Raw genomic sequence first — 54,484 nt, 5'->3', positions numbered from 1 at the left:
CCCAGCTAATTTTTTGATTTTTTGTAGAGATGAGGTCTCACCAAGTTGCCCAGGCGGGTCTCGAACCCGCAGGCTCAGGCAATCCACTCACCTTAGCCTCCCAAGGCATGGGATTACAGGCTGAGCCACCGAGCCCGGCTTTATTTTTTATTTTTTATGGAGATGAGGTCTCACTGTTGCCCAGGCTGATCTCAAACTCCTAGGCTCAAGCAATCCTCCTGCTTCGGCCTCCCAAGTGCTGGGATTATAGGCATGAGCCACCAAATCTGGTCCATCTCCCTTCCCCATAGAAATGTTCGATGTTGGGACAAAAATGCAGTCATTTAGGCTACTGGTGGCAGTGAGGGACTTAGGGAATTGGACTTTTAATTACCATGAAAATATGATTATTTGAGGACTTGGCACCATCTCCACAGAGCCTGTTGAGTTTTTTGACAAGAGGAAAAGGGACTCGTGCTAAGAGCTGAGATGGGTGGGCAGGTCCTGGGGGAAAAGCAGGTTTCATCTACATATCTGTCATAACTCCCCTCCCTGCTGGATGTTCCCGTGATTGGTGTCCGTAGCCGTGGCACTGAGAGCCAGCGTGTGGCATCTGGATGCTCTCACACGACCAGCACATTAATCTGAAAGGCTTGTCCACACAGACTCCAGTCCTCAGTCACATTCCATCTTCCAGGCGGCAGGAAGGCCCCACTTTTGTTTCTCAAAACATCCTGTGGGCTCACTCTGCATTATAGCGAGAATTTTTCGGCTTGTTGAGATGACGAGCTGTGGCCGTGTATGTTGCTTTCCCATGTGTGCTTTACATTTTTTGATGGCTTCTGCATCTGCTGTCAACACTGCCCAGAGCACCTCATCCTAACCCGGTTCTGCCTGACACTCAGCCTTTGGGTATCAGCTCAGTCCCCACCTCCCGTCCGGTCACATTCTCTCCTAGAGCCATCAGTCTCTCCTGTGAACTGCCACAGCAGTTGGTTTTATTACAGATGACAATAAGACAGTGCATTTCATCATCCAAAAAGGTGAAGGAACGTGACCTTTTTTCTCACCAACCCTTGTATCCTGACAGTAGAATGCCTGGCACTTAGTAGGCATATCGTAAGTGTTATTGGTGGATGGACAGATGGAAAGTGAATGATTTAAGGAAATGCCATTTCTCCAATAGTATTTGTTTCACGCCTCTTCCCAGTTCTGTCCCTCAAGCACCTGTAGGGCCCCCACAGACCTTTTAGGGAACTAACAGGCATATTGGGGGTCTTGGCACCAAAGGCCCATGGCAGCCTGAGAAAGTAAAAAGCCTTTGGAAGGGGCCTTTGGTTTCTATGTTCATTGGTGGTCCTGGCTCTTGTATTGAGATAAAATATAGCAGGTTAGCAAGCATTTGTTTTTCACCACTCTGTCTACTGCCCCGGACCTGGGAGTCATACCTTAGATGGGGCTGAGCCCAGGAAGGATATCATTTTTGATTCAGAGCCACATAAAAGCTCTGGCTCAATGCCAGCACATCTCTGGTTAGAAGATATAAATCAGTCCAGTAGATTGCACAGTGGTTCTCATGGTGTCCCTCAAGACAGAGGTCCCTTAGTAGCCAGTGAGAATCTCAGAAAGCATCATGGAAGGGAAGCAGTGTGTGCTGCATGTAATAACTTGGGCCCTGCAGGCAGGAGTCAGAGTGTTGCAGTTTAGATCCCACCTCTGTCTGCTTATTAAGTGATTTTGGACAAAGTAGGTATACAAAGGGGGACTAAACAAAGTGGGATTATCCTTTGGAGGGCAGGCCCTTGCAGTACAGGCTTCCCTTGCTAGGTAAGCGTTCTAGGAACTCACTGGCATTAGTGTAAAATTTATCATTGCTTTGAGAGGCTGCACTCAGCTTCAGAAAAAAAAATTTTTTTTAAGATTCTTTTAACATGTTTTTGCCCATCTCAAGATGTGTGACTTATGAGCACACCCACCCACAATGCATTGAGTGTTCAGCAGTTTTTGACCAAAAATGACATGACCCGTGTTCCACCCTCCCTATTTACCTGATCTCACCCCAGCAACTTTTTTTTCCCAGATGAAAAAGGTCCTCAAAGGAAAATGTTTTGTTATTGTGGAAGAGGTGAAACAAAATATGGCAGAAGCACTAAAAGCCATCAAAATTGACAAGTTAAAAAACTGTTTTAGTCAGTGGAAAAAGTATCTTGATAGTGTATTGCATCAAATGAAGTGTACTTGGAAGAGGACTAAAGTTTAAACAAGTAATAATAAACACAATTTTTAAGAAATAAATTCCAAGTTTTTTGGGACCCCTTTGTAATTCTCAATTTCCTCTCCTATAAAATGGAAAATATAATATGATCTGCCTCATGGAGTTGTTGGAAGATCCAATGGCCAAAGAGACATAAAGTACTTTGTGGAGAGTTGGGCATGTAATAATTTCTTAGTTGACATTAGCTTAAATTATTGCCACCATCTTTATTCATGGCAAGGGTTTTTGGTGCAGTTCTAAGCCAGTCCCTGTGGGTACCCTTCCATTCTGCCCCTTTCAGACTCTGTAGAGCCCACACTGCCCCTGCCTTTTGGCCCACGTGGCTTTGGCCCAGACTTCTACTACCAACCCAAACACAGTGTCCCCAAGAATGGCACCAATGACCCTGCATCTTGTCTTGTACTCTCTGTGTTTTTTTGTTTGTTTGTTTGTTTGTTTGTTTGTTTTTAGAGTCAGAGTCTCACTCTGTTGCCCAGGCTGGAATGCAGTGGCACAGTCATGGCCATTGCAGCCTCAACCTGCTGGGCTCAGGTCATCTTTCTGCCTCCCAAGTAGCGGCACACGCTCCATGCTAGCTAATTCTTTGAATTTTTGTAGAGATGAGGTCTTGCCCAGTTTCTCAGACTGGTCTCAAATTCCTGGGCTCAGGCAATCCTCTTGCCTCCGCCTATCAAAGTACTGGGATTACAGATGTGAGCCATCACGCCTGACCCCTTGCCTTGTACTTTCTTAATCAAGACCATGGAGGCCAGCTTGAGCGGCCTGCACGCTTTGGTGGCGAAGTGGCTTGGGGTGTGCACACCCTCTGTGTGTGCCACTCAGACATTCTGTATATTGAACCACGCTGAGTGGTATGTGTGCCCAGCTAGGTTGCCCTGCTTTTTAAGTGTGCCCAGCACACTTAATCTGAAGGAATATACTATGATTTTAGCAGTTTCTGAATAAAAGTTGGAGAGAAAAAAGATCTGAAACACAGCACCAACTCCAACCCCCCGCAGTTATTTAAGGCGGCTCAAGCTCATCTATGAAGTCTGGGCTCCGTTGAAGAAATAGCCACTCTTGCAGAATGAAACCTCACTTTTATTTCTTTTTTTTTTCCTGTCTTTTAAAAAATTCTTCCTTTTATTTTTAGATTTTGGATGAGAATGGGTCTCTGAATTTGTGTTCAAGCTGTCTCTTCCTTTGTCTGCTCACACAGAGCCATTCTTTTCATTGTGTTCGGCCCTGGTGGTCTCTTGCTGAGGTCCTTGACCGGGACGGGATGATCTTGGTGGTGCCTTCCAGCGGTGAACATGATTTTTTGATTTTATGATTTCCCTCCCTTGTTGTTACAAAAAGCGCATGTATTGTGCCTTGGGCATAAGGTAGGAAAAGATTCACTGATCAGGTTGCAAAGTCTCCACTCTCTATGTTCCAGGGCTCTTGGTTTGAGCTCAGGAAGCTACAGTTGTTTTTAGGCAGTTTTCCGTGCTAAGGATGGTATGGGTTTTACTTCTGCTCTTCCGCAACTCTTATTGGATGTGTGGTCATTGGATCTCAGTAAGAATGCTGTGTCTTGACACACACTGATGCTTTTACCCTGGGCATGATTTTGAAAGCCTGCAGGCAGGTCCCCAGGCTGCCCAAGTCACCATTAATGAACCAAACTGCCTGAAATGCTCCAGTGGTCGACTTTTGGCACTTGGCAGGAAAATCCTTTTCATGTTCGTTTCAAGGTTGTCAGATATCATTATCCCCAAGTATTAAAAATTTCAAAGAAAGGAGGCAGTGTGTTTGATTTATAGAATAATTATCTAGCTTTAGCTCTAACTTGGCTTTGGCGATGGTTTTGCAAGCACTCGAAAATTAAATCCATTTTTTATGGCACTACAAGGTATTATCTCACAGCAAATGATAATTAAACACCTGTGAAATCAATTAGCCCTTTAAGCAGGGAAAAAAAGTTTTCCAATTATGTTTTCGCACCTCCAAAACTTTTCTAATTCCAAAACCAACACTTGTGGAGAGGGATGTGGTCAGTCGGCCGTGGCTGGGCAAACTTTCCATGCAGATCGTCCTTAAATTCTGCTTGGACTTAATCCCTAGGAAGGCAGTTTGTGTCACCAGCATCCTTCCAGCGAGGATGCACTTGCCTTCGGAGCTGACTCTTAGCGGCTGTCTATCTGACACTCGGCTGAGCTGTCAGTGGTGCGACAAAAGAAGTTACTCACTTTGTGTTTTGATGCCAAGTTTTACTTGACAGTGTATTTAAAAGCCAAGATACTTTAATGGAAGCCCAGCAACAAGATGTTCCATGTGACAGAATTGCTCGCTCTTTCAGGGTCCCATGGCCAAGAGCTCTGAGCCGTCTTCATTACAGATTCATACCCTGGAAATAGGCTGACTGGCTAATAGCTGAAACCCAGTCCAGCGGAAAGCAGGGCTCGTGGCGGCTGTGCAGGCCCATGGTGTCATGTGTGCTTAATTATTGGCTTGGGTAACAAATCAGCTGTTCCGAATGCTGCTTTTGGAAAACAGCAGTGGATGGATGTGGGGTATAGGCCATGACAATGTGGGACTCTAAGAAGAGAAAAAAGAAATATTAGCAGGACTTTGACATCACCTACATTATGCCTCATATGTACAAAAACCATTCCAAAGAAACATGTGCTCGACCCTTTCTGACACTCTGCGTTACATTCTTGTGGACACATCTCGGCAGATACTTGGCAGGCCTTGCTAAGGAGGTGAAACGAGCCTGATGGTCCATGTGTAGATGAGCATGAACTCAGAGCCCCAGTGACCTCTTAAAATCAAACAGTGGATAGCCAAATCAGGATCAGAAACTGTTTTCTGGAGATTAGTTTGTGTGGGTTCCTTCATATCGCTTTACATAAACATCTCTGAAGGCATTCTTTCTTTAAAAGTGTTTTCTAAAGACATTATTAATGGGTTCTTGCTTTCATGGCAGATGGCATTTGAAGAAGCTGATGAGTTACCGTTGACTAGAGAAAGAAGGCTAGCATCGTGCAATAAGACAGATGAGCGAGAACATCTCTGCATCCTTTTAGAAATGTGTCTTGTGATAGACTTAAATGTCATCAGCAGGTTGGACGTTCTGTGACCTCACACCACTTGTATTTCCCGAGAAACAGGTGAGGGGTGCATAATCTGACATTCCTTCAACAACACTTCGTTTGTTTATTTTTGAGTTGGAGTCTCTGTTGCCCAGGCTGGAGTGCAGTGGCACGATAGCATCTCACCACAGCCTTGGCCTCCTGAGCTCAGGCAGTTCTCCTGCTTTAGCCTCCTGAGTAGCTGGGACTACACACACCACCATGCCCAACTAATTTTATTATTTCTTTTTTGAGGAGATGAGGTCTTGCTGTGTTGCCCAGGCTGGTTTCAAGCTCCTGAGCTCAAGCAATCATCCTGCCTTGGCCTTTGAAAGTGCTGGGATTACAGGCGTGAGCCACCACTCCCAGCCAGCAATACTTAAAAGATGACTCTGGGCCAGGCCCAGCACAGAAACTTGGCAGCAAGGGCACATGCGACTCCTAAGGAGTCCTCGTACTCGGGGAGAAAGACAGTATGCCATGAACACACATATAGGTTCTAATGCTGGTCACTGCCAGGACAGAGGTGAAACTAGGCGATACCAGCTGGTCTGGGAGGGCATCGCAGAAGAGGGGCTATTGGAACGCTGATGGGCACCTTGGGTGGATCTGGAGAAGAAGGCTCCAGGCAGGTGGAGGCCGGGGTAGGAGAGAGTGTGCCATGTGGGAAGACTGAGGGCAGATGACTGCAGTGGAGAGTGGGGAGGCACTGTGAGAGCTGCAGGCTGGTCAGGGCTTGGATGTTGTCTGCAGTACTGGGAGGGGCCCTAGGAGGGATTTCCACCTGCAAGTGACCCGAGAGGTGGCTGGCTGCTCTGTGGAAAGAGGCTTAGGGTTTGATTGAGTGAGGGTGTGCATCCTGTTGCTCTGCCCTACTTGATCCAAGGAGGAGGGAGCTAGGGAGGTATTGGATAGGGCATGAGGGTCCCACAGGACTGCAGGGCCACACACGGCACTCCTCAGGGTTTCTGTGTTATTACTGGGTGCTGAGTGCCACCTGCGCAGAGAGGCTAACTGACGCTCTGTCCAATGAGTACCAGCACACGAAGGCCTTTTAGAGCCACTTCCCTCTCCCTGCTCCTGTGCTCAGTCCCTCTCCATCCCACAGCTCCTTCCCAGATCCAGACTGCTGCCAGGGCATTGACAGGAACTGTGTCTCTTGGGGATGTGGGACACAGGCAGCTGGAGGAGGAGGGAGAGTGACTCAAACTCCACAGACCGGCTCTGGGGAACTGTGGCATTTCTGCCAAGGAAAGGGCAGCGTCTAGACTAAAGGGCCTTTTCCACACCTGAGGCCCAGCCCTCAGGCAAAGGTGAATCTGCAGTGTGTGGCATCAGGGCATCATGCATAACACAGATCGTCAGGTATTTCATGGACACACACATGCTTCTGTGCATGGATGCATTCTCACACCCAGCTGGGACCTGTGAGACTGCATGCAGGCAGCTTCACGCAACATTGGATTACCCTGGAATCCCAGCATCCCTTGAGGATATGCCACTTCAGCCCACATCAAGTGTTGAGTCTTGTTTGCCTGTTCTGTGCAGGAGGCTGAGGGGTGAGGTGACCCTGTCAGCATCCCACAGTGGAGCTCAGGATGGCAACAGTGGGGGAGGAGCGGGAGGGGAGGTGGGTGGAGCCAGTGTCCTTCCATGAGTGATAACTGGGTTCTCAAGGAGTCTCCTAAGCACATAAGTGCAGGGACCAAACGGCAGGATCAAGTATTGACGAGAATGCAGAATGCCGGATGGCCCTGTACGGTAACTACCCTGGGGACAGGGATGGGAGGAGTTCGAGACATCCTCCTAATCCCAGGCCTGATAACACCAGCCTTGGTGGAAAATGACGTCCTGGATCAAGAAAGGAAATCATGGGAAGGCTAGGCCGAGCTGGGCTGAGCCCAACTTTTCTGGGAGTGACGGGAGGAGTCATTGCCTTTGGACCGAGGCAATGTTTGTCATCCCAGAAGCCAGGAGAAGGTTGCAGAACCTGCAGGGGTTTTTTTCTTCTGCTCACATGGAGGAAGGCCAGGAGAGGGTTCTGTCTGCACAGAGCCATGTATGCATCTAGATGATTTGCAAATAATGCTGCTTATCAGGCTGGTGAGACACAGATTCCCCACCTGTGTCATTGTGCAGGAAAGACGACATTTTTAACATGCCGTCAGGCCTGTAGGATGGGATAGAAAATGCAGAAAAGGAAGACTAAGAAATAAAAAAATAAAAGATCCCTCTTCCATTCCCCAAGTCAATTGTGCTCAGCCTGAGTGTAAGATGGAAGCCCCGTCTGGAGGCCTGGTGTGGTCAGTGACATACAGGGTTTGCTGAAGTGGAAGGACACTGGAATGGAGCATGTGTCTGTCCTCCTCCTTCTACCGCTCTCACACACACATACACAAACTGGTGGACACCAAGCATCTTCCATCCCTTGGACTACTTCTGTTTGATGACTGCAGCTGGCTGGGCCCTGGCGTGGGCACTGATCAACAGAGTAGAGCCAAGGTCCTGCCTCCTGCAGGCCAGGGAAGCATGTAAGAAAACAGGCAGTGGGTCGATACAGGGCACCTGAGTGGCAGGGCTCAGGTCTCTCCCAGAGAGTGGACATTGCACAGAGAGAGGGAGGGAATCAGCATAACTTCCACCGCTGGCCTCCTGGGACTCGGCCTGTGCCAGGGAGGAACTGCCCTCCAAGGCCCAACACCCATGCTGCCCGCCTCTGTCCTAGGCTTCTTGGGCTTTGGTCCATGCTACCTGGCCCCCATCCACCTGGCTGGGCCCAGTGGCTCAGAGCCTGGCGAGAGACTGATGGCAGGATAATGACCTCATGTTTCCCCGTGGCCAGCAGGTCTACGTGGCTCTTCTGGATGCATTTATCCATCCAAGGTTGCTGTTGTGGCTGGCTCTTCCTGTTCATCCCTTTTCTTCCCCTGTACCCAGGTAGCCCTCCAGTTAACATTTGTAGAAATGTCTGATTTCTGAGCAGAGACCTGAGACTATGCATCTTGGAATTGTGTTGATCTCAGGAGAGTTTTGAAAGTTAGTCTTGCACATTTAAAAGCTGGTGCTGCAACCTGTAATTCTGGCTGCTTGGAAGGCTGAGGTGGAAGGATCACTGGAGCCCAGCAGGTCGAGGCTGCGGTTTCCTGGAGCGGCCACTGCACTCCAGTCTGGGTGACAGAGTAAGACTCCAACTCAAAAAAAAAAAAAAAAAAAGCTGGTGCTGCAAAACTTTGACCATCAGAGAGCTTCCTGACGTCAGCATTAGGGCACAAAGTGTTAACATCTCTTGTCTTCACCTTGGCAGGCACTGTGTTCCACTTTGGGCAACTCCGAGCAACAATGGAGCCCATAGCAGATCCTGCCTTTCTTGTGCAAATCCCACAAAACCTCTGACACTTTATCATCCATAAAATGGACTCATAACACCTATTTTCCATAGTGGTTGTAAAATAAAAGCACAGTGCAGAGTACGGATAGTATAGTGCAACGCTTCACCCACAGGACATATTTAATAAGTAGGGTATTATTATTTGAATTGTTATCATTAATGACCGTCAAGTCTTTTTCCTCTCCTTTGTACGTTAGCCATTGGGCTGCTGTTAAATGAGCAGGAGCAGAGACAGTCTTCCACCCCGTTTTGAAGTACAAGGTGCACTGCTACACATTGTGGTCCATTAATGTACATGGGTAGGCCGGGCTTGGTGGCTCAGCCTGTAATCCTGCGCCTTTGGGAGGCTGAGGTGAGTGGATTGCCTGAGCCCGCGGGTTCGAGACCCGCCTGGGCAGCGAGACCTCATGTCTACAATAAATCAAAAAATCAGCCGGGCATGATAGTGCGCACCTGTAATTCCAGCTACTTGGAAGGCTGAGGCAGAAGGATCGCTGGAGCCCAGCAGGTCGAGGCTGCAGTGACCGGGAGCAGCCACTGCACTCCAGTCTGGGCGACAGAATGAGACTCCAACTTAAAAAAAAAAAAATGTACATGGGTAGTGATTCCACCTGGTGTGAGTTAACTTACTAAGCTGTCCATGGACATTTATGGTAAGGATGGTGGGGAGTTTAGAGCTGACATTGTGACCCAGCGAGTTCAGGCAATATCTGACTCCAGGGACCCTGTGGACTCTGTTCCCCCCATGAAAAGTGGGTGTAACCGTCTACTCAAAAGTGACTGTGAAGCAAATGGAGACGCTGTGGGTGAGACAGGTGCCTCCCATGGGCCCATGGCCCACAGAATGTCCTGCACTCCTTCTGTTTGTTGGATGGACATCAGGGGAAGATTGTCTTCTGCGAAAGCCAGGAAGCAACAGAGGGTGAAGAATCATCCTTGGCCCTGATGTGGCTGAACATCACTCTTTGCAACAGATGCTTGAGATTGACTGCCCCCAAACGGAGGCTTTGAGTTGCATTTATCTTGGAATAGTTTTGGAAGTTCTAGCAGCAGGCGGTGCTCGTGGCAAAGGATCATCATGAGGACATATACCACCTCCAAGTAGCATGCACCCTCCTCAGTGGGCAGCGAGTGTCCTGAGCTTTGGCTGGTCTGGACAGCCGTGCCCAGGTCCCAGTACTGTGTGTATGTGTGTGTGTGTGTGTGTGTGTGTGTGTGTGTCTTGCCCTGGCACCAACACACAGAACAGCTCACCCATGTGCCCCAAGAGTGTGTTTCTGTGTGTCAGAAGAAACTGCGGCTAAAATTCCAGTGAATTATCCAAGACCCCGGGTCCCTGTGCTTTTCCATACTATATGTGCTCAAAGCAACCTGTAGAGATCCATTTCCAGCTCAAAAACAGGCTGGTGAGACCCATTTCCAGCTCAAAAATTGGCTCCCACTTATGCATGTTTCTCAGTCAAATCTGTGCCTTGGGTCAGTTTCATGTCATTATATGCTATAAACTTCAGAGTTTTCTCAAATATGATGGAAACGTTGAAGTGTTAGATCTGTAGAGGCCAAGGACTGGTCTAAGGTGCTGTGGTTAGCAGATGACCTGTCTTAGATTGGTCTGCTGGAGTGGCCTGGAGTGAGGTTTCCAGTAGGAGAGAAGAGTGATTCAGACTTGGGTATGTACAGAGATTAATGGTTCACGAGGATGGAGACTGGTATAGATGGCTGGAGATGTTAAGTTACTTGATGAATATAACTACTCAAGATGAATTGGAACCACATCAGAATATAACCACATCAAGATGAATTGGGGAGGCTGGGATTGTGTGAGTGGAGATGAGAAGCCGGCTCACTCGCATCTTCCTGGGCTCTCAGGTTAGCAGAAAGCAGGCTGGCTTGGCTGTGTGTGCGACAGCAAAGCCATGAGGACCGCGGGAGGACCTGGCACAGTGGGCTGGTACTCCTCGTCTGTGTGGCTTTGGATTATTAGGCAGGGTCCTTCCGTTAGCAGCTGCTGTTCTGTGTGAGTCAAGCTTCCGTTCTCATTTCACTTTGAAGGCCTGTTTTACATTTGTCTCTTGGCTGTGTCTTGGGGAATCTGGGGTTTTTTTAATTGTTACTAGATTTTTGGGTTTTGTTTTGTGTTGATGATCCCTCTTATTCTGATATAATCTACCATAAAAACGATCAGTTAGTTGTGTGGTGCTTCACTGTGACTGTGGCATGTACATGTTTTCACTGGAACTTCACAACTTTGAGGCTCAGAGAAGTCAAATGGTTTGCATGGGGGTCACAGAGGAAGTGGGAGATCTAGAACCCCTGTTCCTCACCTCAGCCCAGATTTCTAACTTTTGATTGGCTGTGTTTTCTGTTATATCTGGCCGCTTTCTTTCAGTCATGGTGATAACAGCTGCCATGTATGGATTGCTTATACATGTGCCCGTGTTTCAGTTAAAACGTATCATTTAATCCTCACAGTATAAGTGTTATCCCCATTTTGCCAAGCAAGAAACTAAGATTAAACAAATGAAATAACTTTCCCAAGATCACTCAGCTTTTAAGTTGCAAAGCTGTAATTCGAACTCAGGCTTGGCTGTGTCTAAAGCTGCTTAACCACTAAGCTTTTAATTACGAGGTTCTTAACTCTTGTGCCAGTGCTTCTCAGCTTGTGGGGTGCATCGTAATTACCTTGAGGGCCTGTGAAAACACAGGATTCTGGGCCCTTCCCCCAGAATTTCTGATTCAGCAGGTTTGGGTGAGGCTGAGAAAGTTTCTACCAAGTTCCAGGTGACACAGATGACTCTACAGGCTGGGAGAACACGCTCTGAGAACCCCTGCCCAGCACCACGCCACCGCCCCCACCCCCACATTCCCTCCCTTCCCCATCTCATTGCACAGGATTGCTGCTGGCAATTCTCCAAATTTCTTGGGGGAGGGGAGGGGGCAACTCCAGGTATGCACAATTGCCTCACCCTTGGCAAATGGGTACATCTGTACCTTTTTCAAAAAGAAAGGTATTATGGCAGCCTGTGTACTGGTTTCTAGTAGGATTCAGGGCTGTGCCACTTGTATCACATTTTTCTTTGTAGTCATTTATGAAAAGTCTTCTTCCTTTCGTCATCCCTCACCTGTATGGTGAGTAACTTAATGCTCATCTGAAAAGGGTAATGACACCATTTATTAATTAATACTGAAAATGCTCTGAGATCCTTTGTTTCCCTTGCCTAATTACCTTCTTGCTTAGGATACTATTTGTTTACCTTTAGTTTTTTATTCCTGCATGATTATGCAGTTTACATTGATAAACATAAGCAACAGGGCAGAATTTATCGACCTCAGGAGACCGTACCTCCCCATCTGACCTGTCACGTCTCTCTTTCTCTTGCCTGAATGCAACAAATGGTAACCATTAACTGTTCTTCGTCCCTATAATCGTGTTATTTCATGAACATCATAAGCATGGAATAGCTTGGCGTGTGCCCTTTTGTGATTGGATCTTTCCCTCAGCATCATGTCCTTGAGGTGGTTGTGTGGGTCAATGGTCTGTTTCATTTTATTGTTGAGAATAGGCTGTGAATATATCACAGTTGTTGAATCCTTCACGCGTTGAAGGACATCTGAGTGGTTTCCAATTGGGGCTATTACAGATGAAACTGCTGTGAACATTTGTGGACAAGTTTCTCCGTGAAAATACACTTCCGTTTTTCTGGGATACATGTTCAAGAGTGCAATTGCTGGGTCATGCGGCAGGTCCGTTTTAGTTTGGAAAGGAACTGCCAAACTTCTCTCCAAAGGAGCTACCCATTTCACTGTCTCCAGCAGCAGCTCTAACCTGTGAAGAGTTCTAACTTTCCTGCTGGGTCATCAGCAGTATTCTCACCTGCCCTTTTCATTCTAGCCATCCTGGTGGGTGTGAAGTGATATGTCATTGTGGTTTTTTATTTAACTAATGGTGCTGAGTGTCTTCTCATGTGCACTTTGAATTGCTTTTTTGTAAAAACATTCAGATTCTTAGTCCCTTTTAAAATTGGAGTTTGTGTCCTTTTATTGTTGAGTCAGAAGAGTTCTTTATATATTCTAGATAAAAGTCTCTTATCAGACGTGTGATTTGCAAATATGTTCTCTCTTCCTGTGGGTTATTTTCTCATCATCTTGGGGAGGGGAGTGATGGGAGCCCAGCATGAAGCTTGTGTAGAGCGGAGCTGGCAGGATTAGTGTTGGAGCAGCTCAGGGCTCAGATGCCGCAGACTCCTCCTACCTTTCTTGCCGAGATTTGGTAGATTTTTGGTAGAGCAACAACTTTTCTCTATTTGTCATTCTGTCCTTAAGATGACTTCTAGATGCTTTAAATGAATGTTTTTTATGATATTTACCAAATTGTTTCTTGCTGGGGAGAGAGTCCAGGGAGCTCTTTGTGTGTCTTCTGGAAGGCCCCATAATCTCCTCTTGTGATGCAGATACCCCCAGGGAGATTTTATATCTTAAGTTCCCATCTCAGCGTTTTCTAGTGGTCAGGTACATCTTTGCCAGATCCAGCAACCAGAGAAGGCCTTCTCTGGATGACAGCTCCAGGAATGGGATGGTGTCTGAAACAGTGTTTCTTGAAAGGATGCCTGAATAAATGAGTAGGTGTAGGCATCTAGAAGAAGGTCGATGTGGAGTGTGAGAGAATCAGGTGGGCTGCGAGGGAGAGGGCCACACACATGGCCCACCCTGGACCACGGCCTGCCCAGCCCCACTCCGCAGTCAGAACACACTGGTAACTCTAGGCTCGCTGTCCAGGGCCCAAGAAAGAGGCCAGGTCACTTGCTGAGGATGCCCAGAAATCCGAGTTATACGTGTGTATGTTCTCTATGTGTCTGTGGCGTCTGTATGAAGGCACACGTACGTTAGACATCCACTCTATACATACGAGCAGATGTCCACATATCCACAGATACATACACTCACATATAATGGATGTGGAACGCTTCAAAGCAGTGGGATAGTCTCAAAGAACATTTCTCTACCTCTTTTTTACTTAATAACATAAAGAATGATGGGATGTTAAAACCTCATCTTCAGTCATTTAACCCACCTGGCTCATTTTGCAGATGGTGAAACTGAGGCTAGAAAGCTCATGTGTTTTGTCCATAGTCTCACAGCTACCCAGTGGCTTCCTAACCCTAGCAGGTGCTTTTCTACACCTCCTCATACCTATTATGCCTGTGAATATAAGCTCAGTCCTGTCACCTCTACTTGCTGTATCAGCAGATAACCCCTCCTGTGCAGCCACTTTTGAAGTCAGCACCCTAGTGGAACTGTCATTTGAATTTTTCCCATAAGTTTTCTGCCCCCTCCTCCCTCCACCTACTCCCTAAAGTCAGTGCTGCAGCTGGCAACTTTGAAACGTGTTACAATCTAGAACATTAATAGGGTTTTACATTTTCAGTAGCCTAATGATGAGACCGTGGGGCCTCCTGCACACATCCCTCAGGGGTTTCTATTCTGGGCGTTTATTAAACCTTGCTGCAGTCTGAAGTATATTCTACCTTTCTGTATTAAAAAAAAACTCAGCTTAAACTTTGTGTATGTATTTGTGTGTGTGTGTGTGTGTGTGTGTGTGTGTATACATTTCCTTCTTCTCCATCTATAAGGGAGAAATTCAGACATTACCAAATTTTGAACTTGAAGATACTTGTCAATTGTTTTCTAGTGTTTGGTGAGGAAAAATAAGTCATTGCCATCATAATTTTTTTGTTTTTGTTTAGCTAAATATGAGCCTTCTTAAAAATCTTACTTTGAAGTTGGTTTTGCAATTTAATTAATACAGGAAGGGTGTTTTTTTTTTTTTAAGATTTGCTCTCAATGGAGATAATCTTAATCCATTCACGGTGACCTTTTCTTGTGCAAATTAGTTGTACACGCTTGTTTAAGCAAATGGTCCTTTGCATGATGTCTGTTCTTAATGACGAGTTTATAATTGAAAATTGGCTTACTCCCATATGCCTAGTTTGTATGAGAATATAAAAATAGATGTGGACTTTAAAAATATAAATGTATATATCAGTATCCCAAAAAGCAGAAGAAAGAATCCAATGCCTTCAGGCTATGATTAAATTAGACTATTAGAGTCAGAAAATACCAGTGACATATGCTGCTGTCAAAGTCACACCTGTCTGCTCAGCACTGGAAGCTCTTGAAAAATGAGAGTGATTTCATCTTGGCTCCAACACTCAGGGCCTTCACAGGACTCAAACCTCTAGTTCCCAAGTTTTCTTAAACTCATAATATACTTAAAGCTGTGTGTGTGGAATGTTTGTGATAATCACTTTAAAAGTGGTAGTCCTAAACAAAAGGAAATGCTTTTTGTCTTTCCCAGACTTCACTTGCATAGAGAGACTGGTGGTACTCATGTTATATTTTGTATCTTTTTTCAAAATACGGAAAGTGTGATCTCATTAAATGGTATTTGAGTAAAAGAAGAAATTGTCTCTCTTGCAGTGCACTTCCCATACCTGCTACTATTTCGGGCCTTTTCTGCTGTTCTTTCCTTCTTCCCATCTCTTGGGGGAGAGCACCCTTCATCTCTCTGCTCTCTCCTGTATGTTGGCCGTTCTTAGGCAGGAAGATTTCTCGGGGTAACTGAATGTTCTTGGTTAAATGTAGAAACTTCATCTTGAAAAAGAAAACAAGTGTTGTTTGTGCTTGTGATGGAGGTTTCCCGAGGAGTTTTTAATAGCATGGGTATGGGGGTGGGGAACACGAGCAGTGTTAGTTTTGCTGAATGTTGTGGTGTTCAAGGAGACGCAGCAGCAGCAGCAATTTTTTTTTTTCTTTTTAAGCCTACAGAGGTAACAGATATCATCAAGACACAAAAATCTGATCTTGGAAGTAGAGGCGGTCAGGCCAGATTGTCAGTGGCTCCATCAAACTCATCTTTATGTGCTTATTGCAAAGAGGCCCTAGCTGCTTTGTCCAGCATTGTGGCATACACTTGCTCTTCTTCATACATGCAAGAGCGCCCTCCCCAAAATGAAAACGTGAGGGTTGCCCTTTCCTGAGTAGCTCTGGGAAAAGTCACACCCAGAAAGGCCAGCCACCCACTCCCTGCAGGTCGTTCCCAGCTGACAGCTCCCCTCTCTTCCAGGTACGACTACCGGGAGATGCTGCACAACGCCACTTTCTGTCTGGTTCCTCGTGGACGCAGGCTTGGGTCCTTCAGGTTCCTGGAGGCTTTGCAGGTAAGAGACCCAGGAACCTCCTGAGTGGGGCTGAGGACGGAAGCCAGACTGAGTGAGCTCAACCTTCCCACCTCTCCTGGCAGAGTGAAACAGAAGGTGTGGTTTCCCTTGAGGATCTAGACTTTTTCCCAAGAAAACTTTTGAAAAGTCAAGGGGTGGAAAGGGGATTCATGCACTACCTTTAAACCTAAGAAAATTAAATGGTTTTGCCCTCAAGGAGAGTGGGTCCTTCAGGGTCACCTTTGCAAACAGGAGGCAGATCTGATGGCCAGCCCAGCCTGGGATCCTCCAAGGGCCCAGCTCTTTCCCGGGAAGCCAGTCCCCACAGAAGACAATGAAAGCAGTTTACTTTGGGGCTCCCCCAAAGCAAATTGTCTGTCCTGTCTCTGTCTTGGCCTTTAATCAGTTCCTTTCAGTTCTGAGAGTGGTTCCAGCAGGGTGTGCTCCTCCCTTGGCCTGGCTCTTCCAAGGCTCTGTGCCTCATGGGTCCTGCAGAGACCCTGACCCCGTCTCCCACTGGGGCTGGTCATTGCAGCCAGCCTCTTCTGGTTGCAAAGAGAGGCCCCTACTCAGCCTCCATCATCCTCCATCCCATGACCCTGTGCTGCTGCACTCTTCCCTGCTCCATGCCTGGGTCTGTTCATTTGCCCCAGTGCTTAATAGCCCCATCCCTGCCCTCCTAAGCAGACCCTCCTGTCCTGCCCTCCGGCAGCAGAGCATCCTCCCCTGCAGAGTCTCTCCCAGGGCCCCTGTGCTTTGTAGAGCATGCCATCACTGGTGCTCTTGTGGCCTCCTGGGACGTTGCGTGAAGCAGGTTGTTCTCTGGTTTGGATTAGGAATGGTCTGGAACCGGCATCTTGTCATTGGCCTAGCATGTCTTGGCTACTGGCTCCTGATGCAGGTGGTATGCCTGGCTGGCTGTGGTGGGAATCACTCCACACGGAAAGACACATGTCTGGCGTCACTGCTTACAGGGCATGGAGAAGGTGAACACCCTGTGCTGGCCCTGTGCTGGCAGGAGAGCCATACTGTTCTGCTCAGTTGGCTCATGACATGGGGGTAGATCACTTTGCAAGTGGACTTGTGGCCATGACACTGACAAATCCGTTTATGTTCACGGGTGACTTTATGCTGAGATTTTGTTGGTGCAAGCTTTTGTTACATGCATAAACCTTCTTTAGTGAGACCAGCTGTCTCCATGGGAATAAGGTCAACCAAGCCACATACTTGGAATAGAAGTGGGGTTCTGGCCTTCTGGGATGAGACTTGCAAATGCTGCTATCTAGCCTGGATATGCACAGCCTCTGTGTGCCTCGACAGCTTCTAAGAGCGTCCCCTCCTCCGTCCTCTGGCCCGCCCCTTCCACCTTGATGGGGCCTGCCATGGCCTTCCCCACACTCACGCATCTCTAATCTGCTCAGGCCGCCTGCGTCCCAGTGATGCTGAGCAACGGATGGGAGCTGCCGTTCTCGGAAGTGATTAATTGGAACCAAGCCGCCGTCATCGGCGACGAGAGGTTGTTATTACAGGTAAGGAGGGTGGCGGCCTTCAGCATGCCCACAGATTAGCGCTGCCTCCATCCAGACTTTCAGAGGAGACGAATCCAGAGGGTCAGCTCCACGAAAGACATTTTCTCGGGAAATTGCCTGTGTCACGGTGAATATGAAGTCATTTAACAGGACAGTGCTCACTTTCCAGCACCATCTGCCTGGACCCCAGAATATGTTTTGTGAAAAAGCTATAGGCTCAGAGCGTGAACTTTGATTTGTGAGGAGGGGGGCTCCACCCCCGTAGGGGCCAGAATGTTTGCAAGTGATCCAGAGTCGTTTGCTGCCCTGCTGCTCCACAGGCCTTCCTGTCTCTGCATTTGCCTTCAGATTACCTCTCAGGAAATGAGAGCTCTCCTGGGCTCGCTCTCCTAATTAGTGTTATCGTTCCATAAGTGATCCAGCCTGGGTGTCTGCAGTGTTATCTCCGGGATGTATATTTGAGAGCACAGCCCCTTGTAGCGGCCTGAATGGCATGAGAGCCAGTTGGGGCACGGGTATGATGCTCACAAAGAAACCCACAGGCAGAAGTTTCTGAGGATTCCTACAGCCCTTGGTGCAGTCATGGGTTAGGCTCAGCATAAGTGCCATGCTCTTTTTTTTTTTTAATATTTTTTATTTTAATATTGTGGGGTACAGTTAAGGGTTAGGTATACAAATATGCTTCGTTCAGGCACCCTTGTTGATAAGGGGTGTCTCCGCGTCCCCAAACAGATATTGGCCACCGTTAATCCCACCTTCCTTCCCCTTCCTCTCCCCCCCATAGTTTCCCACCATGGTCAATCCTTTTTTTATAGTATTACAATAGATGTTCAAGGTCCACTATATGAGTGAGAACATGTGATACTCAGATCTTTATTTCTGTGAGAGGTCACTCAGTATTATAGACTCTAGTTCCATCCAGGTTGCTGCAAAATTCATGATTTTGTTCTTTTTTATGACTGCATAGTATTCCAGCGTGTATATGTACTACATTTTTAAAATCCAGTCCTCTTTTGATGGACAGCATGGTTGGTTCCAGGTTCTTGCTATTGTGAACAATGCTGCAATAAACATACGTGTGCAAGTATTTTTTTATAGAGTGATTTGAGTTCTTCAAGGTATATTCCCAGTAGGGGGATTGCGGAGTCATGTGGGAGGTCGATATTTAGAGCTTTTAGGAATTGCCACACTGTTTTCCACAGAGGTTGCACTAGTTTCCACTCCCGCCCACAGTGTAGAAGTGTTCCTTTTTCACCACACCCTCTCCAGCAACTGTTATTTTTTGAGTTATTGATAATGGCCATTTAACTGGAGTTAGGTGGTATCTCAGTGTGGTTTTGATTTGCATCTCCTTGATGATTAGTGAGGTTGAACATTTCTTCATGTGTCTGTTGGCTGCTCGGATGTCTTCCTTTGAGAAGTGTCTGTTCATATCTTTTGCCCACTTTATAATAGGGTTGTTTGTTTTTTTTCTTTTCAGCACGTTTGAGTTCCTTGTAGATCCAAGTTGTTAAACCTTTGTCAGACCTGGAGTTGGCAAATACTTTTACCCAGTCTGTGGGCTGTCTCCCTGCTCTCTTGATGGTTTCTTTGGCTTTGCAGAAGTTTGTCAGTTTAATGAAGTCCCACTTTTCTATCTTATCTCGTATTGCCTGTCGGTTTCCGGTTTTGTTCAGGAATTGGATGCCAGTTCCAATTTCCTGTAAGGGTGTGTTCTGCATTTTCTAAGGTTCTTATGGTTTGAGGTTTTACATTTAGGTCTCTGATCCACTTAGAGTTAATTTTTGTGTATGGGGATAGATAGGGGCCTTGTTTGAGTTTTCTGCATGTGGTCAGCCAGTTTTCCCAGCACCATTTACTGAATAGGTTCTCCTCTCCCCAATGGTGGGTGGTGGAGGCTTTGTCGAAGATGAGTTGGTTGAGAAATTGAGGTTTTGCTTCTGGAATCTCAATTCTATTCCATTGGTCTATATGCCTGTTCCTGTACCAATACCAAGCTGTTTTGATTATTTTAGCTTTATTGTAAAGTTTGAAGTCTGGTAATGTGATACCTCCTGCTTTGTTTTTTTTTTTTTTTTTTTTTTTTTTTGCTGAGGATTGTTCTGGCTATTCTTGGTCATTTGTGTTTCCATATGAATTCCTGTATTGTTTTTTCTAGCTCTGAGAAGAATGTTGCTGGTAGTTTGATGGGTATTGCATTAAATCTGTAGATTGCCTTAGGTAGAATGGACATCTTTATAATGTTGATTCTTCCAATCCATGAGCATGGGATATTTTTCCACTTGTTTGTGTATTCTTTGATTTCTTTGAGCTAGTTTTCATTGTAAAGGTCTTTCACATCTCTGGTTAGGAAGATGCCAAGGTATTTCATTTTTTTGTGGCTATTGTGAATGGAATTGTGTTTTTTATTTGGGTTTCTATTTGTTTATTATTGGTGTAAAGAAATGCGATTGTCTTTTGCACATTTATTTTATACCCTGAGACTTTGCCAAAGTCCTTTATCAGTGTAAGGAGGCTTTTGACAGATTCTCTTGGGTTTTCAAGGTATACAGTCTTGTTGTCAGCAAAGAGGGATAACTTGACTTCCTCTTTTGCTATTTGGATACCCCTGATCTCCTTCTCTTTTCTGATTGCTCCAGCTAGGACTTGCAATACTATATTGAACAGGAGGGGAGAGAGTGGGCATCCTTGTCTTGTTCCAGTTTTCAGGGAAAATGGTTCCAATTTTTGTCCATTTAGGAGTATGCTGGCTGTGGGTTTCTCATAGATGGCTTTTACTATTTTGAGGTATGTTCCATGTATGCCTAGGTGTTCGACGGTTTTTATCAGGAAGGGGTGCTGGATTTTATGAAAAGCTTTTTCTGCATCTAATGATATAATCATGTGGTTTTTGTTTTGATGTCTGTTGATATATTTAATTACATTTATTGTCTTGCGAATGTTGAACCAGCCTTGCGTCCCAGCGATGAAGCCTACTTGGTCATGATGGATGATTTTTGAGATGTGTTGTTGAATCTGGTTTGCTAGGATCTTGTTGAGAATTTTGGCATCTATGTTCATCAAAGATATTGGCCTGTAGTTCTCTTTCTTTGTTGGGTCTTTACCTGGCTTAGGTATCAATGTGATGTTAAGCACCATGCTCTTCTACTAAAATTATAGAATGTTTAAGTTTCTTTTTTTTATTCATGGCATTTTACACTTTCTCTTTGAATTACCACAAATATTTGTGGAATGACTTTTTTAGTGTCCTTGCTGGGTTGTTAGTTTTTTGTTTTGTTTTGTTTCTTGATAACCTAGAAAATTGAGTTTCTAACCCTGTTCTTGCATCTACCCCCGTGATGCTGACCAGTCTTTAGCTGACTAGAGAAGTGCTCCAGCACACTCTCTGAAATAACAGGTGGAATCTCTGTAACTGAGCAAACTGTGGGCTAGGTACTCCAGCCGGCCACAGCTCCCAACACATTCCTTCAGTCTGGTTCTCAGGTCTGTGATTGTGGTGGCTCCCGGAGCCTCAGAAGCAACAGAGGAATGTGTAATCTGGGCTGTGGCAGGGTCTGTTCATCTGGGATAACTCACTCTGCCCTGAGTACAGCTTGGTTTTCGTATGTCCATTGAGAAAGGGGTCTGGAGGTTTGTGAAAGGGCCACATTCGTGCTAGTGAGTCTCCATTGAGATTCCTTAAGGAAATCCTTCCAGAGATCCTGAGGAAGTGTCCCCCATACAGAAATGGTGTGTGCCCACCTCATTTATTCATGAAAAGTCAGACGGAAAGGTGGGGCTTTTCCATGTTGCTTTTTTCTTCATGCTTTTTTTTTTCTAAATAATACATGATCATTAGAGGAAATCTGGGAAGTAAAGGGAATAAAACACACCAACCACATTTTCTCCACTTATGTATCAGTGCTCCTGTGAATTTGCTGTGAGCAGGTGGGAATCTGTCCCAGGACGCCTCACTGTGGTGGTACATTTTCCAGCACTTCACCAAGGGCGAAGGGTCTTCCGCCTCCTGAGCAACTCTGGGACTTGACTCTGAAGATGTTGCTTTTCACCTCACACATCCGGGATCGTCCCTGTCGCATGCAGCCCTTCTGCACAGCTGCCTCCGCACTGTCATTAACAATGGTTTAAAGAGCTGGCACCCGGCCCAAATGTCTGCTCTGGAAAATGTTTTTGTTATGTGACAATTTTTCATTTCCTGTTTTAGAACAGCCCGGATGTTTTTATTTGCATGTGTTCCTGTCATCATGTCACCAAGCGAGCTGAATGTGGCTTTCTTATATCTATTTTGGTGGATTCCATTAGTTTTGTTGCCATACATGACCTTTATAAAGACTTCATTGAGTCTTGCAACTTCCAAAACAATCCAGCCAAATTGGAATTAATTTATCACTTTCCCATACCTGCCCCTCAGGACAAGCAGATTAATAACCAGTCACCAGATGCCATTAAAACGTGGAACTCTGTCTTTTCAGTTCGTTGGCGTTGTATTCCAGAGCATTTTGCAGAGTGCTGTCAGGCACTGACATCACTCACGCAAGCTGGCAGAACGTGCTGCACTTGATGCAGGGAGATCAAGATGCACTTACATGAGAGAGGGGCTCGGTGTTGGGGGGCATCTGTGATACTTCTTTTCTCTTTTCATAACCGCAGCACATGCAATTTTCTGGAAACCACATAGCAATGATAGCTCTAGGCATTTTTCTAATAGACTCTTTCCTCGTGGCCACAATAAAACAGCACTGCCTGCCTGTACAAGTCTTAGAAAATGCCATTGACATTTGGAAGAGGGCATGATTATGGAAATTGAGCAGAATATTTTTTTTTTCTGATCTTTCCTTGGAAATCTAGGTAGCTTGATTCTCAGTGAGTAAATAAAAATAATTTTCCCTTGATTTATCAAGTATCTGTGACATGAATGATTTCTCTAGCTTTTCAGGATATTTTATTTCCATTCAACCTTGAGCTCAGCCTTCAGGCTGTGTGTTTCTCCTTTACTTGTTTGCCTCTGTGTTTCTTCTGTGTTGCGAATCCAGATAGACACTTCGGGGCACAGATTTAGTGTCTGGTTTGGGTGAGCTTTTCCTTCTGTTTCCTTCTCTTCTGTGAAATGGTTTGATTGCTTCTCCTAAGGGGCGTCTTGAATTTTTAAAATGTACATCTCCTTCCCCTTCAGTGGAAACTCAGGTGTAGTCTACTGAGATGCCCAAGGTGACTTTCCTGTTAAAGCAGTGTCCTCCCCTTCAGTCAGGTGCCCACATCTGACCTGTCATATGTTTCGGAGGTGAGGATACTGATGGAGGTGAGCGCTGAAGGGGAGCTGCCAGTCACAGAAGTCCCCCTGTGAAACCTTGAACCATAGGGGATATCAGAAGCCAGTCCAGAATACTGACAGGAACCCAGGGGTGTGTGTCAGAGCTACAGATCCAAATGGGCTCCTGTGCAGACATGAAGCAATTGGCCTGGCTTTGAATAGCATCACTCTATTGTCAATCGTGATCATAGGAGTCATAATAAGCAGTCTTAATTAAGTGTCCCTGTCTTAGGCACTTATGTCACCTTCATTCCAACCTCATGATTTAGCACTACTACATCCCCATCTTATAAATGAGGAAATGGAATCTTGGAGAAATCAAGTAGCTTGTCCAAGGAAGCACAGCTAGCAAATGGTAAAGGTGTCTTGATCCATCCGACTCTTGTGCTTAACCGTCAAGCTACACTACTATTAAAAATGGTGATGTCTCGATTATATGGTCACGTTCAGCTGACCCTACCTGAAAATGTGTAGTAAGATAAACAGGAAGTAGTTCCTTCCTTTAAATTCATATAGTCTGGAAGAGAGCAGAAATGGCTAGATATTTGTGAATGTTGGAAAGACATTCCCATGAGCCTGGGGTGAGGGCTGAGACCTGAAAGAGAGTTCTCTTTCAGAAAGACCCCAAAGGCAAGGTAGGCAGTGTGTGCACATCAAAATGACTGACTCTGGCTTTAGGCTGCTTGAAGAAGCATGCAGACATTCTCTAAACTTTCTTTTTATAGATATTTTGTAGTTCCTGGGGTGACACAGCTTAGAAGTGTGGGGATAAAGTGTGTTGGCCTTTCCTGAGACCTACAGCTACTCCTCTGTAAAATTTGGTTGTTAATGTACAAGGTCGAGGATTTCAGGAAACAGCGATTGTGACTGTAGGAACACTCTAAGCAACTGAGACGCTACTGCTGAAACTTAGAGAGGAACTTGAGCTTTTTGTGTGTCAGAGCCCGTTGAGGCTGGTTCCCAGTAAGTACTGTGTGTGGCTGACACTTCTTACTGCCATCCAGCTCAGGGGATGGTAATCTTAGTAGCTCTCTACACTAGGAGCTGAATGCTGCGACGTGTAACAGCCCATCCCAGCTGGGTTAGTCTGATCGGATGCATCTCTGTTTCACAGTTATAACTCCTATGTGTTCACCTTGTGTTGCAGATTCCTTCTACAATCAGGTCTATTCATCAGGATAAAATCCTAGCACTTAGACAGCAGACACAATTCTTGTGGGAGGCTTATTTTTCTTCAGTTGAGAAGATTGTATTAACTACACTAGAGGTAAGTGTACCCCACAGCTCTTGGTCTTGAATAATGGTCCTTTTGTGCCCTTCTCTCAGCCTTCTGTTTTGCCACTGGGATGTGTGATTGATCAAATGGGCAAGCCACATTTTCTACGCTTGGATGTGTTGGTTAACCTCTTTTACCTGCTTTGCCATGCCCAGCAACCCCTGCCCCCCATTCCTGACAAGCTCCACAGAGGAAAACCAGCATGCAGAAAAATTAGGCTCCTCCACAGAGAGAGAGGCCCTGGCCTACATCATTTCAGGGATGTGTGGACTGTGACTGTCTTCCTGTCCTTCACACTTAAAGGCATCCTTGGAAGACGTGTTTCTAGAGTCCATGGAGAAAAAAAGATAGTGACTAAGTAAAGGAAAATCCTCTACCATTCTAAAAATACAGATAGTTTCCAGGGCACCACAGTTTGATTGCATTGGGGGACATAGCAAAATTAATTCTCAATACATATGCAACCCAACTAACCAGCGCCAACATGAAGTTGTGTTATAAGGAAAATCAGGATTGTACCATGTGGTACAGAAAGTGTTAAACCCTGTGAAAGCAGAAAGTGTTCCAGGCAGATGGGGGCCTACCCTCCAGTTGCTTCTCTTAAGGCAGGAGCAAAAAAAGGAAAAGGAAACATGCAGGTGATTAAAACCTCTGGAAATAGAGCAGCTGGCATTGGCCTGAGGCGGCCCTCAAGTAGTACAGAGAGCTAAGAAAAGATTTAGGAAAATGCACACTCATGAATTACAGGTTGAGGGAAGAGAGTGGAGATCCTGTGGTGGGGTACACCCTGGAGGTGATGCTGAGCTGTCCACAGAGTGAGGTGGGCACATGTGGCCTCACATTTGGTGAATTTGGAAATGAGATGACTGTCCTAAATGCTAATATAGCTTCTCAGCTGAGAAGGCTGAGTAACACCAAGGACACTGAAGCCACCCTGTTGGTCACCATCCTGTTTTCCTGCTGGGCACACCATGCCTGGCTCAAGCTTCTGCTATCACCTGAGGTGAGCTCTGACCAGCATCCTCTCATGCACACTTGCATTTTTTCATCCTGGAACTAGGAGAAAAGGACTATTAAAGACCAGATCCATGCCTACACATGGGACAGGATCATAAAGGCTTCCAGGGGCTTCCTTACTGCAAGCAGACTCTTCCTATTCCTCCAAAAGCACTCTCCTCAATCAAAACTGATTGAATTGCCACCTCCATTCATAGTAGCAGATTTGAATAATTATAGAGTCTGTTCTTTCTGTTAGACCTGTCCTCCATCCTTGACCCTTCCTAGGCTCTTCTTAAAGTTGAATGTTAATTTTCTTTTCTTTTTTTTTTTTTTTGGAGTACAGCATGCTTTTAAAAGAAGTGCACATTCATTTGAGAAAATAATGGAAGATACTTAAAGCACAAAAAAAATTTACCCATGCAAAGCCACTGTTGACATATATATTCATGCAAGCACATATGTTATTTATATGTAAATTTAAAATTTGTTGTAATTTTTAATTTTAAAAGGTCTTTCTGTACTTGCAGTATGTTTTCTATAAACTTTTCTGCTAGAAAATGTTAATTTAATTTTTTATGTTATCATATTTTTTCTACACTTATTTTAATGTCTAATATTATTCCACTTGTGATATCATTTAACTATTTAAATTAATCCCAAATTTGAGGACCTTCCAGTTGTTCTGTTTTTTCTTTATTATGCACATCATGGAAGGAAATAATCTCTAGGCCAAATGATTGTGCAGATTCGAGATTACTTCCTTGGGATAAATTCCTTGAATTTGAAGTCCTGGTTCAAAGACAATGCCAAATGCTAAGTTTTCTAATATGATTTGTCTGTTTTCCTCCAGTAAAACTGAGCTAATATATACTCCCACCAGCTTATATGAGAGGAACTGTTTTGATTATTTGGGGTTTTTTTCACTTTCACTAATATTGGGCATTACATCTTTTAAAAAATGATAAAACTTTTTTAAAATTTCTGTTTCTTAAGTTATTAGAAAAATGAGTATTTGTCATATATTTCTTTTTCTAACAACTCACAAAGAAAGAAATAGCCATGTGAAAAGATTTCCTGAGCCTGGGGGTTCAAGACCAGCCTAGGCAACTTGGTGAGACCTCATCTCTACAATAAATCACAAAAACTAGCCGGTTGTGATGGCGTGCGCCTGTAGGTCTGGTTACTTGGAAGGCAGAGGTGGAAAGATCGCCTGAGTCCAGCAGGTGGTGGCTGCGGTGGCCATGAGTCGGCTTCAGCCTGGGCGACAAAGAGTGAGACTCCAACTCAAAAAAAGAAAGAAAGAAAGAAATAGCCAAGGCAATGATACTGTTGTTTCATTTTTTTCTCATTTATATGTATATATTTTTGAGTGTAGTCTCACTCTGTCACCCAGGCTGGAGGGCAGTGGCATAATCATGGCCACCTCAATCTGACCTGCTGGGCCATGGAGATCCTTCCACTCAGCTTTCCAAGTAGCTGGAACCACAGGTGCATGCCACCACAACCAGCTAATTCTTTTGATTTATTGTAAAGTCAAAGTCTCACCTTATTAATTTTTAAGAGCTTATTATATTAAAAATATTAGCCATTTGACTCTCATTGCAAGTGTTTTCTGTCAGTTTATTATATGCCTTTCTGTTTTGTTTATGATTCAGCAGTTTTTTTTATCTGTACCTTCTCTATTTGCTTCTGTTTCAAAAGGATTTTTTGGTCCATATTTTTATTTATATATGTACATGCATACACTCAGACATATACATATTTATGTTTTTCTAGTACTTTCACGATTAATTTTTTACCATTAACTACTTAGCTGTCTAATCCAATTTACTTTTATATATGAAAATCTAAGCTCTTTTTATTTTATTTATTTATTTTTTTACACATTGTTGCCTGAGTGTTCCAGTACATTTCATTCTCCAGTGTTTCGCATGCTACTTTTATGCATCTTTAGGCTGTTTCTGGCCTTTTAATTCTGTCCTATTAGTTATCCACCACTAATACATCCAGACCACCTTTTTTTTCACCTTAATATGCTATCCTTTGGTGACCTCTGTTTGCTTAACCAATCTGCCATTGTTTTCTATTAATGTTTTTCTGATTATTTTATAGATAACTGTCTATTCAAGCAATGACTTTTTACATTTATTATGAACTATTTATCTGTTTCTTTAGGATGAAGCTCCTGAAGTGAGGTTACTGACCCATAGAGTCTAAGCATTTCCGAGACTCATAATATATTTTGTGAAATTACTCTGCAAAAAATTTGTATCAATGGGTATACACAAAAGTAAAGATGAAAACAATAGACACTAGGAACCCCAAAAAGGTGGAGGAAGAGAAGAAGGCAAGAAAAACTGCATATCGGGTTCCATGCTTACTATTTGGGTGACAGGTTCTAAGAAGCTCAAACCTCACCATCACACAGTGTATCCATGTAATGAATCTACGCATTGACCCTCGAATATAAAATTAAGAAGAAAAAAAAACGTTGGACTCTTGCTGGGCTCTTGTCAGCCTTACAGATCATAATTAAAGCACACATGTATACAACCTGGCTAACTTGCCAGATGAAAGATGATCTCTCATTAATTGCATTTCTTTTGCTTATGGTTTATTGCATAGACCTGGTCTCTTGCCTATTAAGTTAGCAGTGCTCAATTATCTTGTAACAACAGTTGACTGTGTTACATTAATCAGAGTAGGATCTTAAATCAAGCTGTTTTCATCTCTGAACCTGAAAAGGGCTTTTCTCCTTGGATTTAAGCCATACGATTATTTTAGCAACACAGTTGCTTTTTTAAGACACTAAAAACCATATACTTCATTCAAATTTATAGCAACTGTCAAATCTTTTCATATAATTCCAAGATTGGATTGTAGCAATTTGACCTCTCAAATAAATTGAATGAGAGTTACTACCCAGTTTCCTAAAATAAGTCAGAACTCAGATTACCCCAGAATTCAACATAATTAGAAAAACAGAGGAAATAGCTGAAAATGCCATCCACAAACAAAACAAACACAGCCAGTGTGTTTACAAGTACAATTTAAGTATCACATGTCAAAAATGCCCACTTGGCTTACACAATGGAATACGTCATTTGGTCACTGCTGTAGCCTCTAATGTATGAGAATAGCTCACTGTTACCCTCAGACTTGAGGATCCTTGCCTAAGGGTGTCCTGTACTCAGATTCTAGAACACAGAGTTCTTCTTCCTTCCTGCTATACTTGAGGCCATGGGAATGGGATTATGGGGTCTTTGGAGATCATGAGCCATAGAGGTATATAGGTAGTACTTAGGCACAATTGAAAACAGAACACCTTGTTTTCTCTTCAATGTCAAGTTGTTGGTATATTTCATTGTGTAGAACTCTGTCAAACTTGGGATTCTCTTAGTTTTTCCAGTCTGGTTGAAATTTCCTAATGCTACCTCTTGGCAATAAGGAGCTATTTAATCAGTGCTAGGCTCTTTAGAACTCAGTTTTTTGTGTGTACAAATTGAGAAATAACAATAGGAACAATGACAAAATACTGCAGAGACATGTTCCTTCGTGGATTCCATTATTTATCAGAATATTACACAAGTCCCTGGCACTAAGGCCTGGATCACTGGAACTTAGTCATACATAATCAAGGAGAGAGGAAGAAAAGCATGTGAGATTCTAATAGCCTATGAAAACAGCTGTGCTAACCCAGCACACTTGTAGGTAGTGGGGTTTCCTGAAGGGTGTTCCATTTCCTCTTCAGGTGTCTCACCAGGCACGCTGAAACCATGACCCTGTTGATGCCATTGTACAGTGATATCATAAGGCCAGTGAGATAATGGAATAGAAGGCTGCTTGACATGGCTGGGTGACATATGATAGCACTGTGTGTATTGGACTATGTTGCTATGATCATAGAATAACTGTAACAAGTAGTCCATTATGTTGAAAAAAGATGACACATAAATAAGAAAAATCAGGAGCCTGTCATTCTTCACTTTAAGTCACATTAATTAGAAACAGTGTCCTTATTGAAGGTGCCATTTGAGACCATAACAAAAAAATCTTATAGGGCTGTTTGTGTGTGTGTGTGTGTGTGTGTGTGTGTGTGTGTGTGTGTGTGTGTGTGTGTTTGTGTGTTGGGTTTCCTCATGGCCAAAGAAACATCCAGCCTCTATGTGGGATGTCTTCCTTCATAGCAATAAAGAGAAGGCAAGTTGCTATAAACTCCTTAGGAAGCCACTTGGCACTACACGTGAACAGTCTTCAAAGTATTTCTACCCCTTGACAAAGTCCCAAAGAACCCATTGTAAATGTGGAAAATTTTTATTCATAAATACATTCATTGCTTTGCATGGAAAAAATTGCCCTATTTTTGGTCATTTGGGATAATTAAGCCATGAATACTATTAATAATTTGAAAATTTACCTATAATATCTATGATATAGCTATGTAAAAATGGAAAAACCAATGTCTAGGAAATGAACATAGGAATGAGACTTTTTACAGGCAAAAATCAAGTCTTATGTGCAAAAACTTATGTAGCTACTCTTAAGTTCTGAGCAGTTATTTTAATTAATGTGATATTTTATTGTTTTATTACAAATTAGTAAAATGATACACAGAGGCCCAGGTTCAACTTAGTATCTTCTGTTGCTGTCATACTTGTAGTAATGTCTTTCTGTCTAGGTCCATTTGAAGACAATAAAATACGTCTTGGTATTTCAGAAGAGTGCTCAAACTTATTATCATATCCTTGAATTTTAAACGATAACAATGTTGTAATAGTCATGACAATGAAAAGCGTGCCACCCAGAGACCTGGCGTGAATGACAACCCATTGGTGACAGCTCTGGGTTCCATGCCATTTGTCTGAGGTTGGATTTATGGTGCTGTCTATTATCAGTTTACTCTCTACCTTGATATCCAAACTTAAGTGACCGCATGCTGAAGGGGACATAAATTTGGAAAGCAAAGAAAAGGGAGGCTCTAAATGAAAAACTGTAAGGGGAAATAAATAGACCACAGATTTGGAAAGCACAAATAGTAAAAACTGGAATAAATGTTGTTCAAAGTGAAATTGCTCACCATGTTAAAACCCTTCACAGCCATGACAGTCTTCTCGTGATTAATGCAAGAACAACAGCATTTTAACACATTCTGCTATACCACAAAAAATAAACATCAGTATTTTAGCTAGGTTGTTAAAAATCCCCAACAAATTAGAAATATCTACCCAGCTATATAAAATTAACAATTTTGATCTGGGTAAAAGATAAAATGCAGAAATCATTGAACTGAGATATTTGAGTCTTTCTAAATTTCCTCCTTGCTTCCTTCCTTCTCTTTCATTAGGAAAATAAGCATGATAAGGTTTGCAAAGATAAATGTAGCCTACTTTATTACTTGTCTAGTTACCATGTGGAATGAGATGAGGGTGTTAATAACCTTAGCAAATAATAGAACTCCATTTTAAATGATCTGTATTTAAAGTCACATTGCATTAAATGGGGACCTGGAAAATGGTGATTTAGGTCTTAAATCTCTTAAGACTTATGGCAAGATTTTTCTTTTTTTAATATTAAAAAATTGCCGAAAACATAAAATTCTGTATCGAACTAATTATTTGCCAAATCATATCTTAATGAGTGGATGGTATAATTACAAGAATTTGAAAGTCACAGAGAGAAAACTGTAAAGTGGGCTAATCACATTCAACTGACAAATGATTCAGGATGGGAGGATGTTTGACTCTAAATGTAGAATTTAATGATCTGCAAGGTCTCAAAGTCCAAAGAAACTAATGAACTAGCTTGGCTATTATTAGTCTTCATATGCCATGGTTCTTGTCCTATCTTGTAGGATGTTTGTTTTTTGTTTTTTTTTTTGAGTTGGAGTCTCACTCGGTTGCCCAGACTGGAGTGCAGTGGCTGCTCCCGGCCACCGCAGCCTTGCCTGCTGAGCTCCGGCGATCCTTCTGCCTCAGCCTTCCGAGTAGCCGGAATTACAGGCATGCACTACCACCCCCAGCTGATTTTTTGATTTATTGTAGAGATGAGGTCTCGCTGCCCAGGCGGGTCTCGAACCCACGGGCTCAGGCAATCCACTCGCCTCAGTCTCCCAAAGGCGCGGGATTAGAGGCTGAGCCATCGAGCCCGGCTCAGGATGTTTTGAGCAATTGTTAACTTACTACTTTTCGAGATAAATGTAGAACATACCCAAAGTCCTATAACTGACTTTGAAAGGAAAATGCCAATCAGACAAGCAAATAAATCTACCCCCTGAATTGAAAGAATAGATCAGAACCTCGACAGCTTCCAGAGTCTGTCTTGTCTTCAGTGCGCCTTTCATTCAGCCTCCACCTAGTCTGCACTGACATCTCTGTGCACTGAGAACAGCTCTTCCTGGTAGGGACCGGGGAGTCCTGCTAGGTTTTTAACCATCAGGAAAGACTAACTGTTCCACACCTGTTTGGAAATGAGCATGGACTCATAGTTATAGAGAGACAAGATAGGATTTATGATGCAACTGAAGTTTAATTAGGAAATGTGATTGGCCATAATTCATCTCTTTCTCCTCCTCTTGTTCACCGCACTGTCTCCCTCTGTTCTCACAGCCATTTTTATATGGAGAGTTGGAAGGGGGTAGAGTCCTGCTCTGAGTTCCATTGACTTTCAGATTGGGATCAAACATGAACCTTACCAAGTACCACCTGGGTCTCGTCCTCACTCTGTGCTGTCTTGTTGTTTTCTAGATTATTCAGGACAGAATATTCAAGCACATATCACGTAACAGTTTAATATGGAACAAACATCCTGGAGGATTGTTCGTGCTACCACAGTATTCATCTTACCTGGGAGATTTTCCTTACTACTATGCTAATTTAGGTAAGTCGATTCCTGCGAGGGCTGCCTTTCTTCACCCCCAAGACATCATATAGAATTCAAGCCCCTTGATTCTTCTGTCATGGGGTTTTTCTAGCAGTCTGCATTGGAGACTGCTTTTTCTAGAGCCCTTTATAAGTGGCGTAGCAAGTTCAAGAATTATAAATCCAGCAGAGCATTGCAAAATGAAATAAACTCCTTTCTCATCTGGGCAACTGCACTCATATTTAGTAGTTATTCCTTTCTGAGAAACAGATTCCCCAAATTATAGATTATTTTGAATATTGCAGATTATTTTGAATGTATACCTAGATATTGGGAAGGTTAACTTCTTTCTGACGTACAATTAAGGTGCTGCTGGATGATATGATCTTCCCTGCAAAACATTTGTATAATACCTTAATATACAGTGGCTTACTATGATTTTAAGTCTCATCATATACTGGCTAGAGTTAGAAGAGCTTTCCCTAATTTTTTATTCACAATCTGAAAATTTCTATTCCATACCAGCGAAAAACTGAATAAGGGAGAAGAGAAATAACTAAGAATACGTGGCAGGGCAGGTGGATTTATTCTTTCAGCACATGTTGTGGGCCTTTCATGTGCTGTGCTAATGTACTGATGGATGCTAGAATAAAAAGTTAAGTAAAATGTATCCTCTGCTCTCAAGCCGCTTTTAGTCTAATCTCGGTGGGAAGAGGGAACAACAGAGGACTAATCTCTCCCAAAGGCCATAGCTACTGCCTGAGAGGTTTATAACCGTGGAACCCCAGTTTATCTCGTGCTAGGGACATCTTGGACATATCCCTCATTGACAGTTCCAAACTTGAGAAATTCTGGGTTAGTAAACATCTTTCAAGTTGACATGGACATAGGACTCAAGATCTTCCTCCCAATGCTATTGTTCTGCATAACAATTTCACCCTTTTGAAACTTGTACACACAGAACTTGAAACTGATAAGATGAAACTTAAAGAAATCATGGCCTTAAACGTGTTGTGAACCTTTGAAGCCAGACCAAACATGCTATGGGGACCATATCTAATTCAATGAATGGTCTTTTTGGATAACATACATAGAATATAGTCATTGCCAGATTGAGGCAGACATTGGTAGGAATCTCAGTGTATTTGTGCAGAGGGGTGAGAGCTGCATTTGGAGTTAGCACATTTGAGATATGTAAGTGATGCTTCTTAAGCTATGACAGGAAAATCTGCAAGTGGTGACTTGTTTCTGCTGTTAGGAAGGCAATCCCTCAGATGTGTTTATTCTCCCCACTAGGCAAGACTTTGAATGTGTATCTAGATATGGGGAAAGGTTAACTTCTTTCTGACGTACAATTAGGGTGCTGCTGGATGATATGATCTTCCCTGCAAAACATTTATATAATCCCTTAATATACATACTCTGATTCTAACCTTTATCCCCTCTATAGCAAAGCTTTACTTGAATGTCCTTGTATTTTCTTGTCCACATTTAAGCTCCTAAAGTGCCAAATTAGTGGGTCTAGACTAATGAAGTGTTAAAAGACTCTTAACTTGTCTCCAGTTTCTCAGTGAGTTCTTATGGAAAAACTCACTGGGGCGGCCTTCTCGTCCTTTCTACTGGTGGCAGTGGTGGTTTTGCAAGTTTATGAATATTTTCTTCCCAGGGCTTCAGAGCTCACCACTGGCAGAAGTCTGCATCACATGTTCGTTTGTTTGTTTTTTCTCAGCTGTGCACTGGTATCCCAAGAAGGGACACTGGGAGCATGCCCCTCTAAAATGATGATGATGGTGGGGAGTGTTGAGGGCTGTGACGAGGACAGCAGCTAACACACATTGAGTGCTTGCCATTTGCCAAGTCCTGCTCTAGGTGCTTTGAGTACATTCACTTATTTAGTGTAATTCTCACAACAGCCCCATGAGTTTTGTATTGGTGCCCTTGGCCCTTTTCACAGCCGTGGGAACACAGAGCTAAGTAACCTTTCCAAGGTCCTGCCACCACTCCATGGTAGACTGGATTCCGACTGGAGAGCTGGACCCTGGATGCTGTTCTCTTCACCTGTCCCACTAGCAAGTAATCACATGAGACACTCCTGGTCAGGCAAAACCCTCTTATGACTACAGACCAGACACATGCAAATGCGCAAATGCTTTGGGGGAGAGCACACTGTGTTATGAAGACAGAAGGACTAGAGAGGACACTTTCTTGAGAGAGGTGTGTGTGTGTGTGTGTGTGTGTGTGTGTGTGTCTGTGTCTGTGTGTGTGTGTGTGTGTGTGTGTGTGTGTGTGTGTATGTGTTTATCTAAACAGCTGAAGGGAGATCAGGGAAACCTCACCAAGGGAGGCGAAAGAAGAACCTAGGATGGATAATGATCTCGAGTGTATTGAGGTCCCTAGACTCAGGCAGTGGCTAACGAGCAGCTTGTCACCTTGTGTTTGTCCTGCTGGGGCATAAGAAGTGAAGAAAAGATGCACTGGGAGAAGCATCAGCTCTAGGCAAGGCGATGGCACAGAGGAGGAATGTCCTCTGTCTTGCCTTCCAGCATCTTACGGGCTCTGTTCTCTTTTATTGCAGGCTTAAAACCCCCCTCCAAGTTCACTGCAGTCATCCACGCAGTGACCCCCCTGGTCTCTCAGTCCCAGCCAGTGTTGAAGCTTCTTGTGGCCGCAGCCAAGTCCCAGTACTGTGCTCAGGTAAGTGGGTGACAGGACGATGCCTGACTGCTCCAGCCCAGCGTCATGCCTTCTCCTCCTCCTCATTTGTCACACCCTTCTCCATCCTCTTAGAGGTTCTTGGGAGTGAACTCTTGCACAGGACAGGGATGGGTACAGAGAGGCCTTTGCACTGGTGTAAGGTCAGAATGCTTATCTGATACCCCAACACATTGTCTAAAAGATATGTGAGGGGGAAAACCAAAAAATAACCCGAAATTTATTTATTAAAAATTGCGTATTTATTCTTACATGTTTAAACTTCAGTCACTTTCAAAGTGCTCTCTGTTTGATGCAATACACCTATTGAGACACTTTTTCCTCTGCTCATAACAGTTTTTGAACTCATCAATTTTGATGCCTTTTAGTGCTTTGCCATTTTTTGTTTCACCTCTTCTACGTTAGGAAAACATTTCCCTTTGAGGACTTTTTTTCTTCTGGGGAAACAAAAGTCACTTGAGGTGAGAGCCGATGAATAGGGAGGGTGGGGCCTGGGGGTCATACTATTTTTGTTCAAAAACTGCTGAACACTCCAAGTGGTGTGGGCAGGTGCACTTGTAAATCACCTATCTTGAAATGGGCAAACGTGTTCAAAGGATCTCGAAAAAATATTCACTGAAGCCAAATGCAGCCTCTCACAATGCTAGCTAGTACACTGATGCCGATGAGTTCCTAGAACACTTACCTACAGGGGGAAGCTTGTACTACAAGGGGCTCGCCCTCCAAAATATAATTCCAGTTTTTGGGGTGTCCCCACTCATAAGATCATGATTTCATTTCTAAATGTCAAAATGAGAAAGCAGCATTTGAAAGGTCACTGGAAAGACCCAAAAAACTGTTTCACTGGAAGAAACAGACTTGTTGGTGTCAGAAAGTATAACACCTGATTATAAAATCGGAAGCAGAAGAATCTCTGTGGTAACAATGTTTTCTGCTTCAGTATCACTCTCATGCCCTCATAATGGTTTTTCTGATTTGAGAATTCATTTATACACAAAGGTTTACAAACCAGAGAATTAAATCACAAAGTGTGCATTTGTGAACTAAGTACTTTTATAGGAAGTTATAAAGTCAGAACATTCTGGAAGATGCAAACATGAGCTCATCCTCATTCTTTCTTGAATCCTTTTACTTCTCCCACGTTGCCTGGTGTGGTGCAAGTTCAGGGCACATGTTTAGTAGACATTGTATTTAATTGGATCAAAGGTGTCATCTCACTCACCATCATGAGATAGTGGAATCCAGGGAAACACTATACTAAGTTCCAGTCACCCTGGAGTTACGTCTTTTCCCTGCAGCTTTTCCCTGGACATGGATTCTTTGGTTTCTCTTTCCATCCTCTCTCTCACCATTGAAGTGGTAGGGTCTGGAGGTCATGTGGGAGCGGGCTCAGTCAATGCGTAGCCTTGATGTCTACCGTTCTGTCTGCTAAGACCTCCAGCTCCTCTTTCGTTCTGCTTCTGGAAAGAGGCTTTGGGCTGGAGCCTCCATGAGGCAACTACCCCAGCCATTTAACAGTGCCCATTTATTTCAGATCATAGTTCTATGGAATTGTGACAAGCCCCTCCCAGCCAAACACCGCTGGCCTGCCACTGCCGTGCCTGTCATCGTCATAGAAGGAGAAAGCAAGGTAGGACCCCAGGGGACTCTAGTGTGGAGCTACCACGGACTCTTCATTTGTCCATGGGGCACACTGGTATTGGCCCAGGATATCACCCCATCCCTGGATTAGTCTATATAAAACCGTACTTGTCTCAGAATGTTCTTTGCTTTGACAGTTGAAGGCTTTTGAGTCAAGGAAACATGGGTCTTAATGCTAACTCATTTGTAGCATTGTGGTCTTGTGTGTACACTTAAACTCTCTGAGCCTCAGTTTCCTCATCTACAAAATGGAAATATTGTCTGAATTGCACCGGGTTCTCTCCTGTTATGTTTTGTCTTTGCCTTGACCACCTTTCTATAACTCTTCATCTCCGGTTGTCAACATGCCCACATCCTTCCAGCCCCTGTTCACATGCTCCCTCTCCCTGAAATGCCTTCCACTTTAGGCATGCAGAGGTGAGCTCCTTTTTCTCAAGCTTCTGTCTATTGCTTCCTTGGAGATCTTGGCCATTGTGAAGGAAGCAATTGCTACTAAATGAGGTTGAGATTGGTATGGTTCCCAAGGGGTCAGGTCACGAGAGAGTGGCTCGCATGAAGTAAAACAGCTTCGAGACAGAATGACAAATTATCAGTTGATGAGGTTCAACCATCTGAGATCATCATTTGACTCACCAGAAGCGGCATTTTCTCCTGGTTTGGCATAATGAGAATTGTGATGGTCATGTGGACAAGATGATCTGGGCATTATCTATTCCATTCCCATGTAAGTGCCTGCTGAGTGCTGCACAGCAGGCTTGGGACATTGTGGGGGATTTGACACTGTGGCTACAGCATCACAGTCTGGAGTCAAGCAACCTGTTTATCACAGAGCAGCCAGGGGAGCGTTCTGTGAGAAGAGGGAAAACTGGGATAGACACACACCCCCTTGTAAGCTCACCTCCCCTTAAGCATGGCTTCACAAGAGTCACCAGTGTGTAGAGATCTCCTGCTGCGACACCTGCACCCACCTCCCCATGGGACACCTTTTCACAGGGATAGCAATGTCCAGTTCCAGTGCCCAAAACCACAGTCTTCACATGCATGCCATGAACTTGAACTTGGCATTCTTTGTTTTTAATGCTTCCATAGGTCCAGGAGACCCGCTCTCCTTCTGGTAGATGTGTCTTTCTTTGACTGTGTCAGGATATTCAGACAGGTCCCAGGCTGCCCAATGGTCTGGGAGTCATTCTGGCTTCTTGAGGTAGCAACGCATGTTTATGCTCTGTGTCACTGGTTGATTTTGTATTTTGACCCTTGGTGAAAAGAAACTCCATGCCTTTCTGTATAAAAGGGAGATGATGATAACAGTGCCTTTCTCTGGTCTTTCTCAGATGTCTCCCATAGGAGCTTTGCTTATCCCAGTCATGTCTGTGTACCTGCTACCGTGGCCATGGAAAGGGGCCCTGTGTGTTCTCTGCCTACCCCCCACTCTTAGTGCCCTGGCCCCACATCCCAGAAAGTGCATGCTCTCAAGTCTAAAGGCTCAGTGTTCCAGGACCCATGTTAAAGCACAGGCCCATCTTGAGGATTAAATGAGAGATTACCCATGTGGTGCCAGCTCTGTGCCCCTTACGTGTATACCAAGGGGTTAGTGCACATCAGCTGCCCTTCCAGGAGCCATCATTCTGTTACAGTGCCTGTGATGGGCTCCAGACTCAGGCTTACTTTTGTGGGACCCAAGGCAAGTTACTTGATCTCTGTGCCTCAGTCCCCTCTTCAGTAGATGGGTACCATCACAATACCCAACTCGCAAGAGACCAGATGGCATGATGCTGTACATGGACATGACACTGAGAAGTGTGGGCGTATCATGGGTTCTCCATAAGTCTTAACTATTAATCTGTGTTTTGTAGAATTTTTTGTGTACATTGCCTGTCTGTCTCCTACCAGCCCAGGCAGTAAACTTCTTGAGTCTTGGGCATTTCCTGGACATATTTGCTCATTCTAAAGGAGTTGGGTTCCCACAAGGTAATAAAAAATTTCTCATGTGAACTAGCAAGAATTACCCAGGACCAGCTCTGCAAGTGCACTGGCCACTCTCGTGCTGGCCTGTCCAGGAGGGCAGCTGGGGCAAGGTGTTTCAGAGAAGCCTCTGGAATCTGAGAGCAGCTGGCTCGTGGCGGGGGGTGGGGGGGGGCTTCCTGCCTCTGATGTTACAGCAGCTTTAGGGAAAAGAAAACGGATCCTTTTAAAAGCAATGGTTGGGCCGATGGTAGGCAGAGCCCTGCGTCCTCCACATTCTCCATTTAAAACTCTAGCCTTGAATTTAAAATGGATGTTTGCTGTTTTGGCTGCAAAACTCTGTTTTGAATTTATGGGCCTTGTCTCTGCAGTTTTCCCCCATAGGCTTAACAAGGGAAAGGTCAGGGCATCGCTAAGCTGGCAGCTAATGGTTTCTGTGTTGGTCGGTGGACGTGTAAACACTATCAGGAGACTTGCTGCAGGCAGAGATTTCTGAGTGCTGGTATATATGGGGCTGCTGAGCACTCTGTATTTCCTTTTATTTCAAAAACCTGAGAAAGAAAAAAGGAAAAAACCTGACCCAGTGACAGATGTGCAGGTGCAGCCCAGGGCTGCGTGGGCTAGAGACACAGCCCTCGGGCCTGGGAGAGAGTAGGAGCAGGTGCTTTCCACTCTCAAGGCCCCAGGTGCTCTGGTAGCCCCAGAACAAGTAAACCCCACTTCAGACCAGGCCTGTGAATGCCCTGGTGCCTGGGTTCGGATCTGGGGAGCATGGGCCCTTGGCAGCTGGTTAGGTGTCTCCTTGTCCTGCTTCCCTTTATCTGCAGGTCTCCTTCCTCCCCTGGCCTCTGTGTCTTCCAGGTAGACGGCAAGGGTGAATTCAGAGATGTGTCATAACCACTAGCATAACTTCCCAAGGAAGGTGGTGGACATATGCATGTGTGTCCTAAACTCACTTTTGAGGGTCCTTTCCAAATGGAGACAGGTATAGCCCAGTGGCCAAGGGGCTGTATACCGTCACACCATCTGAGGGACATCCTGCATCCATCTTGAGCAAGATACTTTCTGTACCCCAATTTCTGCCCCTTGAAAATGGGATCATGATAAAGATGAAATGAGATGATGTATGTGGACTTGGGGCATTTCCTGGCACTTGGTAAATGTTCAAAAGAGTGAATGCTAGTTCTTCTTATGGTATCAGCATTCTATGGTTAGTTTTCTATGGTTCATTCAACACAGAGGTTCAAGCTATGACTGTCACAGGGTGACCTCTTCAGCCTCAGTTGTTCCAGCTGATCACCTGGTTCCCAAAGCCCCTACCACACACACACACACACACACACACACACACACACACACACATCACCTTCTTCAACATTTTGCCTAACTCTATGGTCACATGCACTCTTATTTAATGTTTGTCTTTAAATCAGCTTATTTTTCATTGTAATGAAGTTATTGGTAGGTTATGCTGTCAGTACCCCCGATTGCTCTTACTACTGATCTCCGTGTACATGTGTGTTCTAATCTGTGCTAAAATGAAGACCCACTGGCATTTTCGGTGTGTCTGACATCTCCTGTGGCAGTCTGGCCATCTGTGGTGTGTGTCCCACACGTGGAGCCAGCGTCCCACCCATGCACTCTTTCCCAGCATCTGGTGCTGGTCTGTCCCCTGTGCCTTGGCACCTGCTGGGTCCTGTCTTGAATGCTGCATTTCTGACTGTACCCATGAGTCCCTGCCTATCAAGGTCCTGCCAACTGTTACTTCTTCTGTGAGTTCCTGCCCGTCAAGGTCCTGCTGACTGTCACCTCTATGAGTTCTCCTCTGCTCTTCTGAACTGCTGGTGGTTGCAGCTTCTGACTTCCTGGAATTTTGTACCAAGCCGAGACTGGCTATCTGGTTCTTATCCCCCTCTACAGATTATGAAATCTTCAAAGACAGGGAATAGATCTTATTTATCTTTGAATCCCCTTTGACCAGCAAGTTGCCTGGTACACTGTAAGCACCCAATGGTTGTTTAACAAATAAGTATATATTGATGGGAGAGCAATGTCTTTCTGTGTTGAAGGGTGATGTGGTAGTAGAGCATTCTTTATGCAGGTGAGGATGGGGGAGTTTTCCTGAAAGCAAGGCTCTAAAGTGACCCCTTTTTTCTCATCTCCTCCCTCCTGCCGACTGTCTACTGACTCCCCAGGTTATGAGCAGTCGTTTCCTGCCCTATGACAACATTGTAACAGATGCCGTGCTCAGCCTTGATGAGGACACTGTGCTTTCCACCACAGAGGTAAGACTCCCCCACCCCCAGAACAGGTGGGCGGGTCCTCAGACGGCACCCTGAGTCCTAGGGTGCCCACACTTCTCGTGCCCTTGCCTTGGCAGAAGTCAGGAATGTTTTCAAAGCTGTCCACAGAACTGGTTTTCATGAGCCCAGTTCCTGTCGGCCCCTCGCCATTCCCTGACCCCTGAGGCAGCCACTCCCTACTAATGGGCCCTGCATCACTGCTCAGCCCATCCCCCGGCCTGCCACCTCTTGTCTCTAACAGTGCGCCCACTAGTGTGAGCAAGTGTGCAAGAGCAAGGGGAAGCTAGGGCACCTGCTTGGCACAATCCTGACACTGTGCTGTTAGAGCCCACTGGCTTCTCTGTCCTCTGGCCTCCATTAGACACACGCTACTCTGGGTTCTTAAGGCAGCTTTTCTGTCTTGGTTTAAAGTGCCCATTCTTTCACCCACATAAGAGCACATGGTCTCCTTTAAAGCTGAGATAGAGATCCTGCTATCCCAGATGTTCAGGTGTCTGTGCCAGAAACAAGATTACCCAGAGAATGTGTGAGGAGGAGCAAAGGAAGAGGGAAGACAGACGTGGGAGAAAACCAATTTTTACAACTTGAATGAATGTTGATCTCCAGAACCTTCCTTAAAGCCACCGAGGCTACCAAAGATCGCTCTATAAAAATGGAGTCTGTCAGAGATACGTTATTAAGGCGGCTGCTAATAAGTATGAAGATTTAACCACTCTTCCTTTTTTCCCCTTTTGTTCATCATCATTTTCCTTTCCGTTTTAACATCAGCACTAAACAGCCTGCACTTTCCTGGACACCAGTCTGGGGCTGATGGCCACAGAGCTGGTCCTCGGTGTTGACCTGGGCTAGTGAACTCTGTCTCTTTCTTAAAATTCCACCATCTGTCCCCTTCTGTCTGATGGAGGTGCATGAACACTATGTCCAAAAGCACCTAAATAATCCCAGGACTAAGCATGCCAGGCCTCACCTTGTTAAAGGCTTTCTGTGAAGCCAAGGCTCTAGAAGTACTTGTTGAATGAATGGTGGAGGTGCCACGGTTGGGATTCAAGGTGGTCATGGCCAGTTGTGTCGGGCATAGGTCGACAGGAGGAGGTTGCCATGGGGGAAGGCGGGCTCGGCATCCAGAGGGCTCAGCAGCTGTGAATGCAGCCTGGGCACTGCAGCTCACATCTTCCTGCCACTGCCTGCACAGGCAGTGGGCATGACAGGAGCACGTTCGTTCAACACATGTTTATGGAGAGCTTTCCTTGTCCTGCTCTCCAGGCTGGGTACTTTGGCTACAGAGCTCTCACCAGCACCCATCTGAATCCTGGCAGCCAGCAAGATTCAAGTCAGATGATTCAGACACGCGTTTCTTCGGTGGGTGTCAGTGGGACTAAAGGACCCCACAAAGAGGATGAGGCACCTGGGGGGGGCAGCAAGAGTAGGAGGCAGTTCCCCCTAGCCCTGAAGGAGTGGGAGAAGGAACTGGTGCCTTCTGAGGCCCTGGGAGCCAGCACGAGGAGGGAGAGGCCACGGAAGGACTTGGCCATGCCTGAACTCTGGTGCCAGCGTAGGGAGGGGCCAGGCAGGAGACACATCAACCCCTCTTTCTGTTCTGCCTCATTTGCCTCCCAGCAACTCCCATTGACCTAACCCAGCAGACACCTGCCAGCAAGGAAGATCAAGTGGGGTAGTCCATGGGACTCTGTCATCCCAGGGTGTGGAGCAGGGCAGGAAGAGCAGATGGCAAATTTTAAAGGACAGATACCAAGTGGCACATTGCAGTGGTGCAACTCATAGTCAAGACAGCTACAGTGTGCACCTGGCTTCTGCCCTGTGACTTGGCGTGTCCATTCCCCAGATACGAGGCCATCGGTCTCATCCTAGGGTTTGCTCTTCCCTGTCCCATGGTGAGGTAACGCTCTGCTGCTATGATGCATCCTCTAGCTGGTAAATTTCTTTTCAAAGAATAGCAATTCCAACCCCTCACATGCTGGGAGGAACATGTGTTATATGTGAAGTAATTAGAAGTCAACGTGGGTTGAAAATGATATGTAAATTTAAGAGGCTGGCAGTCTGGTTTGCTTCTGCGACTGATCAGTGGAGTGGCTGTGTTGCCTAAAATGGTCGTGGCTAAGGATTTCTCTTTTCTCTTTTTATAGGTGAATAGATGTTGGTTCATGTTTTTTCTTCTCTAAGGAATCTTGTTTAAATGTCTCTTTGTAGCATTAAGGATAGATTTTTAAACAGCATCCTCTAAAGAGTCTTACAGTTGGTTTATAGTTATTTACATTTATCTGGATTGCTGCAAACCCTCCAAAGAAAACAGATGTTGGTTTTTGAGAGAAAAGGCCAGAAGCCGACCTTTGCCTTCTTTGATGTGTTAATGATGTGCATGGAAGCTGAGCTATCACCAGAATCAGAGTTTTATCTGAATTTACTTTTGAGTTCCTTTGAAATGACTTGAAACAGCTTTAAGATAGTAAGAAATTCATGTGATGACAACACCCTATTGGGCTCTGTAGTGCTTGCCAGTGCATGTGTTCCCTTTTCAAAGAATAATGGAAAGCCCTGAGGAGTGCTGGCAGCCAGGCTGACCCTCTGATACAGGCTACGCCATACCCCACCCCATCAGTGGGTGCCATCGGGATTGACCACCAGTGAGGGCATGGAGGTCGTCATAACCTCATTCACTCTTCTGGCAAATGCTCTTCATCCCTGCTATCTTTTAACTTTGAGATGGCATGCTTCCCACCAAGCTTTCTTAATGTATGTTTCACCACTCTACATTCTTCCCCCGATGTTATAGTTTTGAGGAACAAGCCATATTTTTAAGTCTTTCTTATCTTAAGATAGAGCAGTATACTTGGGTTTTCCAGAGAAATAGAACCTATGAGAGAGACAGAGAGATAGGTAGATGGATAGATGAGACATCGATAGAGAAATGATTAATAGAGAGGATGGATGGACGGATGGATGTATGGGTGGATGGATAATAGGTAGGTAGAGAGAAAGAGAGATAGGGAGAAAGATAAGCGGAATGGATAGATGGGTGGATGGATGATGGATAGATGGGTGGTAAGTAGATAGGTAGGTAAGTAAATAGATAGGAAGGAAGGAAGGAAAGAAGGGAAGAGAGAAAAAGAGATAAGTCCTGGTCGACATTTCCCAAGATTTTTGCCACACTGTCATGCCACACCTTCTATACCTATTTAATATCTTTCTTTAAATTGACTACTTGAAAAAAATTAGCCTCATCCTAGGTAAAAATGTCAGTGAAAGCCTAGGTCTGATTGCTGGCTATATCATTTTCTAACAAACACTGAAGTAAAAATATAATTGTTAAAATGAAATAGGATTTGCAATGAGCCATGTAAAAGTATTTCATGTATATACACCATCTTTTGGAAACACTGGCCTGGGGTGAAATTTAAAGACCCTTATGCCTTCGAAATTCTTTAGGCTTAGTTAGAAGTTACTATTTTTGTAAACAGCCATAAATTCAAGTTTTTATAAAAACCCAATTTAGTACCAGCTTGACTACATCACCATGAGGCATCCAGATGGGAGGCAGTGTCTGGGGTATCTTTGGAGGAGAGCATTTCTGGATGAGACTGGCCCTAAGTCTGTGACCTCAATAAAGCAGTTATCCTTCCCCCAGGGGCAGGCACCATCTACTCAGCAGAGCAGATGTCCTCCCCAAGAATGGGTGCCATCAGCTCAGCTCAGGGCCTGAACATGAGAGGTGAGGAAGAAGGAATCTACTCTTTTTCTTGCCTACTGAGCTGGGATGTGGGTCTTCCAGGGCCTTGGACTGGAATTTACACCCCTGGCTCTATTATGACAATAGTAACAGCAAACAATCATAGAATGTTCATATCATATAATGCTTACAGCGTGACTTGCCCAGTCACAGGTGCTTGTGCATTTTAACTCATTCTGCGATGGAACTGGGATGGGCCTCTGCCCCACTCCACTGACATCTTCTCACATACCCGCCGGCTGCCAGACCTTGTGAGTTGTCTGAAAAATCTGAAATAAGCAATGTTTTGCCACAAATCTTACTCAAGAAGACTTGACCCTTCCGCCAGCATGTGCACAAGTTCAGAAAAATGATCAATCCGAACCCCTTGCCTTGTTATGATACTAAAATTCCCATCCCAGGCAGGGCTTATATGCCATTTTTTGCACATGTGACTTATGCAGAAGTATGTATCTACACTATGCTTGCAAGTCCCTCCCTAATCATGCTGACACACCTTTATTTATTTTACTTTACACCTCTTTCCTTATCTAGTGAAAGGCTCCAGCCAGCCTCCTTTGGAGGAACCAGCTATAAAATTCAATGCTTCCATTTTGGAGCATATAATTCAGTACACTCACAGTGTCGCGCAGTCATCACCTTTGTCTTCTTCTAAAATATGTCCACTCAGGAAGCCCTTGCTTTCATTCAGGAAACCCTGTGCCCACTTAGCATCTCCCCCAGCCTTTGGTGACCATCAGTATGTTTTATGCCTGTGAATTTGTCTGTTCTGGACCTTCCTCCACATGAGATCACACTATGTGTGGTCTTTTGTATCTGGCTTCGTATCTGGCTATGTATGGTCTTTTGTATCTGGCTTGAAGACACTCAGTATATTGTCTTCAAGGTGTATGCGTGTTGTATCTGTGAACAATAGTTCTCTTAAAAAAATTGAGAGGAAAGAGGCTTTACTCCAGTGAACAGTTTGCGAGCCAGAGAGACGCAGCCTTCGGTACAAAATGAAGAAGTGTTCAGGAAAACAAAGAGGGAATTTTGTTGTTTTGTGGGGAATAGTCTTAGAGTGCAGTGGTATGCTCATGGCTTACTGTAGCCTTGAACTCCTGGTCTCAAGTGATCCTCCCACTTCAGCCTCCCACGTAGCTGGGACTACAGATGCACGCCACCTCACCCAGTTGTTTTGCTTATTTTTTTTTTTTTATATAGACAGGGCCTTATAATATGACCCATGCTGGTCTTTAACTCCTAGTCTCCAGTGATTCTCCTGCCTCAACTTCCTGTCTCTCTTTTTCACAGAGAAAGTTTTCGCCTAGGTTCCCACTCAGGTACAGTTAAGGGAACAAATTTGTTTAGTTTTGATTGGCTAAGCACAGGTCAATTCAGGTCAGTCTGTTGATTTATTTTGGGTGCCGTGAACAAGAACAGCTCCGGAAGTCCCAAAGTTAAGTACACATATGGGTTTTCCAGAGACGCCAAGTAAGTGTGTGACCTCCAGTCAGCAAATGACTGCTTGGCTCTGTTGAATTTAGGTCCAGTTGGCCATTCAGGGTGCACCCTGAAGGACTGGCTCTCTCAGAGTTCACACGGCCATGTGACACTGCACTCCTTTCTGCAGCTGGGTACTGTTTCACTGAATGAGCACATCACACTGTTCAGTGATTGGTGGAAGGTGGGCTGTTTTCACCCTTTGGCTGTCGTGAATAGTGATTTGCACTGCTGGTCAAGGCAGAATCACTGCCCTCTGAGAGGGCAGAACCTGGGCTCAGCATCACTCAGACGCCTAGCCGCCACCACAGTCCTGCGACTCAAAGTATTGGTGAAGTAAATGAAATGTCCATGTTTATTGCTTATCAAAGAGAGATGGGCTCATGTTGCAGAGTGAATTGTAACCTGTTTGAGATCAGTTGCTGTCAACTCTGGGGCCACAGAGCCCAGAGGTTATGATACAGTACACATGAACTTTGAAACCGGGTTGCCCAAGATCAAATCTTGGCTCTGCCACTTTCTAGCTCAGACAGATAATTTGAACTCTCCTATGTCTTGGTTACCCTTTTTGTGAATTGAAGCATGTGCAGGTATGCACCTCACAGGGTTACTGCGAGGATGGAATTGTTACTGACCGTGGGTGCCTGGGCTCTCATGGAATAGAAATTGACACAAGGCCAAACAGATTCTGAGACAGGGCTTCCCTGGCGGTATGTACAAGGGAGACTGTGCAGGAGGAAGACTCCAGCTGGCTTCTCCAAAAGAGGCTGGCTGGAGCCTTTCACTAGATAAGGAAAGAGGTGTAAAGTAAAATAAATAAAAGTGCATCAGCATGATTAGGGAGAGGCTTGTAAACACAGTGTAGATACATACTTCTGCGTAAGTCACATGTGCAAAAAAATGGCGGGTAAGCCCTGCCTGGATGGGAATTTTAGTATCATAACAAGGCAAGGGGTTTGGATTGGTCATTTTTCTGGACTTGTGCACATGCAAGCAGAGGGGTCAAGTCTTCTTGAGTAAGATTTGTGGCAAAATGTTGTTTACCTCAGATTTTTCAAGCAACTCACAAAGTCTGGCAGTCGGCGGGTATGTGTGAAGAGAGATGTCAGTGAGGTGGGGCCAAGGCCCGTCCCAGTTCCATCCCAGAATGAGTTAAAATGTACAAGCACCTGTGACTGGGCAAGTCACAATGCAAGCATTATATGATACGAACATTCTATGATTGCTGTTACTATTGTCGTAATTTTTATTTTCTGCTGATTATTTTTGTTTATCATTCATCAAATCATAAAAAGTCAGAAGTGAATATCCTTGTTGGAAAGCAGACTCCTTGCTAACTGCACGTGATAGTTGTGAGAGGTTCAGAAGTAACTGGGGAGGTTCCTCTGCCACAGGCAAATCTCTTGACTGCCTTTCCTCTCAGATGACCCGTGGCCTGGTGTGACCTGACCCCACTTATTCTTAGTGATTTGCACAATGAATGTTTTTTCCTTCACTTCCTGTCACTGTGCATCTTCAAACCTGCAAAGCCAGAATTATTTGTTCCTTATTAATTTCTGTTCTGCCTTCCTCTTAGAACTTGTGTTCTTATAAAAACACATTGCTCTTGCTCTTAAGAAGATGTTTTGCTTTCCGTCGCTTTGGCTCTGAGACACGCTGGTCGGGATACGTTCTGTGCGTTCATTCCCTGGATGCACACAGGAAATCTGCTCTCATTTGTACAACAGACGCGTTTGTGCCTCGTGTGAGTCAACAGTCACATGCCCCTTGGAGAGAGGGGAGAAAACTAACTGCTTTTTTGACTTGTTTTTTAGCTTGAACAGACGGAGTTTCCAAAGGACAGATCTGCAAATTATTTTTTTCTGTCTTTCATTTCCGCGCCCCTCTGAAGTTTCTTTAACAGAAAACATTAAAATGTGCATAATTATGGGGCAGAATGTCAAGCAGTCACTTTAATTTGCCAATGAACATGCAGAATCCGTGTTTCGCCACAACCCTGAATCTGGCATCAGGAGGTAGCTGGGGAGGTCGCATTGCATTGACACCCGTGGCTGCCATTGATGGCGTGTTGGCTTGTGTTCCTCCTGCAGGTGGATTTCGCCTTCACTGTGTGGCAGAGCTTTCCCGAGAGGATCGTGGGGTACCCTGCACGCAGCCACTTCTGGGACAATGCCAAGGAGCGGTGGGGATACACGTCCAAGTGGACCAACGACTACTCCATGGTGTTGACTGGAGCGGCCATCTACCACAAGTGAGCAGCAGATGTCAAGCATGGGTCTCACCAAGCTTCTCATGTTGGCTTCTGGCAGCTGCATGAGTAGGAACTCGACCAGAGCTCACTAACACTAGTGGAAATCATTGTGTGCCCTTGCCTCAGTTCTGCTAACGTGGCAGACGTGTTTCTGAAACCATTGAAACCTCTTGAGGTGTTGCATCCCAGAGATTGTGGTAGGGTGGTGTTCACAGCTGGCCTGAAGGATAGGATCTACTTGAAGCATATCAGATCTCTAGATAGTTAGAATAATAACAACAAAAGTGAAGACTTAGCTGAGCACCCGTAGGTACTCTTCAAGGTGCTTGGATTGGCTGCTGAGTAAAACAGATAAAGTTCCTTGCCAGGGAGGGCTCATGTTCTAACAGAGAGACATGTGATGACATAGCATGTTAAGGAGAGCAGTGACACAGCAGTAAACCAGAGTTGAGAATAGGATCAGGAGGTGGAGGATGGGGACAGGGCAAGTGGAGGTGGCCAGGCTCGTCCTCTGGAGCAGGTGAGATTGGAGCTGAGACTTGGAGGAGGAGAGGAAGGCAGCCAAGAGGATTTCCACAACCAGAGTGTTTGGCATTGGAGTAGCTGGAATGAATGACCTGAGGCAGCGTGCTACAGTAGCAGTGGATGACCACCGGCCAGGGAGTCTGGAAGCCCAGATGCTGGACCCTGCTGTCCGTCGTGAGGACTTTTTTTTTTTTTTAGACAAGGTCTTACTTGAGCACCACCATGCCCAGGTATTTTCTTTATTTATTGTAGAAATGGCGTGTCACTATGCTGCCCAGGTGGATGTCTAATCCCTGAACTCAAACGATCCTCCTGCCTCAGCCTTCCGAAGCGTTGGGATCATAGGCATGAGCCATCATAAGGACTTTACTTTTCCACTGGGTGATAGGAGAGCAGGACAGGGTTTGAACAGATGGAGACTCTGGGCTTATGTTTTAGGTGTCCACTGTGGATACTGTGTTAAGAGGCTCAAAGGGGGCCAGGGTTGATGCCCGGAGACCTATTAGGAGGGATTGACATCATCTAAGCAAGAGTGCTAGAACCTAGGCCCAGAAAGTGGGCAGGGGTGGTGAGTAGTGATCACACTGTGGGCAGAGTTTGAAGGTGCTCTGGTGCGATGACCTGACAGTTTGAATGTAGAGTGTGTTGACTGCCAGTGTTTTGACTTGTACACTGGACGGACAGAGTAACCATCAACAGAGATGGGGAAGCTGCAGATGGAATAAATGTTAGAATATAGGAGTTCAGATTTGGGCGTGTTATGACATCCAGAAGGGTAGGTTGGAATGTTGGGGATGGAGATGCACATCTGACAGTTGTTAGAATGTATTTGGTCTTTAGAGCTGGGGACTAGAGTAAGACTGCCAAGCTGGTGAGTGTAGACATCCCCGCTCACTCATTAATGAAACCCCGACTGTTCCATCATAGTAAGGTGAAACACCAATTGTACCTGAAAGCATCTTGCCATCTCAGGGCTAGGGTTGGACATATCCAAGGCATAAACATTTGGGCTGACAGTCTTCATCTCGAGATTTCTTGAGGCTCTCTTGAAAGTTCATCATCACCCTCCCTCCTGCCACCATCACACAAATAATTTGATTAGTTCAAATCATGTTTCCTATATTATGTACTTACATATACATATGTACTTATACCACTATAAATGCATATTATAGGAAACGTGATTTGAATATACATATAATTCATACATAGGAAAATGATGTGATTTATATACATATAAATACTTGTAAAAAATAGTAGGGTGAGAAATAATTCAGATTAATTGTGAGTTCTCTATAATGACTCACCACCAGATTTATTCAGATTGTGTTCTAATGGGGTTGAAATGTACATGGTTTAGGGATTGGCAGTAGTGGAATACTACCAGGGTGGGGGGACACAACATCAATAAGGGTACTTTATCTTAAACTAGGCAAAGTGGAGACCAAAAGGAGGCCCAAACTTTACCTGTATGATGACCACTTGTATTCCTAATCCTGAATTGTACCCCATATCTTTAAAATTAAAAAAAAAGAAATATGTATGGTTTACAGGGTACAATTATAGCAGTATATTGTTAGACTCAGAGACAAAGGAACATATTGAATACAGTTCTGATTAAGGCAATAATTAAAATTATAAGGCAGCCTTGAAACTTATATATCATGTATAATCTCTTATCATCTAAGTATTCAGTTTTTCTTTCTAATTGATCAATCTAGCATTAGACTGGGACAACACTATCTGCATCTATGTGTATCCCTGTCTTTTTTTCTCATCTGTAAAATGGGAATAATAATAGTACCTAACCTCATTGTTTCTTCATAACCTCATTGTTTCTTCACGAATGGTGAGACATTTCTTGTAAAACACTTCAGAACACTGTCTGGCCTATAGCAAGTACCATATAAGTGATAACTATCATCATCATCTCCACCATCATCACCACCACCATTGACATGTTGAGAGATTTAGAGGATGGGTGTGTGTTTTTTGTCAAAGAAGTCCACTTGTCACAATGTGATGATGGCCCCCGGGAAACCATTCTTTGGTCTTTACAGATATTATCACTACCTGTACTCCCATTACCTGCCAGCCAGCCTGAAGAACATGGTGGACCAATTGGCCAATTGTGAGGACATTCTCATGAATTTCCTGGTGTCTGCTGTGACAAAATTGCCTCCAATCAAAGTGACCCAGAAGAAGCAGTACAAGGAGACAATGATGGGACAGGTGAGTGTGCGAGAGCTCTCCTCCCTGGCTGCTCACTAGTGTTCAGTTCAGGTCATGAGGACTCGGGTCCTTCTGGGTGCTCCACCTGGAAGTATAATGAGACAGTACCAGAAATAAGCCACATCTGAAAGCTCTGAAGGAGCATGTATTGGCTCAAGTATAATTAGGAAGATTCAAGGTGTGTCTTTATGCCAAGAATATAAAGCACTACTGTAACCTATAAAGTGACACGAGAAAGATATGTCTCAGAGTTTGTCTTCATCCCTTTGGGCTGCAGTAACAAAAATGCCAAAGACAGGGTGGATTAAATAACAGACATTTATTTTTTATAGTTCTGGAGACTGGAGAGTCCAAGATTGAGGGCCTGCTTCCAATTCATAGATGGCCCTCTGCCTGCTGTGTCCTTACAAGGCAGGAGAGCTCTCTGGGGTCCCTTTATAAAAGTACTAATCCCACTCTTGAGGACTCCACCCTCATGACGCATCACCTCTCAAAGCCCTCACTTGCATATATCCTCACATTAGGGACTCAACTTCAACATATAAATTTTAGGGTATACATTCAACCTATTGCATAAAGACCCACAAAAGATTTATGTAAGTTTATTGTAGATACCATATTAATGACTAGGCACCAATAATCTCTTTAACACAGCCTTGTCATTGAGTTAAATATGCATCATAGTCAGATGCCAGAAGTCACAATACTCAGCTTCCAATTCTAGAACTGCATTTATAAGCTGTAGGCAAGTCAGTTACCTTCTGAAACTCAGCTGGTGCGTCTTGAGAATGGAAATGGTGAAATCTACTTCATAGGATTGAGATATGTAGGAAACCCTAAATATTGTGTTGGGTGGTAAAATTTCAGTACTAAAGATAGACTCTTTCTCTTTTCACATGCAAGAAAACTAGGATGTGGAGAATGTCAGGATATTGCCACAAGTCACCCAGTAAAGTTGGAGACAGAGCTGGGAACTGAATCCTGAGCTATGTCCATCTCACTATCCATTCTGCACCCCTGGTTCTTAATACAGCCCAGCTGGGGATGCTGAAGCTCATCTGCCTTTATTCATCTTGGGCAGAGCCCATACTACATGTGAGGCATCGGAAACCTTGAGTAAGACCATTGAATCTACTCAAGCTGCATCATGGAGCATCAGCAGGCTGGAAGCTGACCTTCACTATGTTCCTATCAGTTCAGTTGTTAAGGGCTGTCCTACCCAGTGTTGGAAATCATAGATCTTGCTTCTGCAAAGGAAGGCTTTTCCAGGCCTCTTGTGAACACAGCTCATGGTTTCCTATTCACTGAATGTAGTAAAATGTTAAAGAATTTTAAATTTATAAAAACTTAGTCATTCGGTATTTATCGAGAGTGTAACGGTTACCGGCACTGTTCTAGGTTCTGGTTATGACAAAAGAGCTGTCCCCAGTGAGCAGATTCTGGCGGAAGATTCTGTGTTAGTCTAATTACTAAAAGAGTAGGCAAGAGGATTTGTCAGAATTTTTAATCTTTAAGCCTGAAAGACTGTCCCCATTCAAGCATGATACATTGTTACATGCCCAGATATTATTTTTTTCAGGCATACATTGCGTAGCAATGGGAATATGTTCTGAGAAATGTGTCATTAGGTGATTTCATGGTGTAGGAACATCCTAGAGTGACTTAAACAAACCTAGAAGGCATAGCCTACTGCACACCTAGGCTGTGTGGTCTAGCCTATGACTGCTGTGATACACACCTCTACAGCATGTGATCATACGGAATGCTATAGGCAGCTATAACATCATGGGATTTAAGTATCTAATCATAGAAAAAGTGCAGTAAAGACACACTTATAATCAAATGGGACCACAGTAGTTTATGTGGCCCCTTATTAACTGAAATATCATTATGTGATGCATGACTGTATGTTATCTCATTGAAGGAAACACCATTCTTTTAATATTGTTTGCTCAGAGAGTTCTTCAGACTCCCCTGAGGTTATACGCTCAGTAAGGGTAGAACTCTCAGGTGATTTCTTAAGGATTGGTGTTGTGCCCTTTTCACAGATTTGCCTAATCCTCCCAAACCAATATTTTCTAGTAATTGTATACATCTTTAGGGACAAATCTAATTTACTCTTAAGTCTTTGTGATTCCAGGTACTATATTTGCCCTTTTCTTCCCATTATACACACGAATTTATTGAATTTGTTTGTGTGATTGATAAACAAATATCATGCTATAGGATGATGCTTTTTTACGTAGGAAGGAGGTCTTTTCTAATACATGTTGGTTGACCAAGAATAAATGTTAAAATATACCTGAAAGATTTAGCTAGACTTTTTTAAACTGTGAGAATAAGAATGAGCTTAAACCTGGATAGTATTTCTATTTGCATATGTATTTGCGCCTGGGTGTCGTTCCCTTTGGGCCAATCAGAAATGGCCTGCAAGCCCTTATCAATTTAGGAACACAAGGAGGTCCCTTTAGGACTATCCACTCTGATGCGAACTCAGTCAGTCAGCTGCATTTGGTGTCTTTCCCTGATTCACCTGGTATCATTCATTCGCCTAGTCTAAACTCTGAAGAATAGAGCCCGGTCCTGTCCCTTCCTAGTCTTAAACAAGTAACTCCAGCTGCCTTGAACCTGCATCCTCACCTGTGAAGTGGAGATGTTATTACCTGGGGAGATGCTTCACCAGATCATTGTGAGGTTCAAACGAGCTTCATGAAACCACTTTATAAACAGTGTGTGTTTGTTATTCTGCTGTTCAGAGGCAACTTGACATTTGTATTTATCTTCGATGTTCTTCTCAATCATGTGGACACTTGTGGTTTTAAAGTGACTCTCCCACTAAAATCTATCTTCCCATGAAAGTGTGTTTCTTCCAGTGCATGAAAGATACAAGTACAGTGAACACACACGTGTCCATGCACATCATCGAAGAGTCACCTATTGACATAAATGGGGAGTTTGTGGTTTCTTCCCCATGATTGAGCAGCCTAGTTTTTCCTTGTTTTATAAAAACATGGATTTAAAGACAATATACCTAGTTGCTATTTAAATTCAGACTCAAAAGTCATTTACAACTTTCTTTTAAATCAATGCCAGTCACTTACATGCTCTGAAAATATTTAGCCAACTTTAGGGCAACAAAAAGAGCTAAAAAGATAGGTGTCATCTTTTCTACTTAACCAACATTCATCTTTTTTTTTCTATTCTGAGTGAGCAGTGACTCTTCAGAGGACTGATTGCCCTTAAAAATGTCCTCTTTGGACATTTTAGTGGAGTAGGAAATGCAGCAACTCTTTAGTGAGGGAGGAGCAGAATTTTGAGATTTTAGTGTCAAATCATTTTTTCAGAAGCATGACCTCTGTACTTCTGAATCTCCCTCCTTGTTCTCCATGGAGTCATACCAATGGGGAAGCCCACAAAAGGCAAGGAGTATTAGATATAGGCTAACACTAGCCTTGAGAGGAGTGTAACAGGTGCTATGTTCTTCAGCTATGCACGTGGCTTTGTAACAAAAGACTCAGTGGGATCTTCATAAAAGTAGAGAGAGAATATAGCAGAAGGGAGGAAGAAATAGACAGAAAAATAGACTTCAGAAAGTTGATTATTGATATCACCACATCAGCTTAGTAAGCATGAAGGATTTAGAAAACTCTTTGAAACAACAAACACATCATTAGTCATAGCATTTAGTTCCAAGTTCAGGAATT

The 54,484-nt window shown here is 44.3% G+C and overlaps 1 protein-coding gene across 1 annotated transcript; it reads left to right on the top strand.

Annotated features, from left to right (window-relative positions):
* Positions 1-9,377: 9,377 nt before the first annotated feature.
* LOC103263660 (exostosin-1-like) lies at positions 9,378-50,780 on the top strand (the record flags this gene model as incomplete). Its single annotated transcript, XM_021714078.1, has 11 exons — positions 9,378-9,543; positions 11,821-11,866; positions 15,861-15,954; positions 17,376-17,483; positions 23,942-24,061; positions 31,813-31,945; positions 34,503-34,621; positions 36,174-36,269; positions 40,438-40,527; positions 47,863-48,023; positions 50,609-50,780. Coding segments are annotated over exons 1-11 (1,305 nt in total), but the record flags the coding sequence as incomplete, so codon positions are not given.
* Positions 50,781-54,484: the final 3,704 nt, after the last annotated feature.

This window comes from Carlito syrichta, unplaced genomic scaffold, assembly GCF_000164805.1.
Source record: "Carlito syrichta isolate Samal-C Ts95f unplaced genomic scaffold, Tarsius_syrichta-2.0.1 Scaffold305204, whole genome shotgun sequence".
Classification (NCBI taxonomy): Eukaryota; Metazoa; Chordata; class Mammalia; order Primates; family Tarsiidae; genus Carlito; species Carlito syrichta.
Note: the sequence above shows the minus strand (reverse complement) of the source record. Positions and strands in the feature narration are given on the sequence as shown.